General features: G+C 31.0%; 4 protein-coding genes across 4 annotated transcripts; 1 reads left to right on the top strand and 3 right to left on the bottom strand.

Moving 5' to 3' along the window:
• The first annotated feature begins 9,875 nt into the window (after window positions 1–9,875).
• On the top strand, window positions 9,876–17,304 carry LOC114166816 (uncharacterized). The gene is made up of 7 exons (XM_028051655.2): window positions 9,876–10,549; window positions 12,020–12,169; window positions 12,340–12,441; window positions 12,533–12,577; window positions 15,796–16,144; window positions 16,228–16,417; window positions 16,519–17,304. The coding sequence occupies exons 1-7, from the start codon at window positions 9,967–9,969 to the stop codon at window positions 17,152–17,154; spliced, it is 2,055 nt and encodes a 684-aa protein (XP_027907456.2). The 5' UTR covers window positions 9,876–9,966; the 3' UTR covers window positions 17,155–17,304.
• Window positions 17,305–20,506: 3,202 nt separating this feature from the next.
• Window positions 20,507–21,197, bottom strand: LOC114166819 (small ribosomal subunit protein eS17y-like). The gene has a single exon (XM_028051659.2). The coding sequence runs from the start codon at window positions 21,072–21,074 to the stop codon at window positions 20,667–20,669; it is 408 nt and encodes a 135-aa protein (XP_027907460.1). The 5' UTR covers window positions 21,075–21,197; the 3' UTR covers window positions 20,507–20,666.
• A 2,631-nt stretch (window positions 21,198–23,828) lies between these two features.
• On the bottom strand, window positions 23,829–28,261 carry LOC114166817 (non-specific phospholipase C4-like). Its single transcript, XM_028051656.2, has 4 exons — window positions 27,460–28,261; window positions 25,620–26,029; window positions 24,896–25,066; window positions 23,829–24,229 (listed from the first exon to the last, which is right to left on the bottom strand). Exons 1-4 carry the CDS (start codon window positions 28,068–28,070, stop codon window positions 23,892–23,894), a joined length of 1,530 nt encoding a protein of 509 aa, XP_027907457.2. The 5' UTR covers window positions 28,071–28,261; the 3' UTR covers window positions 23,829–23,891.
• A 6,802-nt stretch (window positions 28,262–35,063) lies between these two features.
• On the bottom strand, window positions 35,064–46,425 carry LOC114166818 (3-hydroxyisobutyryl-CoA hydrolase 1-like). The gene is made up of 14 exons (XM_028051657.2): window positions 46,270–46,425; window positions 45,891–45,971; window positions 45,185–45,253; window positions 43,736–43,799; window positions 42,107–42,186; window positions 41,930–42,013; window positions 40,241–40,325; window positions 39,739–39,824; window positions 38,914–39,035; window positions 37,569–37,629; window positions 37,364–37,462; window positions 35,797–35,898; window positions 35,683–35,724; window positions 35,064–35,555 (listed from the first exon to the last, which is right to left on the bottom strand). Exons 1-14 carry the CDS (start codon window positions 46,300–46,302, stop codon window positions 35,415–35,417), a joined length of 1,149 nt encoding a protein of 382 aa, XP_027907458.1. The 5' UTR covers window positions 46,303–46,425; the 3' UTR covers window positions 35,064–35,414.
• Between the last annotated feature and the right edge of the window lie 14,751 nt (window positions 46,426–61,176).

Raw genomic sequence — 61,176 nt, 5'->3', positions numbered from 1 at the left:
ATGCATTGTCCAAAGTCAAAGAAAAAACTCTTTTCTCAATTCCCCAATCATGCAAAAATCCATTTATTTTCTTTGACAGCTCAAAGCCAGTGTGAGGTGGAGGGAAGTGGCAAAAGTTCAAAATTTTAGAGCACAATTTCCAATTTGTGTTAACATAATGTGCTGTCAGAACAATATACCCCTCACCAGTTATAGAAGTCCACAGATCGGATGTCAAACAAATCCTATTTCTGATTTTCCTGAACTCCTCCTTTAGCATGTTTTTTTCTTTCATATGTATTTTCATGACATCACTCTTTATTGTATTTCTAGAAACTAAACATGCATCAGGATTGATATAGCTTATCCAAATTCTAAGAGCTTCATACTCAACAAACTTGAAAGGTAAACCGTGTTGGATAATTAAATTGGCACACAACTCACGGGAAACCATTGGATCTATTCTTCTACCTTTTAACTTTCCTTGCCCATCCACTATCATTTGCCTAACATCTTCAAATTTAAGTTTACTACATTTCTCCATGTGACGCTTCAAATGAGATGTGCCATAGTTTTTACTACCAATAACATATTTTTTGTTGCACACATTACACTTTGCCCTCTCTTTTCCGTCATCATCAACCCCAACCCTTGTAAAATATTTCCATACATCAGAAGAAGTTCTTGACTTCTCACTTTTCTTACTACAAGAGGATTCTTTAAGTTTTACACTATCATCCATATCCTCTTCAACTACATCAACATTCTCAGACTCAGTACACACATTTTCAGTTTCATGATCTTTACTTGGAGGAGGATTAGAATTAGACTCATGCTCATCCATCATATTAAATCTGATTCACTAAATCCTAATACAAACAAAACAAATAGAACCACAAATAATGTTCAGCTTTAAAAGTGATTCAAAAAATCAAAAAGATAGTAAATAATTCATCAAAACAGCAAGGGTGGTGAATAACAGAAAATTAAAACAGCAACGGTGGTGAATAATTCATCAAAACAGCAACACACATGTGCCAAGACTTCTCCATTGATCATCAGTAGGCAAGATTTAGAAACATCCAGAGGACAGTACACACATGTTAATAACAAGCAGTGGCAGCAATTACTTATCAACAAAACAATGTATCTGTAAACAGCAACACAACACCACTCACTACTTCTTCTTCCACTCCAAAACCCCTTCACACCTCGCCACCCTTAAACCTAACACCACCGCACCAATTTAGAAAACAACACATCTCGTTGTTTACGAAATTGAAATTGGGGGAAAATTTTAAGCAAGAACAGCACAACAATTACGATTTACAGAATGGGTCCAATCAAACAAGGGCAAATCGCAGCAACAACAACCACACATACACCATAACCTCCAATTTAGGGAAACCAATTTTAGGGTTACGAAAATCATAAATTTAGGTCACAAATCGAAAAAAAAAAAGAAGCAGAACTCAAATTACGAACAAACCTATGTTCGCGGTGGTGGTGGCCGTCGGAATCGTCGTGAATCGCAGTCCGATGGTGGCGTCGTGAATGGCCTGCACTCTGCTCTGCCTTCGTGTTTCCTCTCCAGCGACGTGGGTGGAGGAGAAAGAAAAGTGGGTGGTTTCTGGTTTCCCAAAACGCGGGTGGAGTGGAGTGGAGTGGAGTGGAGTGGAGGAGAAGAGAAGAGAAGAGAAGAGAGTGTGATGTTTGGCCGCGGGTGCAGTGGAGTGGAGTGGAGGAGAAGAGAAGAAAAGAGGTTTCCCAAAACGCTGGCGCTGCACTGCACGTGTATTTTAAGCATTATTAGTAACTTGTTTGGCCCGCGGGCTGGCCCGTTATGGCCCGCGGGCTGACCCGACGGGTTATCGGGCTAGACGGGCCGGGCTACCTCGGGTTGGCGGGCTGAATTTTCTGACCCGGCCCATGTTTTTTTGGTCGGGCTGGCGGGCCGGCCCGTCGGGCCCGGCCCATTTTGACATCCCTAGCCGCAATGTTCTCTAAGATTGACTTGAGGTCTGTATATCATCAGATCTTAGTCAAATCGGAGGATGTGCAGAAGACAGCGTTCAGGTCACACTACGGGCATTACGAGTATGAAGTGATGTCGTTCGGGGTGACAAATGCTCCTGCTATTTTCATAGACTACATGAACATGATATTCCGACCGTACCTGGATCAATTTGTTGTCGTGTTTATTGATGACATACTGATATACTCTGAGAGTTAGGATGACCACGCAGAGCATATGAGAGTGGTGCTGGAAATTCTCAGAGAGCATAAACTGTATGGAAAGCTCTCGAAGTGTGAGTTTTGGATGGATGAGGTACAATTTTTGGGCCATGTAATCTCAGCCCAAGGAATAACGGTAGACCCAGCAAAGATTGAGACAGTGGTAAAATGGGAGAGACCTCAGACAATAACCGAGGTGAGAAGTTTCTTGGGTCTGACAGGTTATTACAGGCGTTTTGTGGAAGGGTTCTCCAAGATGGTAAGTCCATTGACTCAACTCACCAGGAAGGACCAGCCTTTTTCTTGGACAGACGAGTGTGAAGTCTGTTTTGAGGACATGAAGAGGAGATTGAGCACTGCACCTATACTAGCTATTCCTGACACAACCAAGACGTTTGAGGTGTACTATGATGCTTCATACCAGGGCTTAGGTTGTGTGTTAATGCAGGAGAAACGGCTTATTGCTTAAGCCTCTCGTCAGTTGGAGGTACACGAGAAGAACTATCCTACACATGATTTGGAATTGGTTGCGGTAGTTTTTGCTCTCAAAACATGGAGGCAATATTTGTATGGGGCACAGTTTCAAGTATTCAGCGATCACAAGAGTTTAAAATACTTGTTTGATTAGAAGGAGTTGAATATGAGGCAGAGGCGCTTGATGGAATATCTGAAGGATTACGACTTTGAGCTGTTATACCACCCTGGTAAGGCTAATGTCGTAGCAGACGCTCTGAGTAGGAAGAGAGCTCATGTGTCAGCCATGATGATTAAGGAGTTGAAGCTGATCGAGAAGCTGCGAGATATGAATCTGGGATTGGATATGGAGGCAGGTCATATACGGTGCAGCATGTTGAGGATCACTAATGAGTTCCTGGATGAGGTTCGGGTGGAACAAGGTAAGGATCAAGAACTGCAGCAGATTATTAGTGAGTTGGGCACAGAGAAGAGAAAGGACTTCAGGATGGGCAGAGATGGTATCTTGCGTTTCAGAGAGAGGGTGTGTGTACCCAGCAGTCGGGTATTGAGGAAGATGCTCTTGGATGAAGGGCATAAAAGTCGTCTTAGCATACATCCAGGTATGACTAAGATGTACAAAGACTTGAAGGCGAGCCTTTTGGTGGACTGGCATGAAAACCGATGTGGCAGATTATGTAGCATCCTGTTTAGTTTGCCAAAAAGCGAAGATCAAGCATTAGAGGCCAGGTGGTACGTTGGAGCCTCTTGATATACCACAGTGGAAATGGGACAGCATTTCCATGGACTTTGTTACACACCTGCCAAGGTCGGTGAGGGGCATGATTCTACTTAGGTAATAGTGGATAGATTAACAAAGTGCGCTCATTTCCTGCCAATCAATCAGAAGATGTCCCTGGATAAACTAGCAGAGTTGTATGTCAAGGAGATAGTCAGGTTACATGGTGTGCCTACTAGTATTATCTCAGATAGAGATCCGAGGTTCACATCGAGATTCTGGCAGTCACTACAAAACACCTTGGGCACTCAGCTGAGAATGAGCTCGACATATCATCCTCAGATTGATGGCCATTCTGAGAGAACCATACAGTCTCTAGAGAACTTACTGAGAACATGTGTCCTGGATCACCTCGGGACATGGAGTGATGTGCTACCGCTGGTGGAGTTCACTTATAATAACAACTACCATTCCAGTATTAGAATGACACCTTATGAGGCCTTGTATGGCAGGAGATGTCGGACACCTTTATGTTGGCAGTAGGATGGAGAGTCTGTGGTACTTGGTCCAGAATTCTTACAACAGACTACTGAGAAAGTAAGGGTAATACAGGATCAGATGCGTGCAACTCAGATTTGGCAGAAATCCTACGCAGATAAGAGGATGAGACCACTTGAGTTTGAGGCTGGTGACCATGTGTTCCTCAAGGTTACACCTACAACAGGTATTGGGAGAGCATTGAAGTCGAGGAAGTTGACTCCTCGATTCATCGGGCCGTATCAGATTACGAGGCAAATTGGACCGATGGCGTATGAGATTGCATTGCCACCTCACTTGGCAAACCTGCACAATGTCTTTCACGTATCACAGCTGAGGAAGTACGTGGCGGATCCTACTCATGTGCTGGAGCAGGATGATGTCCAGTTGCGTGAGAATCTGACGTTGGGAGTTGGACCGGTAAGAATTCTAGATTCTCAAGCCAAACAACTCAAAGGGAAGGAGCTTCGGATTGTGAAGGTTCTCTGGGACGAGGCAACCCAGGAGATGACTTAGGAGATGGAGGATCTTATGAGGAAGTCTTATCCTTACCTTTTTGCCGGTAAGTCTTATTTTCGATGACGAAAACTTTTAAAGGTGGGGGAAATGTAAGACCCGTGAAAATTAATTAATTAAATAATTAATTAATAAATGCGGGTAGAAAGAGCTTTTATGACATTAATTATTGTTTGATGTGATGTGGAAAAGTACTAGCTCAAATGGTTGAGAGTACTTTGACTGTGTGAGAGGACTTAGGTTTGAGTCTCATGTATGCCTTTTGTGTGTTATTTGATTTATTATTATTTTCTTAATATAATTGTGAGTGGTGAGTGATATCATAATTATAGGATTATAATGGTTATCACTAAATCTGAATTGGCATAATGGTTGTGCTTTGGCCTTATGAGTGAAAGGTCACGGGTTTAAATATTCTCTCTTATTTTTGTGACATGTATGTTCTGAACGGGAAACTTCGTCCAAACGAGGAGTTGTTCTCGCTCAGGCGAGAAGGTCTCGCCTCAGCGAGATATCGTGATCAGGTTTGAGGTGTTGCTTGCATTGTAGCTTAGGTAAGCGAGTTATCGGGGTGTGGGCCAGGAGATGCTTAGAGGCGGAGTACAGGGGCTACCTGGGTTTTTGAAAGACGTAGGACTCGAACCCAAGTCCTTTCACACAACCAAGTACTCTCAACCACTTGAGCTAGTACTTTTCCACGTCACAAAAATTAGCATTAAATGCCATAAATTCTTCTACTACCCGCATTTATTAAATAATTATTTATTTAATTATTTAAATTTCTCCGGTCTTACAATATCCGTTCCCCACAAAACATTATTTTTTGTCATTACGAAGCATTTCCCCTCTTCTTAAAGGTAAGGTTAGATCCATTGGGACGAGAATTTCGAAAATTATTTTTCCTTTTTGTGATGAGGTTTGTTCTCGTACCTTTTTGAAACAAGTTTATTTTAGATAATGCTTTGTCCCTTGCAATAACACACCCTTCCTATTGGTATATTCAATGATGATGTGTGTTATAAGTTTTGGAAGCGACATTTGCTTGTGTTTGTGTTTTAGCTGTTGTTTGTAGTCAATCCATAATGGTGACAGTTTCTCGATTAGAAGTTCTGAAACAAACTCATCCAATAGAATTATGTTCTCTTCTTTGATATCTTCAAGCAACTTGTGGTACTCGTTGATTTGGATCTTTATGTCCTTATCTCCAATCATCTCTTGACAGTAGTAGTTTCCTATGATGATTCTTTGTTTCATGACATCATTGACAATATATTTGAGAATTGAAAAATCCCAAATGTCTTTCGCGTCCTATACGAGCAGTACAAATCGAACTATTCATTATACAAGGGACTAAGTAAGGTGTATCGATATACCTTGTTTTAATGAATCCAGTTTTCAACTTGTTTTGAAGCGATATTGAAGTCAAGTTTTAAAGATGTGATAGCAGCAACAACTCCATACATGTTTAATAGGGTAGACACACGTTCTAGAAATGGTTTCACAAAGATCGTCTGAGTTCTAGAAACAATGTTTTGATTCTCCAAATTTGGGTTGGTGTTGCCCTAAAAAATTAACAAAATTAGTTGCATCTATTATAGTCACATATGCGTGTTCTTTTTTGTCAAAAACGGTTACAACTAATATATTCAACCAAAAGGGAGGGGTGGTTGAAGTGTTCTTTTTAATAGTTTTCAAAAACTTATTTAATCAATTAACAATATATATATATATATATATATATATATATATATATATATATATATGGATGCTCAATTAAGGTACCTTAACAGTCACTAAGATACAAAAATTTCAAAGAAAGAATGTACAACATAAAAGTTTTTATACTAGTTCGACTCGACATGAATCTACATCCAATTATCTAACAACATTAGCTAGATTTTCACTAATAATATAAAGAGTTAGAATTACAAAATTCATCTACATAACCTACACTCTAGATACAAAGAACTTGAAAAACCTTCAATATTTACAAACAAGAGTAAAATTACACACAATTATTCTAACCTATCACCAACAAGGTGAAAAGAATACAAAGAAAGAATTACAAAGAAAATACATGGAAGAAGTCATCTGATTTGTGAAGGTATTACAATTTCACCTAATGTCAAATAAGAGAGTTTTCAATATACTTTATTATGATTTTTTTTGGATGAATAAAGAATTTTGCAATTATTAATCTCTCTAAAAACTCTCTCTCACGTTCTCATGAGTTTGTAACGTGAAAATAACTTATTCAAAATGAGAAAGGAATCATCTTTCTAAAAAAAAAAAAGGGAAGATTGTTCATGTCGATAGATTATGTAAGTTACGTAATCGATTATACATAGACAAAACCAATATTTTAATTTTTACTGGATTAATCGATTATCTCAAGGATTAATCAATTAATACGGAAAAAAAATATAGGTTCAAGTCTGCATTAACATTAATTTTGATTATATTATTAATACAATCGATTAAAAAAATAATTTTCAAAATTGTTCCTTTTAAATTTGATTAATCTAATGTCAAAACTAACTCTAATCGATTAAGATGATTAAATTAATTTTATGAAGATCTCTAGCTTAAATTTACAATCAATCTAGACATACATATACACATATCCTATTAAGATCTACCTATTATAAACCATTGATTGATTGCATATGACCATAATAAAAAGAACTTAATTTTTTAATATTGTTTCAAATATAAATTAACATAAATTCAAATACCTTGAAAATAAATGTCAATATGAAGATGGGTTGCTACGTGTATAGAATATATATATATAAATTGATTAGAATATAAAAATATTAAGAAAATAATTGGAATATAAAAAATAGTGAAAACAAATTATATGTTGTACATTATCTTGTAAATAATATAAGAATGATAAAATAAACACGGTAAATGATGAAAAATATGGGTGTCGATGAGGGATTATATTTATAATCGAAAGTGTTATAATGCTCCAATAAACTAAATGCCAAAAAAACGTTATTGTTATATGCTTGCAAGATAATAATAGGGGAGGATAAATTCACATGTTGACAAAAATTATTAAAGTGATTTTGTAGGTCCTTAACTTTTCAAAAAGAAAAAGTTTATTCACATGATTTTGACAAAGCCATTAGAACATTTTTCTTTTTCTTTAATCAGGATATGATTTGTCTCCTACTGCTTAGAGAAGAAGAGAATGATAGTGTAAAGTTGTAAACAAAATATTTATTAATTCAATTGAAAAGTAATTAATGATATATATATATATATATATATATATATATATATTTGAAAATATTTTCGAAATCCTTTTATATTTTACTTTGGAAATATTAATAAAATATAAATATATTTAGTGTTCTGAAAACTTGAAAGATATTTATCATGTTTTATTTAAAAGGTAAAAGGTTAATAAATTTTGAAAATAATTAGAATTACTTATATAGTTTATGTGCTTGCATTAAAAAATTTTAATAATAAGAGTACTTTCAATTATATATATATATATATATATATATATATATATATATATATATATTATTTTCCTTACCACAACGTTTTAGAGTCCATTTAGTCTGAAATTAGTTCTATTTATATTATTATATATTATTATTATTGACTTGAGAATTTATACAAATATATATTCAACGACTTGCATTTAAATAATCAAAGTAACTAGACTTTAACCCATTCGTTGACGATAAAGTCACTATAACATTTTATATATTTTTTTTTTCACCAACTATAGAAAAGTTTAAAACTTTTAAATATAAAATGTTTTAATTCAATGTTTTTAAATTTTAAAATATAAATAACTTTTGACTCGTTATTAGTAAATAGAAAGTGTAAAATATTTTAAGCTTAAGGTGTTCCTCACTATTAAAAGAATCATGACGAAATGTTTTTAAATATGAGAGATCAAATTAAATTTTAGACAGAAGAAAGGAAAAAAGTTCAACAAAGTAAATAGTAATAAAAAAATTAATAATTATAAAAAGATGTTAATGATAATTATCCATGATAATTTATCTTTTACTTTTATGAAATTCTCATTATTTCATTAAACTAATTGAAAAATTCAAATTTAAGAACACACGCAATAAAAGAGAAGATATAGAATAGATGGTTGTTATACCTTTCCACCTTTCAAATTTATGCTCCCAATCCACATCCATTTTTATTCAATAATTTAATTTTTTATTAAATAACTTGATTTAATATAGTGTTATTACATGTAGTTGATAAATAAAAATAAAGGAAAATTTGTGTTGTAAAAGTAGATATCCTAAGAAAAATATGCAAAAGAATAAAAATTAAACAGAATAAAGAAAGGAAAAAGTATACAAAAGTAAGAAGCGTCAAAATCTTCACTACCCTGATATGGTGCACCTTTACACGTTTCTGTAGGGTTTGAAATGACGTTTAATAATTTCAAAGCCTTTTTTTTTTTATAAAGTTAATTTGGCAACAATTGGAGTTAATTTAAAAAAAATTAAACATAACTTATTTTGTAAAAATCAATTATTTAAGTATAAGAAAAACTATAATTATATCATGTTTTTTTATATATTAAAAATACATGTTTAATATCAACTCTTTCATTCTCATTTCTTATATATCATCTTGCAATCACTACAACAAGAAAGATTGAACAAAAATAATCAAAACTATTCCAAAGATTAAAATATTTAAGATTAATTTTTTAAACTTAAATATGTTCTAGGTCTGACTTTTGTACCGGAAGCATGTTTAATTTTTTTAAATCACGTTTATAATATCTGTTTTTGTATATCCGATTTTATTATGAAAACAATAATGATAAACATCACTTATTAAATCATATTTAAATAATTAACATAATCAAAATATAAATTTTGAAAATAATTTTTCAGTTATTATATTAAAAAAATACTTAAATAGTAACTAGGGAAAAAAATAATTAATCAAAATAATTATTAATTTAGATATTAATTTATAAATTAAAAATGATTAATATATATAATAATTTTTATTATGAAAATATTATTAGATTGTGAATTAATTAATAAATTGATCTTTAATATTACTTAACAAAATTTTGACGATTTAAAAAATTAATTTCTAAATTAATCAGATTAATCATTTTTCTTGTATAAAAATTGATTGTTATTTAAACGTATTTTTAGGATTAGTTGTCTTTTAATTTTTAGAATATGTAAAATTCTTATTTGTGATATGCATAATTCTCCCATTATATATTTTATTTGGACAATTATATTTTTATTATTAAATTTTGATAATTTTTTCTTACAATATAATATATATTTTTTAAGTAGTTTTAGAATATTAAAAATAAAAAATGTAAAACTATTTAGAAAATACTACCTAAAAATGGAATATTTTCATCTTATTTATGTTGTGGCATGATTCTCTTCTTTGATTCTCTCACTTGAAGGAAAATACTTAACTATTTATGTGCGTGGAGAGGGAGTGAGTGAACTTACATATTTTCTGAGTGCTAAAAAATGAGTGAAATGCAGACACCGGAGAACGGAGAGTTGAACAGAATGGAAGAAACGAAACTGTTCTGTGAGGAAACGAAAGAAGCTCAAAAAGCAGCCATGGAAAAACGGTGGAAAGATTTCAAGAAAAAGATGATGGAAAACCGTGGAATCATTCTCACGAAGTTTGACCTGTTAGGGAACACCGCGATCCACGTTGCAACTCGCTCCAACCCTGAACTGGTGAGAGAGATGATAGAAATGGTGCCTGAAGCAGAAAGGTGGCACGCTTTGTGCAAGCCGAATGGTGAGGGAAACACCGTCTTGCACGAGATCGTGTTTTCCAAAAAGGCGATGGAAATGGCTGAGGTTGTGTTCAGATTTGAAGATCAGTTGGTGCCACGAGAAATGGAGGAGAAGAAGCCATTGGTGGAGCTCAGAAACAACAGAGGAGAAACCCCTCTGTTCGTCGCTGCCATGCATGGAAAGCTCAAGATTCTCAGATATATGGCTAACCGTGTGGGCACTGTGGACAATCTTCGAAATCATTTTCGTCGATCTGACAAATATAACGCTCTTCATGCCAGTGTCATTGGCCAACATTTTCGTACGTCTTTCATTTCTCTCTATACTTGCTTGTCTGCGTGTGTTTGAAACAAATTTCTGTTGCGTTTTTGTTTCTAATTCTTTTAACTGAAACACTGTATAATTTGTTGGTTGGGTTGGGAATTGAAACGTGGGTTTCTGATCAGATCTAGTAAAAATAAGAAAGTTAAGTAAATGAAAAGGTATACAATGATGAAATTGTATAAATTTATTGTTTTAAGATTTTGAATTAAGAATTAATGTTATTGGTGTTTATATTTCTCTTTGCATAAAGACCTAATAGTAATATTAAAACTTAGTTTATGTGTTGACCGGCTTAGACATGTTGGAAAGTCTTTTTTTTTTTTTACAATGAGTTAAGAAGAAAAGTGAAAAATTGTATTTGTAGATTTTGTCAGAACAAAATTTATACAAAGGTCTGTAGTTTTTGTCAAAAATGATTTCATTGAGCATTTGTGTGGACGTAGGTAGGGATGTCAAAAAAATCCGTACCCGCAGGTATTCGCGGATAAAACCCGCAACAGATAGGAAATGGATATTAAAAATGGATACCCGCTACCCGTGGGTATGGGTATTTTTGATACCCGCATGTTAACGGGGCGGGTACGGATATCATAGTATCCGTACCCGTGGATACCCGTACCCGCTAAACTTTAATTCAGAAAAATGATTACCCCACAAATGAATCAAAACATTATGAGTCTTCATTATATTAGTAAAAACTTTAATTCAGAAAATTTATATATATATATATATATATATATATATATATATATTAATAAAAACATTATGAGTCTTCATTCAATAATGGTGGTCAGATTCTTACCCCACAAATGAGTAAATTACTTCCATATATTGTGGAGGCATTGATGTGTCTCTAAGACTGGTTATGGACCAATATGGAAGGTAATGAAATTAACATTTTTACTTAGATATTTTAATTAAGTGATTGTTAGAAATTTTTACTGAACTCCTTATGTTTTAAGGCTCTTCTAGATTAAAATTGGACAACATGAAACTTTATACAATGTTGCAAGAGGTGGATATTGATGAAGTTAGTAATTTTTTTAATATTTTATTCAAAAATAAACTATAATATAAATTGGTAGTGATTTTTTATTTGTTTGTTTTTTAAGAATCAATCGGAGAAAGGGAACTTGTTGATCCAAACAATAATTATGGTTAAATAATTATTTTTTAAAATATTTTTGTAAATACCCGCGGGTACCCGTGGATACCCGCGGATATGAAAAAAATAGACGGGTACCCGCATAACGGATACCCGACGGATATGGGTACGGGTACGGGGCGGATATTTATTCAGCGGGTAGGGTACGGGGGAACTACTACCCGTATCCTACCCGCCCCGTTGACATCCCTAGACGTAGGTCGTGAATCACCTTTTCTTATATGCTTTTATTTAAATCTCTGTTTCTATTTATGCGAAAAAATATTGTTTTTGTATTGGCAGATGTTGCAATTTGGCTGCAAAGAAAAGATGAAACACTTGCTCTGGAAAGGGATGAGAAGCAATTAACAAGTCTTCAATTACTTTCGAAAATGCCACAGGTTTTTCGAAGCCATATTCACCTGGGACTTGTGAAGAGCATCATATATATATGTACTTTCCCAATCTCTGTTTTTAACCTTTATAATAATTGATATAACGCTTCACATTCAAATTGTAAATGAGTTTTGCTCTTTTTTCTCAGAACAATTGCAATATTTATCATAACTGTTTCACCATTGATACATATAAGTAATGTTGTTTGGTTATGATCTGTGTTTCAGTGCTCCCTGATGAATATGACAATGATGAACAGTGTCAGTTGTTTAAACAAAAGAAGGATGAAGAAAATGGTAAAGAGGATGAGCCTAAAGTCTGCAAATCTGGTACTCCAGTAAATTCAATTACGTTTTTCTAAAATATTGTGAGTGATATGTGTTTATATATAACATTAGAATATATATTTACAAATTTCAGCCATTTCAAACATAAACTACAGCTTTTGGAAAAGCTTGGCTGCAGGTATTTCTTACGAGCTTTGTCTTCATTCCATTATCTTGAATGAATCATTATTACATTAAGTTTTTCAACGCAGTACTTTACTGCAAACAAGCAATATTCTAGCTAAATAAATTTCTTCAATTTCAGTACAAGTTAAACATTTAAAAAAAAAAAAAACTGATTAGCATGGCTATAAAATGATAATGAGAATAGTAATTTGTAAGACTTGCTATAATCTGTGACTTATTTAAAAGGAACAATTTTCTTTTAAAAGGAATTCGATTGGGGATTCAGAGCTAGAGCCGCGAAGTGTCCCGAGCATGTATTTATTTTACCAGAAATTGAGTAAAAAGGAGCAAATGATGTGTTCGGTCGGAGCAATTTAAGAAAGTAATTCATTTATTTGAAGAATTTGAATTTCTTTTAAGTAAAATGACTTGTTTTGATAGAGAAACTAAAAGGAAATTGAAATTGTGAAATTTTAAGGTATTTTAAATTACTAAAATAGTAGAATTTGAAATTCACTCAAAAAAGAAGGAAATTGAAATTCCACAATTTGTGGAATTCCTCATTGTTCAAGATTAGAGGTTTCAATTTGACCCAGATGACCTAGACGGGTCGGTTTGGTCCGACGACATACATGGGTCGAGCTGGCCTAACAATCCAGACAGGTTGGGTAGACCCGACGATACAGATGGGTTGAGCGGGTCAACGATCAAGGCAGATCGAGCATGCCCGACTACCAAAACGAGCCTGACAACCCAGATGGATCAAGCGGACAAGATGACCCAAACAAACCCAACGACCCAGACGGGTCAGACCGAGAAGACATAATCTTAAATTCGTCCAAATTTGGTCGAGTTGACTTCAACTAAAATTTTGAAAAATTTGGTCGGGTCAGCACCAACTGAAATTTGGTTGAATGTGATCGAGTTGGCTCTAACCTAAATTTGGCCAAATTGGACTACGTTTACGCTGGCCAAAATTTGGCTGAATTTGATCGAGTTGACTCGATCGAAATTTGATCGAATTTAAATATTTTAAGTTCACAATAATATTTGTTCAATTTAATTTCAAAATTTATATATTAAAATAAATTTTATTAAAATGAAATTTTATCTCATAAGAGAAATTCAATTATTTTATCTAAACAAGAAATTGAAATGTAAGGTATTCCAATTACTCTATCCAAACAGATTATTTAGATAATGAAGGAAATTCAATTAAAAAATTTCAAATGCAATGCATTTCAATTTCTTAGAATTGTTAAAATGTTTCATCCAAATACAAGATTAAGGAATTTGGAATGATATACAACAGAAATATAGTACAGTAAAAAAGGAAATTCTTTCAATTGTTTTGTGTGTTTCAAAATTCCAAAATATTTAATAAACAAATCCTTTTTACTCTAGAATTGATTGTAAATCAGCAAAGGAATTTTGGAAAAAGATGTTAAAAGTTTAGTTTCTAAATAGATTTTTACTCGTTGGAAAAGTTTGTTATCGTGCTTTGAGTTTACCATTGAATTTATAATAGGAAAAAATAATTTTATTCCTGATTTCTTAACTAGAGAATTTTTAAAGGGACATGAGCCAGAAAAAAACCTTCCATTTAAGGGCTTAACCTCTCGACAATACCAGGAAATTGAAATATCTAGTAATTGAATTACTTGTAATTGAATTATCTTCATTTCTTAAATAATTAGTTTGGATAAGTAATTGAAATATTTAACTAACTTAGCTGAACCTTCAATTCGGTACGACTCGTCTTGACTTTTGGTTCAAGTTGACCTTTGGCTCGGTTCGACCTTTGGCCTGACTCAACCTTCAGTAGCATCGATCTTCAGTCGCCTCGACCTTAAACCCAACTTGACTGACCCGACTCTACTCGATCTTTGGTCCACCTCGACCTACGGCGTGGCACGGCCCGGCATGACCTTTGGTCTAGCTCGACCTTCGATCTGATTCGACTTGACTCGATCTTCGGCCCGACCCGGTTCGACCTTCAACCTGACTCGGACCGACCTAGCTCGATCGTCGACCCAGCTTGACCTTCGTCCCTACCTAGCTTAGCTTGGCCTTCAACCCGACTGGGGTCGGTCTAGCTCAACCTTTGATCTGGTTTGGTCCAACTCGAACTTTGGCCCGACTTGACCCATCTTGACCTTTAGTTTGGTCTGACCCGACTTGTCCTTCGACCCGAACAGACTCATCTTAACCTTCTGCCAGATCCGACTCAACTTTTTGGTCTTGTAGACATTTTTTGTCCTAACCAATGAGCAATTTCACAACTTAGGAAATTTCAGTTTCTTTATTTTTTGAGTGAATTTGAAATTTTACTATTTTAGTTATTTGAAATACTTTCTTAAAATTTCTCAATTTCAGTTTCAATTTCCTTTTAATTTCCTCATCAAAACAAGTCATTTTCCTTGAAAGAATTTCAATTTCTCTAAATAAATAAATTACCCTCTTGAATTGCCTCATCCAAACACACATCATAAAATGTTGCATTGTTTTCCTCAATTTATTTGACAATTTATGAGACGTATCTTTGTTTTAATCTTTAGAAATTGATTTTAAATTTAACTCAACTTTATAAATCGACTTTTATAAGAAGTTTGCCTTCATTCCTATATTATAATTTGGCTTTATCTCTCATCGATATAGGATTTCAATTACATTCTTTCACACTGAGGCATATACATGTTGAGCAAAAAATTTAGATATTTGTTTGATAGCATATGGAACAATAGATCTAACAAACAACAAACTATTAGGATAAACTTTAACATGACTTTGATACCATGTTGAAAGTGAAATTTGTGTCCACTTATATACCATACATATATTTATTTGATCTTTATTTATGATGAATCCAAGATTTTGAACACTTTATTGTGTGGTTAGATTTCCTATGGATTGTCATGTTGGTAGGAATAAAATAGTAGCTAACAACTAAAAAAAGTCCATTGGAGCGTAGTCTTGCTGTCTAGCAAAAGGATATATGGAGCTAAAGAAAATTTTGATATTTTCTACATTTATTCATTCACCAATAACATCAACAATTAAACATTTAATGTTGATATTTTGCTGATAAAAAAATGTAATATTAATATTTTGAATACTTGAAATTGCAACTAACGTGTTGACTTTACTAAGAATCCTTTACCAACTAGTTAAATTATATATTCCACCAATTCTTTCATTATGATAAATCTTTTTATTGATCTTTCATTTCAGAGTTTGAAGGCATTGACCATATGTGGAAGGAAAAGAAAAAACATAAGTTGGCTGAACAACTAGCCAGCACTTTAGTAAAATATGACTTATCATGGCAAGTATCAAGCAATGAGTATAATAGGACATTATTGATTACAATGCCACGTGATCCTTTAAATGTGGCGAAAAGGAGAAGAGTAAGTGTACAAAAAAGGGAAGAGAGACGCAAGAACATTGAAGAAAGACCAGAACGCATAGCATTGTTCATAGCAGCTAAGACTGGAATTGTAGAAATTGTTAAAAAGTTTCTTGAAGTGTATCCTGCATCTATATATCATGTCACTAAGAATAAGCAGAACATATTGACAATGTAAGAATGGATCAAAAGTAGTAATGTTTTATTGCAATTTTCTTTCAGTATTGTCATACTTATTTTGTTTAGTTTGTTCACAGGGCTGTTAAGTATCGACAGAAGAAAATCCTTAAAATAATAGAAAGAACAGGTACAATGGAATCATTGGTTGGTCAAATCACAGATAAAGAAAGAACTGTCTTGCATGAAGTTGCAAGAATGGATTACTACAAAGCAGAACACTTAGCTGGAGTGGCATTCCATTTGCAAGATGAGTTGCGTTGGTATGATGTAAGTACTTAATTAAACCTTTACAATATTGACATGTATATATTTGGACACTATTAATTTAAAATTTTACTGTGACTAGAAAGTAACTATTATGTTTGCAGACTGTGAGAAGATTCACACCTAAACATTACAACATGCACTCTGACATAGATGGACACACACCAGAAGACATGTTAGAAATTGAGCATGATGGAATGCTTAAGGAGGCACAAAAATGGTTGAAGGAAACAGCTCAATCATGTTCCACCGTCGCTATTTTGGTTGCGACAGTTGTATTTGCTGCGGCATACACCATTCCAGGTGGAACTGAAAATGGAACTCCTGTGTTCCTTCATTCAAGTGAGTTTCTCTTTTTCACAATCATGGATGTTGTGGCTCTTGCTACGTCACTTGCTTCAGTGGTGGTGTTTCTTTCCATTCTCACTTCCCCGTGTGATTTATGGGATTTTCATAAGTCTCTACCAAGAAAACTCAATTTGGGATTTGCTTTGTTGTTCTTGTCGTTGATGACAACAATGCTTGCATTCAGTGCAACCATGTTGCTCACTATTCGTTTGGAATGGAAGAATTGGACTTCCACATTGATATACAGTGCTGCTTTCTTTCCTGTCACCATTTTTGCAATCATTCAGTTTCCTGTTTATGTGATGGTTCGAAGCATCACCAAGCATCTTTGGAAGCAAGTTAAGAAGGTCTTTCCAACAAGATTGATTGAACATTGCATGAATCATTGTTGATGTTATTAGTATTGGATACACAACAACACCTCGTAAGAGTTTTTAACTTTTGTTTGGAGTTTGATTATACATTTGGATTGATGATGTATGATTTTTAAATTGTGTGATTCGGTATATAGAATTTAATAGAATACTTTATTTTTCTGAGAATTTAAAATGTTTTATGATAACATATGTTAGGATAACGAATTTTAAAATAAATTAAATTTTAAAAATTTATGAGATTAATGTAATTAATTAAAATTATATGATTTTAAATTTTATTTAAAAGGAAATATTTTTTTTCTCAAATTTGAGTGTCTTTTTTTTTTTTTTTATTCTCACCTTAACTCAATTTTCGTATTCATGAATACACTTATTATCGAATAAAAAAACACATTTATAAAGAGTTTTTAACTTTTGGTTGGACTTTAATTATACATTTAGATTGAATACTTGATTACGTATGATCTTTAAAAGTTATGAGAATCTGTGCAAGTGACAGTAAATACGATTTTCAAAGCGAGTTATGTTTTACACTTAATTAATTTTCAATTCGGGATTTCGAGTTGGGAAATATATAAATTTATGAACAACTAATGATATTGTTCAGTAAGAAAATATAGTACATGTGAAGGTTAAAATTAACTAAAATACAATTTTTAAAAGGAGTTAAATAGAACAAGATACTTTTTTATTTGCACAAACACTAAATCATCTAATAACAAATCATTTATACAAGTCAAGAAATATGATTTTTCTAGTAACTCGCTTTAACTTTATAATTACACTTACCTCTTCCTTAATAAATTCTTAAATCAAAATACATATTACTAAGTACATTAGTCACTTTCTGATTATTCCTTCTAATCTTTTTGTGACTGAAAACTTCAAACATTTTTTGTTTTACTTTTAACTGCATACATACATACATACATACATACATACATACATACATACATACATACATACATACATACATACATATATATATATATATATATATTTAATTAGTCGGATGGTACTCAATTTAGTTTAGATATGTCATTTTGGTACCCATTTTTAAAAATGTGTCAATTGAATACCAACTTTTGAAAAAATGTCTCAATAAGATGTCTTTCAGACAAAAATTATTAAAGTCGTTAACTTAATTGATGACTTTTACCACTAAATTTTAATATAAATATCAATGTAATTTTAAATATCAATACGGTTAACGATGTTAATATTATTATTATTTTGGCTAAAAGAACTTAATTGGGATATTTTTCAAAAGTTGGAATTCAATTTACACATTTTTAAAAACGGATACCAAAGTGACACATCTAAACGAGAGTAGGTATCATCCGACTAATTAAACATATATATATATATATATATATATATATATATATATATATATATATATATATATATATATATATATATATATATATATATATATATATAAAGATGAAACCTATGGATTAACTTTCATTGAGAGATTATACAATAGATTTAATTTGAACGGGTGGGCTTTTTTTTTAATCAAATAAATTATATAAGATAGTAGGAGTGCCTCAACTTGTATACATAATTCATTCGTATACATAGTGGTTACAAAGACTTTATCGTACCCCGTATGCATACCTTCAATGTACCTGTAGAAAAATCCTAAGTATACGTGTTGAAATAGTCCTCAAATCCCGAAGGACACATTCTCCCTAACTTGATCGTACATTATTGAGTTCTTCTCATATATAAGGTTGTGTGATTCTTCTTTTATATTTATTCGACCGTGAGTATCTAACTTAAGACGAGTTTTACACACTCTAAGTGACACATTTCAAATTACACAATTTTAAATGTCAAATTACTCATTTTAAATGCCAAATTACTTCAATAAATTATTAGAATACTTTTTTCAGGTTTTGGATTAAGAAAGTTTACGTATTAATCCGGAAAAAAAAGTTCAAAGAACACTTCAAAACCAAAAAAAAACTAACACTACCCACCTTCAAACTATAATGAATCTCACTTCAAATTGCTTATCAAAATCCACACAACGCCTCGTGAATGAACAACTAAGCATAAACTTTGTAACCAAGAAGGAACAAAGTGGGGATTTTCAAATTGACGTAGGAGAAGTAAGGACTTGCGGGAATGCAAAAACCAATCCACCATCTATGATATGTTATCCAATATAAACATTTTATAGAATCAAGTTACTATGTTATCGGTTTTTATCAATGCTGCACTTTACTCTTAAAGTAAACTACTCAATTTAGAGGATCCAGATCCATGGTTAGCCATTTGTTCATGTGACAAATCAACACAAGAAACCCAAGTCTTAAATATGCATCCACACCCACTTCAAATTTTAATGAGATTCATAAACAAGAACTTCTCGCACTGATATGCAGTATATGAGAGAATGCATTACTGCCAAATTCTGAACAAGATTGCTTGGTGTTCTGAAAACCTGATAGCTATCTTCAACAACCTACTGTTTTGAAATCACAGATTTAAGAGACGTATTATCATTGTTCATCTTTCACAGAAGCACACATCAGCTTTCACATTACTCATTACTCAGTGAATTCCTGATTTTTTGCTTTCATAAGCCTTTTCAGGACAACACTTGAATGAGAAGCCAACCGTAATTTTCTCTGAAATATTTTGCAGAGATTATGTCACTCGAGTACAATCGTAACGTTTTACTATGAAACCAAATTGAATAACGTTGCGTTCCTAAAGTGTAAAGTACTAGATTCTGAAAAAACCATCATCGTTTCATTCCTTATACTATAGTTTTCCTTTCGGCGTGAAACGTATTTTCATATCAAACACCGTACACTGTAATGCTTGTGCTCTTCTATAAAACAAACGAACCAGATTTTTGTGAAAATGGACTACACTAAACGAATAATCCGAATATTCATTCAACTGTTCAAGATCAATCACAACTGCTCAAAAACCTTATTTTGAGTTCATGATCAATTTTGATAATTTGGGGCGCACAAAAAGGTTTGTTAAGCTAATTGATCGTGATTATCTTTCAACAGAGAAAACTATTCACATTTCCCACGAAATTACATGAAACTTGATGATTGGGTACTCAATGAGCTGATATTTTTTCCTAGACCCCTAAAATTAAGGAACTTAAGTGATGAAACCATAATCTCAGCGATCATTTACTTCTTTTAGGCGACTAATTCACTCTCGAAAAAAAATGTTCTTTATTTTAAGAACTACACACGAATCAAAATCCAATACTAGAAGGCAAGTAGGGTTTACTCCATTCCCCCACATTGCTCGAAAATCACCACACCAAAACACAACGCAGCTTCAATTAATTAAAATTAAGAGCAAAAGCCGGAAGAAAAAAGCAAAATTGGGAAGAACAGATGGTATATAATTTGATATAATCGAAAAGCTAGAAGTAGGTCTGACTTAAAGCAAGACAGTAGCAACAACATAAAGCAAAAATAGGATGCGAAAAGCATGAATAAAAGGCAAAAAGCGAAAACCTTGGTGTGATGACAGAGGAGGGATCAGTACCTCCTGTTGAAGGCAAAGGTGGGTTGGACAGGGACAGGGTCGACCTGGACAATGCCGGAGACGTCGTTGATTCCGAGGGAGTGGAGCATTTCCATGGTTTCCTTGTCGACCTCGATGTGGTCGGTGTTGATGGCGGAGACGTCGGGGACAAAGTCCATGCGGCGCTCACGCTCCTCCTCCTGCAGCTTGAGCGAGATGCCGCGAACAGGACCCTTCTGGATACGCTTCATGAGATGGGTGGAGAAACCTGCGATCTTGTTCCGAAGCCTCTTCGAGGGGATGATGGCTACTTCTTCTAGAAGCTTCTTGTTCGTGTGAAAGTCCAAGGTCATCCGAGAGTAGTAACGCTCGATCACTTGCCGTGAAGATTTCTTCACCGTCTTCGTTCTCACGCGCCCCATGCTGATTCTTCTTCTTCTTCTTCTTCTTCTTCTCTTCTTCTTCCTCCTCCTCTCTCTGCGGCTTCTCTTCTCTTCTCTCTTCTCTGGCCTTCTCTAACTGCTCCTTCAAACTTAGGTTTTCTTCATTTATCCCAATTACTTTGGGCCTCGCCTTTTCAAAATCCGAACTACACATCATCTTGTGGACTTTTACTTCTTGCACCACCACATTTTCTTTGCACACCCACCAACTTTTACTTTCCTTAAATGTGGTTTTTCAAATTACTGGATATAAAGCAAACTTTTTAGGATTTTCAAAATAAGATTTTCGTAACGAAATTTCTGAAACCTGTAAAATGCATTTCAGAACAAACTTTTCGATATTCATATAATATCTTTCCGAAATACACTAAATATGTTCTGAAAAAAAATTAAATGCACTTTTTTCGATGTTTTCTATCTTCTTCTTTCTTTATAACGATTTCCCTCTTTTCTTTTCTTTTTTTTTTCTCTGTGACCACGATGGACTGATAAAAGGTATTTTAGTCATTTTCTGTTAATGTAGGGGTGCAGTTAGTGAGTTAGTAATTATGGAAATGTGGGACGCAATAGCCTATTTTGTTTCTCCACGTAACCCTTTTCATACTCCCCTTACAACTTTTTTTTTTTTTTTAAATCACTTTTATTTTTTTTTTCTTAATATATTTTGGATTACACTTTTACAAATAATATAATCGATTATTGTAAGGTTAATAAATTCAAATTAATTATATGAGAAATGTACCTTCTTTTCCTAAATTCTGCAATAGTTTATTAAGAGATTTGTTTTTTTAAATATAAATATACATTTGGTTCTTATTTCTGTTGTTTTTATTCAATTTGGTTTTTATTTTCATTTTATATTTAATTAGGTCTTCATTTTTGTTAAATTGTAGTCAATTTGATTTTTTCACTAACGATGTTTAAATAGTTAACTTTTTTGAACAGTACATGCTACGTGTCATTTCCTAGTTTTTTTCATTTTTTTAAACTTTTTTTAATTTTTTTGAAAAAAAATTTATTTCAAAAACTTTGTCCACGTGTTAAGTTGCCACATGTCAATGCTAGTGACACGTATCAGTTTGTAGTAGTATTATTATTTTTGTTCAATTTAGTTCATGTATTTGTTATTTTTATTCAATTTAGTTTCAATTTTTGTTAAAATAAATCAATTTTGTCCTTTTCAAATTTACACTAAATTTAATATCTTTTATACAAATTATATTAATATTTTTTTAAAAATTGACATTTGAATTTATTATTTTTTAAATTCAATTATAAATTATTAAATTTAATTATAAATTGAATAAAATTCTTATATTTAAATGCTAAATAGAATATAATTATTTAAAATATTATAAGAATATAGTTATTAAAAAAATTTCTAATATCTATATTCTAAAATACTTTTAAAATTGATATATAAAAATATTTTAAATATTCAAAATATTTTAGAAAAATAAACTAATATTTGTAAAATTAACATGAATTTTACAAATGTTAATAATTATATTTTAATAATATTTAAATAATTATATTCTATTTAACAATTGAATCTAAGAATAATATTTAATTTATAATTAAATATTATAATTTATAATTAAATTTAAAAAATAAGTAATAATAATGTCAATTTTATAAATTAAATGGTTATATTTTAACAAAATTTGGAACTAAATTAAACAAAAATAACGAATATAAGGACTGAATTGAACAAAAAAAATGAATATCAAAACTAAATTGAACAAAAAGAAATAATACAACCACAAACTGACACATGGCACTAGCATTGACATGTGACACAATTGTGACGTGACATGTTGACAATTTTTTTGAAATTAAAAAAAATTAAAAAATTAAAAAAATAGAAAAATAAAAAAAATAAAAAAATAAAAAAAAGTTAAAAAATTAGAAACTAACACATGACATGTACTATTAGAAAACGTTAACTATTTAAACACTGTTAGTGAAAAGACCAAATTGACTCTAATTTGACGAAAATAAAGACTTAATTGAACACAAAACGAAAATAGGGACCAAATTAAATAAAAACAATAAAATTAGGGACCAAATATATATTTAAATATTTAAATAAATATAAATGATGAGGGTGTCACACCAAATGTATATTTAAATCTTTAAATAAATATAAATGACGAGGGTGTCACAAGAAATTATTAGTTGCAGAAAGAAATATTTTTCTTTAATAATAATAAATAAAATAATGTATGATGCTTTATAGTTTTGTATATGATTTCATTTTGAAATATAACGTTTTATTTTTGTAAAATGAGATTAGCACTGCTAAAATACAAACAAACGAGATTAGAAACTGCTCTCAGTGTAATATTTTTAATCATTGAATAGCAAATTCTTCACTTATTTGTTATTATTTTGAAAATGTAAAATCAGAAAAACACAGATTTAAATAATTAAAATTTGAAATGGATGGAAACAATATGAATTCCCAGCATGATTATTATTGCTTCAAAAATAATTTTCAAATACTCATCCGAAAAAAAAAAAGTATATAGCCTTTTCTTTCACTGGTTTTTATATAGAATTCTTAAAAAGGATAAACTAACAAAAGAAAGTATCCTAATAAAATTTTCTAACTTTAACCATATTTATAGCAAGTTCATGAAACTACAATCAATAATTTTATTTTTATCATCCTCTTACTATAATCATCAAATAATTAATTAATTAATTAGTAAAAGAAGAACAACAAATATATTTCCGAATAAAATAAAGACAACATATATATAATGAGAGAAACATAAACTTGGTATTCAATAGTTAATCTTTACACAAAATACAAGACAACATCTTGTGCAAGAAAGTTTTGGATTGTGGTGGTGTGTGTGGGTTTGCACAATTAACAATTTGAGATCCATCGATTCTACTTTGCTTTGCTTTCTCACACTGATTCAAGAACGTTTGAAATGCAGTTTCACAGTATTTAACTGCTTCTGAAACAGTTAAATTGTGTGTTAGTTTGGGGTATGCACTCTTATTATGATTATGATCCCCATTTAAAGTTGCTGTCATGTATATCAGTTCTTCTTGAAATTCACTCAATTCTGCATCTTCTTCCGCACCACCCTCTCGAAGTTTCATAGGCTCCGGCAATTTCACTGAAATTTTTAATACAAATACTCAAAATGGAAAAATAAAAAATAGCTTTTGCATCATTTTAAATTGTTTTATTATTATTAGCCCTTTTGCTAATAAACACTAATTTTAAAGTATAGTTTGAGTGACTGGATTTTGTTTTCTCAGTGAATGACACGAAGTGGTTTGGTACCTCAATTTGTTGGTTAAGTTCAATTTTTGGTCCGTATAGTTTTAGTTTGTTCAATTTAGTACTTCAATTATCTAAAAAGATTCAATTTGGTCATCTCGGTTAAGTTGGAGTTAACACCGTGTCCGTACAAGACACGTGTCAAACAGTAAAATTTTTAATTTTTTAAAAAAAAATTAATTTTTTTTAATTTTTTAATTTTTTGTACAAATTTATAAACTGTCACGTGTCAACTTACCGTTATGTCACGTGACAGTATTAAAATTTAGAGTAATAAATTGAACAAACAAAAAGTATGAAAACCAAATTGAACTTAACCAAAAAATTGGGTACCAAAATCAGTAATTATACCAAATAAATAATATTAATATAACAAAATTTAAATTTAATTTACCTTAAAAAACAGCTTAAAAAACAAAAGATTGTTTTTATATATGAATTATAAAATGGTATTATTTTGAGTTGATATTGATAAATAAAAGAAAAATAAATATCTGACCTGGACAATCAGTACGTGGAGTGGTGAGAGATAAGAGATTTTCGAATGTTCCAGCCCATGCATCACGCTTTGTCAAGAACTCAGGAAGATTGAACATTTTCTTCACAGTTGCTGGTATTGATGAATGTTCATACTGTGATGTTGGGAATGGCCCACAAGGTTCGTGCAACACTGTATACAACACACATGTTTAAACTTTTAATCCATTTTGAGTGATTGTTCTCTCTCTCCTGTTTTATATACTTAATTCAAAATTCTCAAACAAAAATTAACTTTTAATTTGGTAAAATTGTAAGAATGATAAAGTAGTTTAGAGGTTAAATAAAAGGGAAGGAAAAGAAAGATAGTTTAATTAAAAAGAAAAAGAATAATTTACACAAATGATTTAAAATATCAATTTTAGTGACTCAAAATAATTAATTATTAAAAATTGATCTCTAAATATATTTTTTATTAACCCTAAAATCAATATATAAATAATAGTTTTCTTATCTTTAACATATTTTGTGACATGACAAAAATTTTAAGATCATGTATATAAATGTTGGATAAATATATTTTGGTCTATTTTTTTCAACACAATTTTAACTTACTACTCCAATCATCTTTTAATTATTTTATTTTTTTTAATCATACAATATAATGATTTAAAAATATTAGAATGATGAGTTAATAGTGAGTAAAAAAAAGTTGGTCGAAATATCAATATCCGGAAATATTATACCTTTTCCTGACTCAATCCAAGGAGAAATAATGATGGTAGGAACCCTAACACCAAGTCTATCAAACTGGAAGTTGAATGGTTGAGGACCTGCAATGTCATCTGGGTTTGGAACTCCATCCACAGGTGTTGGCACATGATCATAGAACCCTCCATGTTCATCGTACGTTATCACAAACAATATTTCATTCCACTGAGGACTTCTTCTCAGTGTCTCATACACTTCTTTCACAAACCTTTGTCCCTCTGCGACATCATGCGATGGATGGTCATCGTTTGCAGGCTGTGATAGCAAATCAAAATATCTTTGCTCAATCACCACGTAGTTTGGCAATTTCCCTTCTTCACAATGCTTCTTGAACTTTGGATCGAACAGATGAAAGTTGTCTATGTATTTCACCTTCCTAAGGTTTCTGAAATTCCTCAAAACATTTCATTAATTTGTCAAACACAACATCATTTCCTAGTAGAAAAAAACAATAATCCTGTGTAAAATTATTAATTTTTCCAATAATTTAAGAAGGTTATACTTTCATTTAATTTTAGAATGATAATTTTTATGTATGTTGTGAATATCATCATCATCTTGTGGTGTATGTGGAATATACTAATGTAATACATTTTTAATAGTGATGTATTACTAAAACTGTAACAAGAAAATCAATATTAACAATACTATTGTTCTTATAATAATAAAATGGTGATTATTAATCACATTTAAAAAGTATTTGACCTAATGTTGATTTATATTGAAACTTTAAAATAATATTATTAAAAAATATAAAATAGTTAAAATTTATATACATTAGGTTCACCATTATATATAGTCATCATTTGATTAAAAAAAATCAATAAAAATAGCTTTTTTTCTAATTAATAATTGGGAACCAACTAATTTTGTTTTTTTATGATTATATTATTAATACAAATATAGTCCACTTATAATTTATTCTTTATTATAATTACTTTACGTTTTTCATTAATAAATAAAAGAAACGCGGGCTCTGTCAGTGTAAAGAGGAACATTTCGGGATATAAAAAATATAAAATAATGTGGAATCGTGTGAATCACAGAGTGTCTGTTTTTTCTCTAACATATTGTGTTTGTTTATTTTATGAGATTTTGAATCCAAAGTTTTTGTTTGAATATATAATGTTCATAAATCATAAATAATTATATAAGATAGGTTTATTGATTCTCATGATAATTATTTTGAAAATTGTATCAATAATAGTTTACAATTAAATTAAATATTAGATAGTACCGTAGAACTCACTATTCCTCAACAATAGTATACATATACGAGTTTAACTACAACAAAAATAATATTTAAGAAGCAAAATCTATATTGGTGTTTTAAATTAAGATCAAATAAATATTAAAAAAAATAGTTAAAAAATTTAACTATTTGGCTTTTCTTGTATAATTAATGTAGAACAAATTAGTACTAATACATTAAACTTATCTTAAATATAGAAAAAAGGTTAACAGTATAAGATAATGCATAATAATTTATAGCAAGATGAAAGTGCAAAATTACACTCTAAGTATAATCTAATCGAAATTTTATTTAAAACTAAATAAAAAATAAAAACATAATTTTAGTTATTAGTAACAATAAATAGAGTAAAAATATCTTTAAATTTCAATAACAGAAACACTCAAATCAATTTTAAGTTTACATCGATATGTTTAACACTTTTTTTTTTATTTACTTGAAGTCAAAGTTTACTTTAAACTTCAATTAACTTAAAAACTAAAAAATATATATTTATTTTAATCAAATTTAACTATACTTTAAATTTTTTTAATTGAAATTAAACAGATGAAAAGTGATTTTACCTATAAAAAAGTGTGGATGGTGGATATTGGTAATATATTCCAAAACTGAACCCATTTTCGTCCAAAGAATCAAATATAGTCTTCTGTGGCAACCCTCCAATGAGTTTCTGTGTGTCCTGAGTGGTCAACCCATGCGACGTCGCAGAGTGCACGTAGAGCCGGTTCGGTTGGGTCGGACCGGGAACCGAAGCAAACCACCGATCACACACCGCAAACTCCTTAACCAGCTCTCGATAAACCGGTAACAGATCCGGTTTGTACCCGTTCATCACTGTCTCCGCCGTTGACCCCTTCTTTTGCTTCACCGAGTTTTGGGCGAACCCCTCCATTGTCGGCGACACTTTCTTCGTCGTCGAGGACTCGTTCCACGGTTCGCCGAAAACTTGCTCGTACACATCCTCCACCGTGTGACCTGGGTCCGGTTCAACAAAATCAGACTGGTCGGAAAAATAAACCCGGTTCGAGGCCGGCTCCGAGGTGGAAATCGGGTTTGACTCCGAACCGGTGACTCCGTCGATTTCCGGGTTGAGGGATTTCATCCAACCCAACATGTGGTCAAATGAACGGTTTTCTTGAACCAAAACGACTATCGTTTTGATGGGGTAAGACATGTTTGATCCTGAGATTTCTTGTGGTAGTGTTGATGAATTCTGTAATGGGTGTGAACAGAAGCTTTTAAAGAAGAGAAGGTGTTTAGCTAACTCATACCTATGTAGGAATTAGGTAATGATTCTTTATCTTTTACTTTGAAAATTTAAGTGGAAAATTGATTCGGGTGATGCCTTCAATTTGTTTATTGTATTTTCTCTGTCAAAAAGCTTGTTTTAATTTTATTTTTTTCCATTATTTTGTATTTTTCGTGGTTTAATTATTATAATTGTGCTTTATTGGATGATATGATATCTTTTTCTTTGGTTTATCTTTCTTTTCTGATTAGACAGAGAATCTGCTTTTCTTATTTCACCACTAATTGAGGGAGAATCACGAGTTTAGCTGTGTTAATTATTGAGACTCAGATTCTTTATTCTAAATATTATGAAAGTATATTTAATGAAATTTAAAAAAAAATATAAAATGAAAAGGTAAACAAAAGTTTGAAATATATATATATATATATATATATATATATATATATATATATATATATATATATATATATATATATATATTGAAGAAGAAAAAAACTATTATCGTAAGTTATTTTTATGTTTGGAATTTCTGAAAATAATATAACTGGCAGAGACTTGTATTAATTTACTCAATCCTTTATAAGGAAATTTATGAGATGTTGGGAAGAAATGAGAGACCCAAAGTGGAGAAATTTGACCAAAGAAGAAAGAGGGAAATAACTCTTTGATTGGTGATAGATTTAGATTTTATAATCTATTTTTCTTTTTTCTTTTCTAGAAACGTAATTTGTTAGCTCATATTGTAACATCCAATTGTTTATATTGTCTTAAGGAAAAACATTTATATCCAGAATCCCTAAGTTAAAAAAAAAAAAAATTTATTAATCACAAGTTATTTCATAAAAGATGGTGAAAAATATACTAGTATCGTCTTAATTAAATGTTTGCACTACCAATATTGTATAATAAAACGATCAATGGTGAAAAATAAGACTAATGAACACTAAATTATTGTATGGCACTAATAATTTTATTTTGTACATGGTTTTAGAGACGAAGTTAATGATAATTTAAATATATATATTTATCTTTTAATTTTTGTAAGTATTTTTTAATAACAAAATCATAAAGAATTTCAGATCTCGATCCAAATAATATGATACGATCTTATTTATGGTTGTTTCTAAATTTGAATTATCAAAAGACACAATAAACATAAATTAGAGGAAAACGCAAAATACAACATATATCAAAATGTTAAATTTTTGATAAGAATAAGAGTTCTAATCTAAAAATCAAGAAAATTTACTCTCTTTTGATACTTTTGTATATAAATACATAAGTTTTTCTTTAAAAAAAAACTAGAAATCCTAAAAAGAAAGTTTAAACATAAAAACATTAACGAATTTGTAAAAGAAAACCCAAAATCAAAAAATGGAGATATAAACTAATTTTCTCAAAACCTATTATTCAAATGTATCGAATGCATGATATTCATTCTTTTATGTCTTTCAAATGCCAATAGTTATTCCTTAATGTCAAAACACTAATATTGTCTAAGGATAAAAATATCATCAAAACTCGATTATTTAATAGTCTCAAATCAAATTAAAAAATATTTTTCATACCGAATTTATCCGCAACTCTTTGAAATGTAAGACAAAATCATAAATCAAATTCAAACTCTTAAACATATGCTGATAGGTTGGAATAGAAAATACTATAAATCATATAAAAGTCTCTTTTTTAATGTGTTATTTAATTTAATATCTTATTATACATAAATTTATTTATTTTTAAGTGGTGGATGATTTTAAATTTTATAAAAATAGAGTGACAAATGTTGTGGTTGGTGATGCAACGTGGAGAGACGTAAGATATTGAAACATGAACACGTATTGGTCTTGGAAGTGATGAAAGATAAACAATGATGACGAACACCACTTGACTCTAAAATTGGTAATCTAATTAGAATAATACATCATCAACAATCATTTCTCACGTTAGCAACGAGAAAATTGACAATGAAGAAATTCAGAGTTATAAAAGTATTATTTTGATAATTAATACTTTAATTGTAAAATGACCAATTTTAGTTATCATATCCAACTTCAGCAATTTCGTTTTCTAGGGACTGTTAAATTGTTTAAAGTAAATGTAATTACTATGGTTACTTTATTTAATTTTCTTAAACTTTAAAACTTTGCTATATCTTGTAAATAGATTAAGTAAAAGGTAAGTTTAGAAGTTCGGATAGAAAAGTTGTGTTCCTATGTTATTATCAAAATACAATTTTAAATATTTTTATGATAGTAGAAGAATAAAGTATTTTGAAAATTAGTTGAATAAACTACATTTATTCAATGAAATTTACACAAAAATATATAAATTTTTTGTTGAAGACAAAAATATATAAATTTCATGATCTCTTTCTTCGTGAGTAACAATTTTCTAAGATTATGTGTTAGATTCATGATAGTATATAGTTGATGGTGAATATTGAGAGGGAATTAAGAATTTGAAGGGATAGAGTACATTAAAAGACATGAATGTTAGGTATTTCTAGCAGTAAAAATAGGCATGGTTTGACTAGCAAGGTTGAAGAGTCTATAATAAAAGTTTGGTCATACAAAAAATTTGTGACCTAAATTAAATTTAGTTTTTTTTTTTATTTTTTATCTAGGCTCGTTTATAAAATAATAATTATATTTATTAGAAATAAAATCTTACTTTCTCTCAAAATCAATACATGTATTATAATTCATACTTATCTCTCTCTCTCTATATATATAATCTTTCTATTTAATTAAAATTAATTTCATTAATATGAATTAAATTTTAAAAATACACATTTTATTTTGTTTTAAATTTTTAAAGTGGACAAATGGACTCACTAATCCGATACACAGTTAGCCATTTCTTCGTGTACCTTCATAATTTCTTCTTTCACCTCCATAACCAAAATGAAAGATCAATTTACAACTATCTTATTCTAATCTTTTTCCTCCAGGTCTCCTCTTTCTCTCTTTTCTTCTCTTCTTTTCTCCATCTTTTATCCTCCATCCAATTTTTAAAGTTACACAGAAAGGGAAAGAAAATACTTGAAAGTTTTATGAGAAAGATGAAAAAAATATGAATATACACGTTCATTAGACACACAACCCTATACAGTCTGATAGGAATGACAACGCGTCGGGTCGGACACGGATAGTGCTTATTCATAACCCGATCTGCGACAAAAAAATTTATCCACTACGCGTTCGTGTGAGTATCTGTTTAAAAAGTATCTGCAAGTATTTTAAAATCCGTGGATACCCGCAAACATTAAAAAAAAATATTTTATAAATATTTAAAATTAAAATTAAATAAAATTAAAAAAATGTATAATAAAATATAAATTATATTAAATTTAAATTAAATTTAAATTTAGTTTAATCTAATAAAATATAAATTAAAATTTAATTTTTATTAAATTTAACTTAACAAAACATAATTTTATTTTTAATTTTATATTTTTACGGATAACGGGTACCCGCGGATACAGATAGTATGATACTCGCACCGACTCGTTTATAAGCGGATATTAAAACACTCGCTACCTGCGAGTAACAAATATCTGCAAGTACCAACTATCTATCACAAATTTTATCCATAGATACCCACAGACACAAATATTTTTGTCATCCTTACATTCTACCCTTCCATACACCACTTCCCTACTCCAAAATATAGCTTCCATCCTCCATTTTTTTTTCCTCACAAAAACATAAATTATGGATTCTACAATCTGCACTACAAAATAAAAGAATTGTATCAGATATTGTATAATTTATAATATATTTTTTATTTTTGTGATTCAAATTATATAATTCAAAATATAAAATTGTATAACTTATAATGTAAAAATTAAAAACATATTCTTGATTATATAATTCAAAATGTAAAATAAAATTTTGAATGAGACAAGATGAATGTATAAAATTTTTGGTGGTGCAAATACATAAAATATATTAAAATTAATAAATATATATATATATATATATATATATATATATATATATATTAATTTTACATATATAGAAAAAAGTTCAGGAGACAAGGCTCCTATAACTGCTCTATGCTCCACAGCCGGCTCCCTCTTCCATTTGTTTTTTCTCACAAAACATATATTTTGGATCCTACACTCTCGAATACGAAATATAAAATATATTACATATCGTATAATTTAGAATACATTTTTTATTTTTGTGTTCCAAATGATATTATATAATTCAGAACATAAAATTTTATATATTAGATCGTACAATATGGAATATAAAAATTAAAAGCACATTTTAAATTGTATAATTTCAAATGTAAGATAAAAAATGTATTCCGAATTATATAATTCAAAATGTAAAATTTGTATATCGAATTTTAGATTGTGCTTTTCGTTTTACGTTCCAGATTGTATGTTCCAAAATTTCAAATTGTATATTCCAAAATATTTTCAGATTTTGTATTTCTGATCTGAAAATGAAAAGAGAGTAAAATTGAAAATTTAAAATGTATGGAGATGCCGGAAGAAATTATGTTAGGTGCATGAATGTAAATAAAAAATTGCAATTTGTTTAGAAAATAAGTTGGATTGACCTTAAAGAATTTCTTTTTCTATCCCGTATATTCTTCCTATAATCCCATATTTTTTAAAATTTTAACTATACCCTTATTTTTAATTATAGTTTCAGATTGTATAGTCTGTAGATATTTTGGATTTCACAATCCGGTATTCCAAAATATTACTTTTACACATTTCAGAGTATAATCCAGAATGTAAATTTATATTCCAGATTATATAGTGTGTATTGCAAATTTATATTATAGATTATACAATTTATAATATAATCCGAAATGTAAAATACATTTTAAATTGTATAATTCACGATGCAACTGTAATTCATAATGTAAATTTGGAAGATAATTTGAAAATGATTGTACAATCTCTAATATAAAATTGTATTTCAGGTCGTACAATCTGTATTGTAATTTTGAAAACAATTCAGAATATAAATTACATTCTGGATTCTACATTTTGTAATACAAAACTACATTCTGGAGTGGAGTGTAGAATCTATGATGCAAATTATATATTAGATTTTACAATTAATAATGCAAATTACATTATGAATTGGACAAAGACTTTTATTGGTTTTCTGTTGCATGTCGAATTTGCTACCCCTTTTATATATCTAATATAACCCTCTCCATGATCGCCACAAGCATGTCATTAGTCGATGCTTTGTTGGTAAAAGAGTTATGGATTCAACGAGTTTGAGAAGCACGATGTCCATTGGAATCAAATTCTCCTCCTCACTTACAATAGTTTCTTTTGTGCTCACTTGGTATGATGGAGGAGTGTGGCAATAGAGTAATACGAAGAAGGCGTTGGGATGGATGAGGGCATTGGTTGGTTGATGGGTGCAATGCCTTGTGGAGGTGTAGGATTGAGTAGGAAGGAAGAAGAAGGGAATAAAATTGGCATTTTATGAAAGCTATGGAGGTGTAAGAAGAAAACATGGGGTGTAGGAATCAATTCCCTTGACGTTATACAAGTTTTGAGTGGTCCATTGGGTTGGATCAACATGTTTGGCAACTCTACGTGGGCTACTTCTCAATTCACCCCTATATGCTAGATGAAATGAAAATTTTACCTTCTTCTTATGCCCAACGACCCCACCTCTGCACCACTTCATCGGTAGCTAGGCCGTGTTGTTTTCACCATTGTTGAGGGGGAAGGAAAGAGGCTTTAATTGTGCGGTAGCCTGAAATGTGGGATTGATGGGTGGAGGTGTGGACGATGCGTTATGCGGTTTTGGTGGTGGAAAGGATAAGGAAGATGATGAAGAAAATAAAGGTAAGGATTTATGAAAGTGGTGATGAAGATGGAGGTAGGTTTACGAAGATGGTGGTGAAGATGGGAGTATGTGTTTGAAAGGAAAAGGAAAATGATGAGTGGGAGATGGTGAGGGTGGTGGAAGATGAAAAAGTATAGGGTGCATCGGGTGGAAGCTGTGGAAGGAATAAAAGGGAAGAGGAGATAAAGTAATAGAGATAAAAAAACTAAGCATTATATAGATTGACCTAAGCATGTGTTAAAGGAAAAACTAATTACTAACTAAAACAATTGTAAACATAATAGAATGACACATGCTAAAATAAAATCACCAAAAGCTAAACAAAATAACTAAGGCTAAATATTATGCACGCTAACATTCTCCCCTAAGCTGAAATGAATGTTGATCATTCCAAACTTGGAAACAAGATATCGAAACAGTCCCAGAGCAAGAGGTTTTGTGAGGAGATATGTAGTTTGGCCCTTAGAAGGAATAGGCATGAGGTGAATAAGTTTGGACTAAACTTTCTCGCATACCAAGTGACAATCCAATTCAATGTGTTTGGTTTTTTTATGAAAGACTGAATTTGTTGCTATGTAAAGAGCCGACTGACTATCACAATAAAGAACCACCGAATGTGTGAGAGAAATGCCAAAATCCTGGAGAATATAGACCAACCATTGAGCTTCATAACTTGCTTGAGCTAGAGCTCTATATTCGGCCTCAGAGATATCTACCTTTAATCACTTCAAAGAAGCTTCATAGGCTAGGATGGAAATGAAACATATTAGTTATAGAAGGAAGGAAGTTGAATTGACTACATTTTAGCATACTACTACAAAAAAAATTCATATTAACCTTTATAAGGATTCATGAATAAACATGCTAATGACTTCTCAAAACAATTCGACAAATTCAAACTGAACTCTTGTCTTGTTTTATGGCTTCGTATTGAGACTTGCATTTTCTATTGTAAGAACAATAAAAATTGTTGTCTAAGAGTCCCATGAGACAAGAATATCTAATGCAGAGTCTAAGCTTCTTAACATATGATGGTCTTACACTTCATCGTGATGAACATAATTAAAATAGAGATACCAGCTTACAAAAAAAAAATTAGAAATTATTTATTATAATTGAATTCATGACTTTATCTATTAAGACTAGATTATCTTAATTTAAATAGTTGAGATACAACTATTAGAACAAATTGTGTAAGGTCTTAGCGCCTAAATTTAACAAAGAGAGCCTTAATCATAGTTGCATGGTTGCATTGCAACTTTTCTCTTAATAATTGTATGTTCTGCAATCCCTTACTATTTTAAAATCTTATCAATTGCAACGGTGGCTATACATAAACTGGCACATAACATTGAAACATTCGATAATCCATTGATTGGTGTGACAGTTGTCTTCAATACTTTTGGGTTGAAAATATGAGAATTTTTATGCTTTACAGCTTTGCAATAGCATATGTAGGCAGATTTTTGAACCTTTTAGGAAGTTCCAATTCTTCCCATTCTTCATCATCAAGCTTAGAGAAGTAACGGTCGACATCGCTATCACTGAGAAGCTCCAATTTGGAAGGTTCCCACTGAAAAGGATATCATCAATATGATAACTAAAATACAACTTTTCAAGAAAATCAATTTACATGGAGGAATGTTCATGCTGGAATGGGAAACGGTTATACAAAATCAAAGATATGAGTAGCTACCCACCTTTGGGTTCTTGTCCTTATCTAAAAGTATAGCCCTACAACCCTGCAGTAAAACATAACAATAAGCAAGCCATGGAAGAAAAATAATCTAAAACAACCATGGATTATCAGATACCTCAAAGAAATCCTTGCTGTAGTGTCCTTTTAGAATATGACAAACAATTCTATATTCAAGAACAAGGCATGGACCAATACCTAGGAGCCGAATTTCTCTAATCTGAAAATGCCAATAGGAAAATATAGAAGTTGTTATAATTACAATATGATATTATGACTATGACTATGATTATGATGATGATGAGATGACAACAATGAAAAGCAAGTTCGGATATTATGGTGATATGTGTACTAATCTTATTACTTGGGCAACTAGTGAAGTTGTTAGTGTTTCCTTCAAACATTGTTCAATTGAGCCTGTCTTTCAATGTTTGAAAAAAATTTAAAAGGAAAGAAAAAATCCATTCAACTCCTATTGTGCTTTTTTGTTTATCCTTTCTCACTTTGTTTTTGCAAGGCCGAGTAGAAGAATTTGTACTTTTCAAACATGTAAATAAATTACAAAAGAAAAGGTGAAGATTTCCAAGCACTAACCAAGCCTGAAAAAGTCTTACTTCTATCTAGGGCTTGGATTAATCTCATGCAGGCTTGACTTTATACATTCCCTACTACCTATGTTTATTCCTGTCCTAGCTACAGACTGACAGTTGTTGCTACTCAAGAAAGTACAGATGAAATTTCTTTAGTCTAGTGCTATGGGTGTGAAATTAGGAGATTTGCTGTTGTTTAAATAAGGACGGGTATGGGCCTTGACAAATTGGTTTCTAAGAACATTCTTGTTATAAATAGCTCTGAAAGTAATAGCCCACCAACAGAAGTAGGATTAGGGGCTCCAAATGTAAGGCACAGAAGTAATGCTAGCATGACTTTGTCCCATATTGAGAAGCTTCCAAGGATTGAATGACTCAACAAGTAATGATTGTTAGAATTCTGTTATGCACTATTGGTGGGTTCTGTTAGATAGTTTTTCAGTTAGATTGCCTTTATATTCCCTTCTACTGTTCGTACGAAAAACATATTATATTGTCTCCTATATTTCTTATTAATTGTTCTAGAAAGTAAATGGTTAATCTGTTTTCCTTCTCTTTCCAATAGGATAAGGTTGTCCAGAGAATCCAGCCTGATTTCAAAAGGTGATATTGTGCAATGCCTAGCTCAAAATCAGTCCATATTCATATATATATGTCTATTCCTTTATAGATTTCTTCACATCGCCTTGTAAAGATGTCGGAGGTTCCCTTGGTCCTTGCACCAACTTTTGTCTATTAGCTACTAGTTTTGGTAGAAATGAAGGAGCCAGAATAGTGATATCCTCAATATATGTTAACACTTTGGTGATTTGATTGAAACTAATTTGGATGAGCAACTTGGGATATGAAGTTGAACTAAGTTAAAAACAATATCTTTTATGGGCGAAAAACACTTTCTCTCCCTTTTTCGAAGTATTATTATCCCTTAACTCGTTGCTATTATCTCCTCTTTATCTTTATGAATTCATTCCTTTATATATTAAAGAAAAAGCACTACAAATATACTTGGAAGTTTGGAACAATTGAACATATAGAAGAGAAATTAAATTTAGAATGTACATGAAACATAACTTATAATTCCTTCAGGACACATACCAATCTAAGAAAGATTTTAAGGCTTGTTGGAGATGCTTTCTTCAAGGTTTGAACAGTTTCAGAAATCCAATGATCAGCCTTACCGGTAGCTTCTATCTCCTAAAACAGCAAGACAAAATTCAGGTAGCTAAAAGAAAAAATATCATCCTTCATTATGCTGAAGAACATTAATCAGATACTTTCAAAGGCATAACTCACAACTTACCAGAGAAGATATTATTCCCTCGACTGATTTTCTTGAGAAGCACTTGTTGATCACATCCATCCTGCAATGAGCCACCACAAGAAGATATAAATGAGAAATGTACAAGACTAAGATGGTGTGTTATGTTTCAATTATTGAGAAAAAATACAATAACAGAAATCTATAATGAAAAGTAGAGGAAGAGAATTTAGGTTCCTCAAATGTTCTGAAACTAAACCAAATTACTTGACAGATACAAGTGAAGTGAGCGGCTTCCTTGTGAGGTGGTAGAACTGTTACCAGTTGGTTATAATAGGATATCCAGTGAAAGTTGTGACTGTCACAACTAACACAAACAGATCAGACGCTTGACCAGGGCATAGCTGAGAGAGGCAACACGTGGCAGCAATGTAACAGGATTCAGTTGAGCGGAGAGGTTGTTACAGGGGAAATAAATTATTATAAGGAGGGTAACAAAAAGACAATTTGGGTAGTGATTAGGCTTGAGACCCCCCAGCTATGAAAGTTATCATCGCTAGTATGTGCATCTTTCTTTGGGTGTCATTTTTCTCCCGTTGTGCTTTTTTTAGTAGTTTGTTTATTTCTGAACTGTTTGATTCATAAGCCATGAGAAATAAACCTTTTTGAGGTTGTGCAGTATGCACTTGACTAATTGATTGACTTTGTAATTAGCAAGGACAAAAAAAATCAACAAGAACTACATTTGGGGTCGCTAGCAATGGGTTAGCAGTGTGGATTTGGGTAGGTTGTAGGAGGTCATAGGTTTAAAGTTCAAACCTCTAGTCATCAAGGTAGGGGGAAAAATTGAACCATAAGAATGAAATTCAATTAAAATGACCAATTCATTCTATCATGAACAAACCACACTCCATTATGTAGAGAGTAGGGATGTAGAGACTAACCAAAATACAATTCGAAGAATAATTGGCCACACTCATGCACATGCACGTGCACATGAATACATCCATACATACATAATTCGTACATACATATACACACTTTCCCAGGTATGTGTACATAAAAGCACAAAGACTCGTCTACGAATTTTGGGCATAGGATAAGAAGACCGCTAGAGGGCCAGGTAAGAAGAGTCAATTGGGTGCATTATAGCTCAATGATTAGCGGTTGACTAAGAAAAACAGTTGATGAGATCATGAGGGACAATCTAGAATTAAACCTAAAGATTTTGTTGATGTGACTGACTGCTCCTAGTGAGAATTGATTTTGGTTGCTGCCACTGTTGTTGTGAATGATAAATTATCCATCTATCTATCGTCCAAAGGCTTTGATTGTTTATCTATTTTTGTGTATATAATACATTGTATTTATTTATACGCATACCAACCTGTGATAAACGCTGTCGTCTTTTAGGAAAGGTTGCTCTGAGTATTTATCGATAATAGCAGACACTGCATTTGGATCACTAGTTTGCACCTTGCATAATGCTTCTTCCAATAAAGACAATTTCTGCGTATTGAATGATTATAAGAGGGGGAGTTGAAATATAACATAATACAATAAGAAAGAACTATTATGCATTAAAAAATCGTAATAATGTTCCAAAAGAGAATCCACCACAACTGATTGAAATCCGAAGTTAAATTGAGACAAGGTTTGTGTAATCTTTAAAAAAAAATCTCCTAGTACCTAACTAGGATAAGTTTGAGATTATAATATGGTTTTTAGTGTAATTTTAAAGTAAGTGAGTAAATGGCTTTAAAGAGAAGACAGGAGCAATACCCCCAAAAACAATTGACTCAAATTGAAAGAAATTTGATTCTCAACTACTAACGCTTAATCTGTTAAGAGATCAAACAACAGCTCATAAAGTTAAGGTCATTACTTCAACTGCCACCTTACTCAGCTGGTGCATTCACTTCCTAAATCAGAGGGTAATAAAGTTTGACACCAAATCCGAAAAGCATCTCCAACTTCCTAATATTTATCCATAGATATTTTACGACATACTTTCAATCCCCAGATTAGATTTTAATAGGAAAAAAAAAAATCTCCAGGTCAGATTACATTTGGTTGACCATTTTTATTTCAAAACTGCAGTAAATTTTTCAGTGATTTGAGTAAACAAATTTTACGACTAAGTTTAGGCAAAGTAATTACAGAAGAACTACTTGCCAGAAAGAGCCCACAATTACAGTGGCAGGTAGCATACCGATGAAGGAACAAAATGTGTTGCAAGACCACAAACAAGCATTTCTGCACCATTCAACCTAGCACCTGTAAGACCAACATATTCTCCTGCAATTTGTTTTCCAATAGAAATGAGAAAATAGGGGGAAAGGTTCGTTTGAGAATGCTTAGAAAAGGTAAAAATAGTAAGTGTTCAAACAAAAATAGTATCACAAGCATTCTTCCAAATTGCTTTTCATTTCAAAATTTGAGTTCACATAACTTCTTTTAACTTTTTTCAAAAGAAATGGTGAAAAACATTATAAATCGTTGATACAAATGCAGATCGGTGATAGCCAAAATATATTAAAACGTTCAATTGTAAATTGAAGGATTATGATGCCTATGGTAACATGCCAAAAGAATGCAGGACTCACAAATGGTGAGAACAATTAAAATATGGAGAAATTATGTAAACTTAATATAAAGGATACCAATTTGGACTAAATATATTTGTAGAAATTTCTAAGATAAAGCATGCATACCAAAAAAGCCAGGCAGCCTTGACAAGAAATATGGTGCACCTACATCAGGAAATAAACCCAAAGCTGTTTCTGGCATTGCAAATACCTGAAAACACTAGAACATATAGGTGACGAAGTACAAACAGAAAATTTAGGTCAACTAATACTTGGATGCTTAGATGTAATCAGAAAGGTGTACACCGAATCTTCCTTTGCTATCACCATTTTTTGTTTTGCATAGAAAACAAATTCCTTGGTAAAAAGAAGATAAGTCTAAAACTAACAAGAAGAAAAATATCTCCATTAGGTGCCCAAGGGTATTGCACAATCATACAATTATTTGACACCTGCGGTTACAGAGAAATGTGAGGTATAAATAGGTCACATGATGAAAATATCTTTCGCTCTCTATAGTTATTAAGAAAAGTTGACTAGTTAGGCTTTGTAAATAACATAAGTGGGCCTAGAGATAGGGGAACAAGGCATTTAGCCTATCAGGAATTGTTGGATAGGCAAAAGAAGGGATTGTGTTTTATATGTGGTGGACCGTACAGTCCCATGCACCAATGCCCGTGAAACAATTATGGGTCATAGAAGAGGCTACATTGGAAGATGAAGTTTCAATTAGGAGTCAATATCTAGGACAGAGTCTTGAAAACAAGACAATTCTTCAAGAGGAAGTTATTAATGAGACCCAAAGAATGAGTGGGCTTCCTCAATCAATAGCCCACGAAGGTACCAAGACACAATGGGGAAAAATATACGTAAGAACGAAGAACCAAAGAGCTGAGGTGGTAGGCAATTAGAGGAGAGAGAAATTGTGGAGGTGGAAAGAGAGACTCTATTTGTATTCGGTTTTGCTGAGAATTGGGGGAAGACTGGATTTTTGATTGAGAGAGGAGAGGAACCGTTTGTGTTGCTCTAGAGAGGAGTGTAGCTTTGGGTTGGATTTGTTATCCTTCTATTTCCTGTTTTTGTTAACAGAACAATTCCTACATCAGTGTTCTTTTCATTCTTTTCTTTTTCTTCTAAGCTTTTAAGGTGTGGGTCTGTATCACTTTGTGTGGCGTAATCTATTCACTTGAAGAAGAAAAAATAAAAATAACACTGCAGCAAGGAGTAGCACTGACTGCAGAGGCTGAATACAAAGCAATGACGCAAGGGGTGTGGGAGATAATGTGGCTAAACAAGATTGTTCAAGAACTGCATTGACCTATGAATCTACAAATTGAACTAAAATTACAATAAAGTTGCAATTACATATAGCACAAAATTCCGTACAGCATGCCAAACTAAGCATGTGAAGATTGATAGGAAATTTATAAAGGAAAAGGTTGTTGAAGTAATTTAATGGTAGCTTCGGTCTAAATTTGAATTTATTGTAAGGAAGTTGGATGTGGTGGATATTTTTGTACCAACTTTGGATGTATAGAAGTTGTTAGATATATTATAAAACAATTTAATTCTAGAACGCTTAGGGTAGATATGATATGATCAGCTTTTTTACTGATCTTATCCTTTTTTGTTTCATTTTTCCTGACTTACCTATATCTATATTTTTAATTTGAATTGTATTTAGATTGGTTAGAAAATCTATGATCAAACTCTTCCCATAAATCTCAATCTTTTAAAGTTGAATGATTATGAAATAAAATTTTCTATCTTCCTTGAAACTACATTTACATAGCAAAGCTCTCAACAAAAGAGTACCGTATTCTCTGTAACAACACGAAATCTTCCATGTACAGAAGCACCAGCACCACCTCCCATGACAATTCCATTAAGAATGGAAACCTTCAAATGTTTGCAAACAAAGGTAAGAAAAAAATGTATGTATATCAGTCATAGCGCAAAAAGAAAAAGTATATGGTAAATAAGAAGAGTTACCTGGGGCTTACTATATGTTGCCATCAAGTAATTCATTGTATATTCAGTATGAAAAAATTTTGCACCACTCTTCCAGTCACCTATTTTCATAGAAAATAAAAATTAATAATTTCGCATTAAAATTAATTACAATATTTGAAAATTCATTCAAAGTTATTGAATTTTTATACTAGGTAGACATGTTGATATGAATGAAGAATTTCAAATCAGCACAATATTCCACATCAATATAGCCATCCTCTCATATAAAGATTGTAGAAATTGTCACAATACAATGTACCACCAGTTTTGTTTTTTTTTTTTTTTTTAATTTTATACATTCATGCAAGGTATGAAGCCTTCACATCACATGTAAACAATGTACCACGAGGTTACCACAAGGAGAGGCAAATATATTTATTAAGGGAACAACCGGAACACCACCAATTTTACATTAAAGAATGTTATCCTTTTGTATTTGAGTTACCTGTGTGTGTGTGTGTGTGTGTATATATATATATATATATATATATATATATATATATATATATATATATATATATATTAGAGAATGTTAGATGTAATTAAATAAATACATGGGCCTTGGCCTATCCCTTTGTATCTTTTTGTATTTGAGACACGTATTTGTTTGTATATACATGTGTTTGTATATATGTTTGAGACACACACAAATTATTGTTTGACTCCTCAGCATATACCTCTGAACCAAAACAACTTAATTCTAGAACAATTAGTCAAAGCTACTCAGAGCTTATCGTAGCAAGTTTGTTGGGCCTATCATGTCATCAGCTATTGGATTCCCCTCTAGTCCCACACTCAAGATGTCTATTCCTCAACTTAAGGGGGGTATTGGAGATCCTACATCAACTAGAGATAAGACCAAATTATAATATATATGTGAGTTCAAACCTCACCTTATTAAGCCAATTTTGCAAGGTTGAATTAGGCTTAAATTTCAATTTCACAATATGGAAACAATAGGAATCATTTGTGTTTTCACCCAACATCTTAAGTTTCTGAAATGGCTCATGATAAGTGACAAGGAATCAGTTTGTCAAAATTGTTTGCATTGGTTTAATTGATGAACCATGTTGAAAGGGTTATTGACAAAACAGGTAAAAAAGGATGGTATTGATATAGAACCATGTTGAGAAATTAGAAACTGAGAAGGAATATAATGAATTTCATGTATTTTCTACACAAGAGTGTTCTTACTTATAAAGAAGAGAAGATACAATAATAAGGAACAAAATCAATATCTAATCTAATAATGGGAAACATAAACAAATCAAGTCTCTAACAAACCAAAATGCATCAGGCTCAACGTGATTCAAAAAGGCTTGAAGCAAAAAAAAAAATGAATATTATTGATGACAGCCATGGACGTTTAATACTTCTCTGCCTGCAGTAAATAATAATCTTAATTCCTAATAACTGAGTAATCTACAACAAGCAAAACATTTACATGGGACTAATAACAGCTCATAATTGGTAAAATAAAATTTATAAAACTAAAATAAGATCAATGTAACATGAAATGATATAGTAAAAGCCTAGGACAAAATACTGTATACAATATATATTATTTTTAAGTTATGTGATCCATTAAGAAACCAAAATAAAACATACCTTTACTTCCTTCACGAGCAACAGCTGCCACATCACCACCAGCACAAAAAGACCTTCCATTTCCCTGATATAGGTAGAGCCTCAAGACAAGCCAAAGTCAGAAAAACAAGATTTTCTATTTGAAAATAAGAAAATTTTTTCTCAACAAATTATATTTTTGTTCCACCCATGGCTTGTCTTTCTAATTGTTAAAGTAAGAATACATGAATTGTTTGAGCAATAGAAGTTTGTCACTAACCAATGAGTATGTAATATAGAAAGATACTTGCATCCTCTCTTATATTTTAAAAACAAAGATTCATAAAAAAGATAAAACTGTAATAGTTAGAAAAATGGAAGCCCTGAAAAAGTATTATCATTAAGGAACTACTGGCCACACCAAATTCATACAAAGTAGCTGTTTTTATTATTTCTTGGTTCACTTATCATAACTTCCCAACAAAATACTACAGATTTTCACCAAAAAATAGGCAGTCTAGGCAGAAAATTTTCAAATAAGGCCCTCTGGACTATGGAAAATGCAATAGTGCACCCTCTCTTGTTCAAACTTTTCAATGATCAAACTCTAGATTACATGACAATGGAGGAGTGTAACTGTAATGAAGGTGGAGTAGTCGCTAAGTATTGACAGCAATCCTTTTGACAGCTATGCACAACTGTAATGAAGGTGTGGTAGTACACTTACCTGTTATCTATTTATTTTTTTCATAATCACCTTTTTTCACTTTATTTAAATTGTGTCTGTCTAATTATTACAATATAAATGTTTATAGAGACAAGTTTTAAAGTTATCTTTCATGGAAATACATGTGTTTAATGCAGATAAATTAATATTGACATGATGAAACAAATCCATGTTGGTTGTTAAGCATTTTGTGATGTATCCTTGGTTCCTTGGAAGTTAAGAAACAAGTGGGAAAATTGTCTGAAGATCATAAAGCATATGTATTTTAGGGTTTCCCCATACATTTTTAGAGAGTGAAATAGTTGAGCTGATAAACTTGGTGTACATGGTATTACTCTTTAGGATTTAGTTTGGTGGGTTGATTTCCCGTCTTTTGTTACACGACACTCTTTTAGAGAAAGTTTTGGTCTGTCAAACTGTAGAACTTTTAAGTTTTAGTGGGTTTGAGTTAGTCCTCACTCTCTTTTGTTTCTTTAATGATATTTTGGTGTGCTAGGGTGCCAAATTGGTTGGTATCACCTACTTTTATCTTCTTCTTTTTTTTAAAAAAAAAGTAACTACAAAATTTAGAATATTTTAAGAATCACATTAAATTATTTTTAGGCTCTAAACAATATTTGAGGACCAAAGGACAAGTTAACTTTTTCAGAGACTGATATTCTTCAGTCAAACCTCTCAATCCAATTCCAATAGCAGCTTGTTTTGTTCCTTTTCCATAGAGTAAAATAAAAATCTACTGAATTTGCTCACTAAAAGGAGATTACCTTCACGACAACCAATTTAATATCAGAATTTTCCTCATCCTCAGTAAAAACTTCAAGCAGACGTGAAACCTACAACAATTAACAAGTAGACAAAAAATATTGCAAATAGAAGTAAGAAAATAGGAAACCGGAATTGTACTCTTTTACTCATTAAAACACATTAATACTTATTTTTTTATTTAACCCTTTTTCTCATTTTTCCTCAGTTCCCTAATGTATGGTATCGGAGGCATAAATATCTTTTATGTTGAGTTGAGACAACCTAATGTATATGGCAGCAGCAAATAAACAATCAGAAAAGACATAGGCAGTGCAAGAAATAATCAATAATATTTAAAGAAAAATATCAATTCTCATTTCAACAAACAGCTTTAGGCGTTTTATATTGAAAATTCCTAATCAGTGAAACCATATTATCGAATTCCTTTAGACTCTCCAGATGCTCTAAATGAGCAACTTACTTTAGAGGGTAAAAAAGTAATCCCAGTCATTGATAAGAAAATCAACAATCAATTTGATGTTCATGTACATAACAAATCACGAATTTGTTGAAAAAAGACCCCTTTATTTGATTCTGCTTTCATCAACAACTGAGATTACTTAGTCTGCCCTTTCCCACTTCAGACGAGCAAATCCACTCAACAGTAATTGCTCCAACGCAAAAAACAATTCATCAAATAAAACGACGCATAGAAATTTAACGTACCATATAAAAAGAGAGGGCATTCAACTGCTTAGGCCTGTTTAGGGTCAGAACTCTCGCATGTGATTTACGCTCCACCAGAACCTGCCAAACAAAACCAAAAATAGTTAAAATAAATTTAAAAAAGAATTGAAAACTACCATTTTTACTAACATATCAAACTACAACAATAACAAGGACAGAGCGATGATACGGTTAATTTAGGTGTTTTTGGTGCTTAGTTGAAACAATTTCACTTCATTAATCGTTGCTTATCTTCAATTCAAATGAAATTCACAAAATATTCAGAACAAAAAGAAGTGTTTTTTCTGATGCACGAAAATGAAGTGAAGTTTATGCGAAACTTGTGAATTAACACACACGATAGAGAATAGAGAGAGACCTGTTGGCGATCGCTTTCGGAGAAGGAAGCCATAATGGCAGCGAAGGGAAGGTTGCTTCTGGAGCTTTTCCTGTGCTCCGGTGGAAGAACGAGAGAGAACCCAAAATGTGGTGGTTGGTGCCTTTTGTAACTGAACCATTTCAGCACGTGCCAGGCACGGACGGGACTTTTAATATTTTTATTTATCTCCTATAAAAATATACATAAAAAAAAAACACAAACAAAGAACCAATCATACAATAACATTGCACAATAGTTTTATATCTCCTTAACTTTTGCTAGCCATATAGAATTATGTAACATCTCAGAGTAACTATACATAAAAGGTATATATGCAAAGGTTTTCGAAAAGAAAATATATATCCAAAATATAAAGCAAAATATAACATTTCTAAGGTTTTATAAGATTTTATACATCATGTGAGACATATATGATTTGTTAATTAAATAGGGAAATAAATAAATTAACTAATAATAAATGACAAATTAGTTATTAGATTAATGAGAAATAATTTCTAAATGATGATTATTTTTCTATGAGTCTGGCATAATAATAGATTGTATAATCTATATAATATATAAAATATATTTCTTTTTTCGTATTTACATTTTAAAATATCAATTTTACCTTTTAAAATATAATTATAATTATACAATCACCACCAGTAATTTTGAACATATATCCTTTGAACTCCTACGAGTAGCAGAATTTTATAGTAGAACATATCAGGTGGTAGATACAACAGAAGGCCTAAACTTTCCCACAGTAGGTATATTGATTGTACTGCTAATGCACTTGTATTAACACAATCCTCATTATTTCTCTGTTACCTTCATTGTGTTGTCTCTTCCTGAGAGTGAGCGAGCGAAGGAAAGAACGACCGATGCCTCTGCTCAGAGCTTCAACACTGAAGAGCGCGCACGAAATGAACTACGGTTTTACCCTGCTTTGTGGGGATTATGGGCCCGGAAATGGGCTAAAAAGCCCAAACAACATTTTTCACTTTCTTTTAAGTATTATTAAGATTTTAATTTTAACTTAAAAAAGTTTTAGATTATCAATATAATATTTAATTTGAATACCCAATCACTTATTTTCACATATTGGATGATTTCTGACATTTATTTTATTAAAGTTGAATGTGAATATTCTTTGTAATACTTTTTAATCAATTTTAAATTTAAAATATGCGTTTAATTTTTATTTTCAGTACCAAATTATTATTGCTTTTAAATTAAATTCTTAAGCAAATATTTATTTTTATTTTGTCTTTATTATTATAAAAATGTATAGTCATACTTTTATTACATAAAAAAAAAAAAAACACACACACACACACACACATATATATATATATATATATATATATATATATATATATATATATATATATATATATATATATTATATTATATGTGTATGTTTTTTTGTTAGTTTTTCGACAATTAATCCGATGGTTCTAGCACTTACACATTATAAAAATATAGAATTTTATTATTTGCTTGAGAGAGAAAAAAAAAATCTTCTGTCAGTTTTATTTTAAGAAAAATAAAAATCAAAGAGGACTAAAGGAAAAATGAATTTAAATTATTAATGAATTCAACTCATAATAAAAAATGTGAGACTAGTAAATACGCCATAGTAATATTCTTAAAATATATTTAACTTGCATAAATTTAAATTATATAAAAGTTTAATTTTATCTTCAAATAAAATACTAAATAGTGATAAAAAATTATCATCCATCCTCAACACTTTATGTAATTATCATCACGAATAAAACTTTTGTTTACATTTTTTTTTCTTCGCTACCTATTAATTAATTATTTTAATGTATTAATTTTATTAATTTTTTTCTTAAGTAAAATTAGAGTATTAAAATAATTCTTGTACTATTATTATTTACGTAAATCTAAATTAAATATTTATTTCAATAATTTTTTTAGGATTAAATATGTTTTTGTTTCTTTAACTTCTAGTGAAAATTAGAATTAGTCTCTTTCAAAACTTTGACCAAATTTAGTCTCTCAATTTTAGAAATGCATTGATTTAGTCATTTTAACCAAATTTTGTTGAATTTATTTTATGTTTCAAACGCGTTTCATGATAGTATTTGAGTTGTTTACACTATTTGACAGATCTTGCACTTCAATGTTAGTTGAAAAATGTGTTTGAAACATTAAATAAACTTAACTAAATTTTTAAAAAAAATCTGAACTCACGCATTTATAAAAATAAGGAACTAAATTAATCAAAAGTTTTGAAGATAAATTAATTCTAATTTTTATGGAAAGTTAAATGACAAAAAAGATATTAACCAATTTTTTTATATCATTAATAATTGGTTTTTTTTTTCATTTTTATCTTTTAAACATTATTTAAGTTAAAATTTCCTGTCATACATAAATATTGCTACTCACCAAAAAAATCGAATAAAAAATCAAACTATATAAAATTTGCTAATCAATTTATTTTTACACTTACAAATACAAGGTTTCCTAATCGTTTTTGTAGATATATAAAACCAAGTCGAGGAATCTTAATTTAAGTTTAAAGTAAATTGAAAACACTTTATACACTAAAAAAAAAAATTAATGGAAGTTATTTTGCAGGTTACAAAAACCTCCACAGGTAAACATGAAATAGGCAGATTATGGTGGGTTCTCTAAAAGCTAATGATAGTGGAGGTTTTTAATTTTATTTTGACTTAAATATACATTTGATCCCTATTTTTGTCAAAATTATTCAATTTGGTCCCTATTTTCGTTGTTTGATCAATTTGGTCTTCATTTTTGTAAAATTGCATTCAATCGAGTCCTTTTGGCAAACAGTGTTAAAATTGTTAACGAAACAGTGATACAGTGGAACTATTTGGGTTACGTGTCAAATTTTTGGCAGTGACATTGGCATAGTGAAATTTTATAGTCGTTGTAGGTTTAAAAGTTAGTGAAATTGATTTAGGGAAGAAATTAGGGTTTCAAGCAAAACTATGACCAGCAAGAAACTTGTGCACAATCCAATTGATGATTCTGAATTCGTGTTTGAGAGGTATGTCTCGTCACCATTCGTCTTCCTCCTCTTGTTGTAATAGTTAGGGGCAACTAAGTTGCGGTGGGTCTCATATTCGTGGTTCCAAGGGTATGGGTTTAATCCCCGTTTGCAAATGTGGAGAAGTTGCAATGCTTCGAGTGGCAAGAACTTCGAAGAATAATGGTAGACAATTTTGGGGTTGTTCTAAGTTTAAGAGTGCTGCTTCTAGTGATATGGTGTGGTGTAACTACTTCAAGTGGTGTGATGAAGAATTATATGATGAAAGGGATGGTATTATAGCCCAGCAAAGGATGAAGATTTATGAATTGGAGATTTCTGTGAGGGCTATGAAGAAAACGATCCAATTTTTCTTAGGATTAGTTATTGTTGTTGTTGTAATCTTTATAGTAATGGTGCCAATAATGTTAAAAATTCAATGTGTTTAGGTGTGGACGTTGCTTTGTGGGTGTTGAAGTTATGAATGTAAAAAAAAACAGTCACTAACTCTGCATTGTAATTTATGAATGAAGTTATGAATGTTAGTTGTGTTGTCGATGAAGCAGGGTTGAGTAATTTATATTTTGTTCTACATGAATGAATCTTTATGTTCGTTTAAGTTGTTTAATCTGGTCCCAACTTTGGTTAAAAAAGGTTCATTTAAGTCCCTATTTTCGTTTAAAATGTTCAATTTGGTCCCTATTTTAAGTTTAAAATGTTCAATACAGTCCTTGTTTTCGTGAAAATTAGTGTAATGGAGTCTGTAATTTTATAGGACAACCTGCCAATCAGAAGTGCAAAATATAGCAAAATATAATTCAATCCATATTTTGGTTAGACAACCTGCCAATCACAAAAGCCGAAATGGCAATCACAACTACCAATTCATTGATTTTAAAACTTGGATTTTCTCTTAAGTTTGTCTCCAAAGTCCACTTAGAATTGATTATATCAATGGTAAATTCCCTACTGCAAATATGAACATCAACAACTTTCCTTAATTGCCAATTATGATGGGAAGTCAACAACGCACAATAAGCTAACCATGGACAGTTTCCTTGGGCCCTCATGCATCTCACCCTAATTCTATGTTTATCATTTTTCATAAATCTGATATTTCTGCCACCATGAACTGCATATTTTCTAACAACATCTCTAAAGTGTTCCTTATCAAGAAAATATGTTCTCACATCCCACTTATAGTATGCCATGAATTTGGGCATGACAAACATCCCAAATACATCTCGTGTGGTATCATCATCTTGTGATTCATCTGACTGTCACTGATTATCACTCAACAATTCACTTGACTGCCATTGATCATCGGAAAGCCCTCTATCAATGTGTTTTCGCACATCCCCCCTTTCCTCGCATTCACTTTGATTCTCTTCCTGAGTTATACCAACTTCAACTGCCACAAAACCCACATCATTATCAAATTATTTATGTCCCCCATTACATTAACAGGAATATCAACAAATTCCTCATCCTCAGTCTCCGAATCAACCCAACTATGAACCTCAGCCTCAATATCAACCTTAGTTTCAAACACCCCCTCCTGACCTCCTTGACCACCCAAGTCTGCATGAACTCATCCTCATGTTCACCTCCTAACTCATCCTCGCCTCCACCTCCCAAGTTAGACTCACCTCCACCTCCAGACTCACATCCACCTCCCAAAACAAGTTCATGCTTACCTCCATCTCCCAAAACATCTTCATCCTCACATCCACCTACCAAATCAACCTCATTCTCACTTGTACTTACAGTAGCCCGATCCTGACCTCCATCTCCCAAGTCAGCCTGATCCTCACATTCACCTCCCAAGTCAACCTCAGTCAAACCTTCACCTCCCAACACAACCTCACTCATACCTGCACCTCCCAACTCAACATTAACTTCAACAATTGCATATTCCAAATTACTTTCTACATCATCATCTACAACTACTACTTCTGACACAATGTGGACCACAAACAAATGGACTTCTCCAGTACGCTTAGCAACGTTAACCATATTAATTGACCCATTATCATCATACAACAGTTACAATCGTCTATCTACAACATACCACAACTTTTTAACAGCTAAATAACCCATAGATTTAAGTGTGTCTAACACCTCAAAATACCCCCATGTGTCTGGGTCATATGACCAATCATCAATAAATCCAGCCACATATAAAAGCCCACCATTCTGAACAAAATGTCCACCATGGTGGACCACAACCTTGAATCTCTCGTCACACATCTAAAAGCAAAAATAAAATAACATACTATCAATTAAACAGGAGACCAAAACTGAAAAACACATAAAAAAAGGGGAACATAAGGGGACCACCGAAACATAAAAGATTAACACTCTCCACTATCGAAAGTGACAACACAAACAACAAATCAATGCAAAAGTTACACTTTACAACCCACCACAATTAAACGGGGGACCACAACAAAACTATAAAAACTCACCGCAAACCCACCGCAAATGATACCACATTAAACCAATATTGACAATTAACTAACCTCGTTGACGCTCCAATCCTTCAAACTGCTCCAAGATGAACTTCGTCCACAAACCTTGTTGAATGTATCGAAGTAGGATGCAGCAGAAGAAGATTTCAGAAAATATTTCCCCCCTTTCTCAAGAACCCTAATTTCGATTTTGTGCCTAAGAACCCTAATTTTTCCCCTTTCTATCGCTGCACAATTAACCCTCGCTACACTTAATTACTTGAATGTTGCTTACCCACATTTTTACCTTTTTAATTTAACATAATGGCCTTATTTTTTTTTCTGAATTGTTAAAATTAAATAAACAATATGCCAACAAAAATGCATAACGAGCCAGGTCAGCTATACAGTTCCACTGTGTCACTATTTTGTTAACAATTTTAACATTGTTTGTCAAAAGGACTTGATTGAATGCAATTTTATAAAAATAAGGACCAAATTGACCAAACAACGAAAATAGGGACCAAATTGAATAATTTTGAAAAAAATAGGGATCAAATGTATATTTAAACCTTTTAATTTTTAAAGAGGTTTATGCCCTCGACAAATTACATTACATTTTTCAGAAACTCATTCCTTCCCAAATCAGAATCCTCAATCGCGAAGTTAGTTTCCACGCATGAGAAAAACTAAGTCGCGATTCAGCTTCGTTGCAGCCTCCATTGTAGCCCTCTTTGTCACACCCTCTCCATCACGCCCTCTCCATCACGTCCTCTCGTAGTTGCCTGAGTAGCTCCGCGCGATTCAGCTCCGTCGTAGCCTCCATCACGCCCTTTCCGTCACGTCCTCTCATAACGGCCTTAGTAGCTCAACGCGATTTAGCTCCCTCGTAGCCCTCTCTGTCATGTCCTCTTGTCATGACCTCAGTAGCTTAGCATGATTCAGTCTCCGTCGTAGTCTGAGTAGCGAATAAGTCATTTCGCCATTCAACTCTGTCACACCATCTCGGTGACACCGTATCCGTCACGTCGTCTCTATTACTTCATCACTACGTCATTTGTGGTTGTACAAGTGGCTTTTGTACAAAACCTGAGTCAAGGTACACCTGGACTTATTCTATTACTTGAAGGTACGAAAATGTTACTCATGGTCCCAAAGTTAGTAGACATTCTGAGAAGCATTACATTTCTATTTTTAGCCTTTTTCTCTAATTAGAATTAGAGTTTCAATTGGTAGTTTATATTGATTTTCAATGAAACCTTTATTAGGATGATTGACGAGTTGTAAATGGCAGGATAGACTTGCAATAGTGTCTGTGGTTATGGAACTGTTTCTACTATAGTGCTTGTCCTTGATGTATAATATGTCATTTTTAATTTTAAGTTTACTTTGTTAATTCAATCTTCCATTGCTAGTGCATTTCTTTGATTGGATTAATGTCTCTACTGTTTGGCTTTAAACATGGGGTGTTCTCCTTTCTCAGTAGGTATGAATTTTCCTTTTGTGGTGTTTAAGGTTATTCGTAGTGTGTACAACTAGTTGGTTGAGTTAATTAGTAAAGGCTGTGTGTTCATTGTTTAATTGATGGGTTAATAAACATTTGATGCAATGAAATTTTTTATTCTTTTTGCTTGTTTTCTAAATGAGGATCTTCTTTTTGGGTTGGGTTGATTGGAATAAATTTTGATGTAATGTCTTAGATATTCTTGGTGCCATTTTTTTCATCATAATTGATGTTTTGTTTTGCTAACTTTGGTGTAAATTTTTTTAGGATGGTTAGTGTGTCAAAACTCTTATTTGGATCGAAAAAGAATGCTAAGTGTCTAAAGAATTGAATTTAAGCTTTGTCCTTGTGATATATTATAAATGGTAGGCTAAACTTCTAATAGTTTGAGGCTATCGAAGTATTTCAGTTGAGGGTGCTTGCTAGATGACAGAGTAAACTTCATGTAATGTGATTTTCTAGTGTACTTTGTTTATTCCATTACGAGATTGGATTAATGTCTGTATCATTTGGTTGATATCAACCAATATGGACTATAAATATTTTTTCTTCCAAAAACAACATCTGGTGTTTGCTTTGATAAATTTCTGCCTAATCTGGTACATTGATACATTGGTATATACACTCATGGAGACATTAATTGTTTGAACTTAATTACTTTTTAATTTAAATATACATTGTCTATGTATCCACTTAATTATTGGTTGAGACATGTATCTACTGTTAGTGCATTCATCACCAAACATTTAACTGTTGTTAGTGCATTCACCACCAAATATATATATATATATATATATATATATATGTATATATATATATATATATATATATGTGTGTGTGTGTGTGTGTGTGTGTGTGTGTGTGTGTGTAGTCAGAATTGATCCTGCAATTTCTTAAGTGTGAATATGATTCCTTTAAAAAAGTTAGCTAATGGTGAAAGTAATCTTTGAAGCTATTTTGTTTCTTTTTGGGGTTCTTTTCTTTTACTTTATGTTTTGGTTGGGATAGAAGGTGTGTGTATTTCAGGATGAAGTAGGAGCAGTGGTGTAGTTGTCGTTGCTACAATGCAATGCTATGTTGAGACGATTAGGTGTGATATGTGGCAGAGAGATAAAGTGGAGTAATTTTAATTTGGATGAAAATGAGACCAATGTGGATTTTGGAATGTGAATAATATATTATTCTCTTATAAGAGCATTCTTTCACTGTTGGAACCATATATATATATATATATATGTATATATATGTATGTATATGTATATATATGTACATATATATACATACATATATACATATACATACATATATATACATATATATATATATGTATATATATGTATGTATATGTATATATGTATGTATATATATGTATATATGTATGTATATGTATGTATATATATGTATATATATATACATATATATACATACATATACATACATATATACATATATATACATACATATATATATATATATATATATATATGTGTGTGTGTGTGTGTGTGTGTGTGTATAGTGCTATCACATGACCTTTTAAACAATGGGTAAGGCAAGAGGTAACTGGAGAAACTTTATTTGCATTTGAGAATTTTTATAAAAGTGTGGAAAAGATATATGATTTGTTTAGCTGCTATTGTTCCTTAAAGTCACGATCTTATAAGTGTTAGTGTATTTTATAAAATACTCATTGCCATTTTGTTCAGGTATCTATTTCAATGGATTAATCTTGGATTTTTAAGCCTCGAAATACAATTGAATACTTAATTGGTTTAAAAAAATTCTTAGATTTTGCTTTTGAGAATGGGACTGTTTGAGATATAATTAAATGCCCATGTTCCAAATGTGGGTTTATGAAATGGAAAACTAGAGGCATAGTTGAGGAGCTATTGAACTTGGATTTAAAATTTAGTTACACCTAATATACCATTATATAGCCATCTACAATATATAAAACTCGCACTTAACTTGATTTACACAAAATTTTAGTGGCTTTAAAATTTAAACGATCATACATCTTAAACTCAGACCACATATTCACCATGATTATCATTTTACCTTTTACTTGTAGGTATGCAATTTTTATTCTTAATGTTCTATTACTTCATTCTTTCATTTCAATCATATTTGATTCATGTATTTTCACCACATTTGTTTAAATTATCTACAAGGTTATCAAATGAATAAACCTTAAAACATATTTTCACAACTAATGTTAATGATTTATATAAGGTTATCAAATGAATAAACCTCAAAACATATTTTCACAACTAATGTTAATGATTTATATGCAGGCAAATACAAGGGCTATATCTAACGTAGGATCATTTTATTATCAATAATGGTTTTGTTGCCTTGTTCCACATACTCAATTGGATTAGAGTCTCATAACAGATATATCAAGCGAGTTACCTTTTTATCTAAATAATTTAAAGTGGGACCAAGAAAATTTGTAGTGAAAATATTATTAGATATTGACTTTCCAAAGGGTCATGTTGGAATCAAGAGTTTTGACATTGAAGTAGTTGATCAAGATGGTAATTTTGTAGCTTTGTATGAAACTTACCTTCATCATTGGTTTGTTGTAAAATATATTGAGAATATTAACATTGTCACACTACATCAAACTCACAACCTTCGTAATGGTATCGAATACGAAAGAAATGATGGTGCATGCTTCCACATTATTGGGACTTGGGAGCATAATCATGAGGAACATCCTCAATCTTCTAGATCCTTTTGTAGTTGAATTATGTAATCCTACAAAAATAAAGCATGAGTTTAAAGAGAAATGGCTATTTAGCATCATGGTTATTGATACATGTGACAAACATGATAGAAAAGGTTGTATGGAGTGTAGATGTAAGCTTTTCAATATCCCAAATGACTTTTACAATGTCACAACGGGTATTAATGGTCAATTATTGTCTAAAAGTTATAAAGGATGACTTTTTTGTTGTCAAGATAACTTACGATGCAAATTAAAAAATGACTTCCATGGACCAATGATAAATCTTTCACTAAGATACAAAATAAGACGGGTTGATCAGGATGAACCCTAGGTACCTCTTAAGTTTTATATATTTGATTCAACTGGTCATGTAAGATCAAATGGTTTGACACCAATTCATGATTGTATGGTATATGATTTATCCAATATATACTATATACTTTACAAATGATAAAAAAACTTTTGAAACTCACTTATATTCCAAGCAAAAATATTGTGTTACTAATTACTTTATTTGTGGGTAAGTAGGTAATATAAATTTCTCAATTTGTTGTAGGCAGAGTATATATTTCCAAGAAATTGTGATAGTGACTCCCTTCATGTTAAGAAACCAAGCATCCCAATGACAAAAGATGGTTATCTAATATATGGCACTATTCATATGGACACAGGTGTTATCAATGGTACTTTATATGGACATGTTATATTTGATATTTTTTATTTTTGTTTTGTATCATCTATATTACGTAGATAAGTTTTTATATCTTTGTAATTGGAAAATTTAATGAATATTTTCTAAATTTATGTTTTTACTTAATTTAGGATGGAAGAGTTTTATGCACTTCAAATCCAAAATATGGAACTCGAAAAGAAGGAGGAAAGGAAAATGGTTACCTAGTAGGAATGTCAATTTGCTATCCAAAACTTGGTTCTACCAAGATTAAAGATGGAGAAGTTTTAACACTAGAATACATATATAAAAACAAGTTTCGTATCGGAGCTAAGGGACATTTTTAGATTTACTTGATAGAACAAATATTCAAAAAAGATTTGAAATTTTAATATGAAAGTTTGTATTTATCTTTATTAATAATTTATTTAATAGATAGTATAATTGTAATATGTAAATTGTGGTTCTAACTTATCAATATATATAATAATGTTGTTTTACTTTTGATCCATGGTTTGGTTTATGATTATGTAGCTATTGCCATGTGTCTTGTTGACGTGGGATTTAGTATATGTAATCATTTATCATAATCTTTCTTAGGTTCTCAATACACTAAAAAATTGTAATTTACCAATTTAGACTGTAATTTAAATGATATTGTGATATGAGGCAATATTTTTTTAAGAATAATTAAAGAATGGTGAAAAATGAATCGCAAAATGTTAGAAAATAATAATAATAATTATTATTATTATTATTATGATTATGAATAATAATAATAATAATAAGATAGATATTTGTATAAAAAAATATTGATCATGTAAAACAATTCTTATAATAAATAATAACAATATAGGATAAAATTGTAAATAGAGAAATTATTAGAAATATTTTTTCGGTTAAGGCATGCAGAGCATTGTCCTTAAAGAGAAAATATCTCCATTACATAAGACAAATAAACTAATATGCACTTTAATATATAAAAACTCCTAAGATGGATTGCGTGTAGCGAAGGGTCTTTGAGCTTTATCAGCACCAATGGTTTGAAAGATAATATAAATCAAGAGACCAAAAATAATTTTATATGGATTGTTGTGTTTGTGTTGCATTTCTAGATAAAAGAGAGTAAATAGTAATAAATAATAATTAATATTATTAAAATAAAATAATAATAGTAATAACTCTGATTCAAATACAATAAATCTAATAAAATTAAAAAATCTTCATCCATGAGCACTATTTACCCAAAACTAACCATGTATAAAACTATGAGTAACAATAGGATAATTTATTTATTATTTTTTAAAAATTATTCTAAATTTTTCTAATAATCCCTCATTATTTTTAAAAAAATTGAAATATATTTTGAAACAAAATATTGTACTTTAGGATAAATAAGCCTTATACCTAGTGCATATAAACTTCCACTTGAAAAAATGTTGGGATTTTTAATTGTCTTATGCTACATCCTTTGTAATATGGTTTTAATAAGAAAAACATACAACACCAGTGTTCATTTTAGGATCTAATAAATGGTTACGCGTTATGATCTTGTGCATGTATCTTATTTCGCGAGTGTCACTTAGAGACTTACACATGTCTCATAATGGCAACTCCACCATGACACTCGTTAGGTAAACCCTGAAAAGGTGTTTTGTGACTTACATTGCTACAATAATTATCATTGAGTTTATTAAAATGTATTTTCTTTAAAAAAAAACATAATAATGTGCATGCCTAAACCTTATTATTGTCACAATTCATAGTACACCTCATCACAGGAACAAAACATAACATTTATTGAAATTAATAGGTGTACTTTAGTCAAAAACAACTTTTATTATTACCCATTGACCTTCGTTCCATGAGATCACCATTCATGTGGATGGGTATCCACTGTTGTAACTAATTTATTGGCTTTAGTCTCATTCCCCTTGACGACTCAAGTATATGTTGAAGCATCAATACTTTGGTAAGCAGATCCACAATATTTTTTCTTACTTGACAAAGCCAAGAGAAATAATACCAAGAGTAATTAAATTTCTAACAAATAGGTGTCTCACTCTCAAATGATTTTTTTTAATTGTAATTTTTTCTAGAAACTTTAGATATAACAACTTGACTATCATAATGCATTGAAATAGGAAGTATATGCTCATTTAAAATTGGTAAATCATATATAAAGTTTTGTAAGAAATTCTGCCTCAGCAGTATCAATATCTAAAGCAATAATCTTTGCTTCCATGGTAGATTGTAAAATAATAGTTTGTTTAGTAGCATGATAGTGCACCTTCACTCAAAGTAAAAACATAACCAATAGTTCATTTTGTACCATCAAAATCAAGAATCAATTTGCATCACTATATTTTTCAACAACAATTGGAAATTGCATATAATGAATTCCATAATTAATGGTTATTTTCTCAATCTACCAATAGCATATGCAATATCTAGTCTAGATAAAATTTTCAAATGTAATAAGGAATCAATAATTTAAGAATATTTATGAGAAGAAATTGTAGAAAATTTTTGAGTGATTTTGAAAGTGATGACTTGAGCTCACTCCCAATTTGTAGTTTGTCAAAAAGATTATTCAAAAATAACCTTTATTGTTCCCGTTTTGACCAATAATATGAAATAAAATTGAAACGAATCACTTTATTTAAATTCTAACCCTAATGAACAATCTCACAAATAGATCAGTTTAATTTGCTTGTTTAAATTGATTGAAGATATATACAAACTTAATCACATAGGAAGTCTTTTTGATATAGAAATTAGAATTTTGTCAAAAGGATTATCCAAAAATAACCTTTATTGTTCCTGTTTTAACCAATAATATGAAATAAAATTGCAAAGAAACAATTTATTTAAATTCCAACCCTAATGAACAATCTCACAAATAGATAAGATTAATTTGCTTGTTTAAATTGATTGAATATGTACAAACTTAATCACATAGGAAGTCTTTTTGAGATAGAAATTAGAATCAAATGTGATAAGTTGTAAAAGCTTCAAAGAGAAATTTAAAGAAAGATAGACAAGAATGGTAGCAATATTTATATTGGTTTACTTTTTAAGAGCTACATCTAGTATAGTTTGTAACTTGAGAATAATGTTACACTAATCATTAAGATAGTAAAATATTACACATAGCACTATATCACAACAATACTTCTTGAACCATGTAAGAAGCCTACAAGAATATGCAAAACCCTATTGCATACCTTTGAAACTCTTCTAGAAAGATCAAAAACTTAACAAGACTTAAAGAACACATAACATGTGAAATGATTCACTTAGAACTATCACAAGTCCTTAGTTGAAAGCAATCTACACTACATTATCCAAAATCTCTTCAAGAACGTTTGATTCTTCTCACTTCACATAATACATCACTCAATTTAAGCTTACTCACGTTTCTAATGATTTTCTAGAAAGTTAAATCTTTATGTAAGCTCATTGTTATATAGAAATATTTTCTTATACATTCAACCAATTTCAAAGAAAAAACAATAAGTTAATTTAATTTAATTAACTCTTGATAGTTAAACTATATATTCATAATTTAATTAACTCTTGATAGTTAAACTATATGAATAAATCAAAATTAGAATCAATTAGTTAAAATATTCTTATAAAACATTCGAACTGTTATGAATTAATGAATTAATAATTCTCCATTGATTTGATACATTTACTCATATGATTCATTACTCTTTATGTAAATATTTGTATAACTACGTTGATTTGTTTCCTTTATGGAGTACATGGTGTTGCTCGTTATCCTCTATTCTCTATTGTCTCTTCTCTATTATCTATTATTCTCTCTGTTATTTGCTTTATTTCATAACACGTTATCAGCACGATGCTCCAACCAACTAAGGACTAATGAAAGTTTTTTCTCTCTAACGACAGTGCTCTGCGTGTCTCAATCCAGACTCTTTCTAATCATTTCTCAATTTATAATTTTACCTTATATTCTTCCTTTTGTGATAAGAATTGTTCGACTTTATCAATTTTTATCTCTGTCTTTTTTTATTTTTATTTTTATTATGATGATGATTATTATTATTATTAATATTAGTATTTTATGTGGTAGTTCTAAACACGCGAAACATGGCAAAATTTGGATTTGTGACCCCTGATATTATAAGGAAGAATTGCTTATATTGGATTTTAAATGTTGAAATACATTTAGATGCAATGGATATTAGGATACCATTAAATAAAGAAATAAAGCATCTAAGCAACAAATTTGCTCATGCGACAAAAATATTGTGAAAAAAGATTTCACAAATATTATGAATTTATTTCATGCATATGTATGGCGGGCAAGACAAAGCAAGAAAGCTTTTGATGAAAAATCATGAGATCTGCCTAATCTGCTCCATTCCTAGAAGTGAATGCAACAATAAATATTGTGAATTTATTTCATGCCTTTGTATGGTTGAACAAAGCAATGAGCTTTTGATAGAAAATCGTGAAACATGTCCAAATTGGTTCTGCTCCATTCCTAGAAGTGAA

This window comes from Vigna unguiculata, chromosome 10, assembly GCF_037176805.1.
Source record: "Vigna unguiculata cultivar grain cowpea cultivar isolate G323 ecotype 2 chromosome 10, ASM3717680v1, whole genome shotgun sequence".
NCBI lineage: Eukaryota > Viridiplantae > Streptophyta > Magnoliopsida > Fabales > Fabaceae > Vigna > Vigna unguiculata.
Note: the sequence above shows the minus strand (reverse complement) of the source record. Positions and strands in the feature narration are given on the sequence as shown.

Coding starts and splice junctions, on each gene's coding strand:
- LOC114166816 (XM_028051655.2), top strand. CDS start 9,967: ATGAGTGAAATGCAGACACCGGAGAACGGAGAGTTGAACAGAATGGAA. Junction 12,442..12,532: donor GCCTAAAGTCTGCAAATCTG/GTACTCCAGTAA, acceptor TACAAATTTCAG/CCATTTCAAACATAAACTAC. Junction 16,418..16,518: donor ATGAGTTGCGTTGGTATGAT/GTAAGTACTTAA, acceptor TTATGTTTGCAG/ACTGTGAGAAGATTCACACC.
- LOC114166819 (XM_028051659.2), bottom strand. CDS start 21,074: ATGGGGCGCGTGAGAACGAAGACGGTGAAGAAATCTTCACGGCAAGTG.
- LOC114166817 (XM_028051656.2), bottom strand. CDS start 28,070: ATGTCTTACCCCATCAAAACGATAGTCGTTTTGGTTCAAGAAAACCGT. Junction 26,030..27,459: donor CCATCCACACTTTTTTATAG/GTAAAATCACTT, acceptor GAGGAATTTCAG/AAACCTTAGGAAGGTGAAAT. Junction 25,067..25,619: donor TTGGATTGAGTCAGGAAAAG/GTATAATATTTC, acceptor TGTTGTATACAG/TGTTGCACGAACCTTGTGGG.
- LOC114166818 (XM_028051657.2), bottom strand. CDS start 46,302: ATGGCTTCCTTCTCCGAAAGCGATCGCCAACAG. Junction 42,187..43,735: donor TGCTCGTGAAGGAAGTAAAG/GTATGTTTTATT, acceptor CTATGAAAATAG/GTGACTGGAAGAGTGGTGCA. Junction 35,725..35,796: donor ACAGCAAGGATTTCTTTGAG/GTATCTGATAAT, acceptor GTTTTACTGCAG/GGTTGTAGGGCTATACTTTT.